At 38.0% G+C, this 68130-nt stretch overlaps 1 protein-coding gene, 1 long non-coding RNA gene and 1 pseudogene across 2 annotated transcripts in view; 2 read left to right on the top strand and 1 right to left on the bottom strand.

The window, feature by feature from the left end:
• The first annotated feature begins 34286 nt into the window (after positions 1–34286).
• Positions 34287–36695, top strand: LOC109136568 (uncharacterized). Its single transcript, XM_019252785.2, has 3 exons — positions 34287–35195; positions 35385–35702; positions 36648–36695. The coding sequence occupies exons 1-3, from the start codon at positions 34287–34289 to the stop codon at positions 36693–36695; spliced, it is 1275 nt and encodes a 424-aa protein (XP_019108330.2).
• Positions 36696–43744: 7049 nt separating this feature from the next.
• On the top strand, positions 43745–63823 carry LOC104908255 (protein DETOXIFICATION 16-like; annotated as a pseudogene).
• A 2988-nt stretch (positions 63824–66811) lies between these two features.
• Positions 66812–68130, bottom strand: part of LOC130591613 (uncharacterized) — a 1768-nt gene continuing 449 nt past the window's right edge. Inside the window, exon 2 of the long non-coding RNA XR_008969513.1 lies at positions 66812–66984. This is a non-coding gene — a long non-coding RNA (uncharacterized LOC130591613). The remainder of the gene's footprint in view (positions 66985–68130) is intronic.

Genomic DNA, 68130 nt, shown 5'->3' with positions numbered 1-68130 from the left:
ATGCTAAAGTATTAAGGTGACATGATGGGATGCTTAGACATCCCGCCGAGCTCCACAATGCTGAAATGTCGACCAAAAGTTTCCCGGTTTTGGTAAAGAACCTCAAAATCTTAGGATTGGACTTTGTAGAGATGGGATGAACCCATTTGCCACACTAGGTACCCAACATAGCACTTGGCTGGTTCTACTGACCATTTATAATCTGCCCCCCTTGTTATCTATGTAGCCTAAATTTATTCTGCTATTGCTTCTTCTTTCGAGTTCTAAGCAATCCGGAAATGACATAGATGTGTATCTTGACCCACTCCTTCAAGATCTGAAATTGCTGTGGGATGAAGGTGTTTCGATCTTCGATACGTATGCGAAAACTGACTTCACGTCGAGCATAAATCGCTTCAAAGACTTGACTTCTTCTTGGATTAGGTGCACATATTTACTCATAGATGCTTCTTTGCAATCAAAATCTCTATTAACTTAGCTGACGAATAACATAGAGTTTGACTTAGCCTCAATCTCTAAGGCCCCGACCGCCTTACGCATTTTTATCCTTACTAGAAGTGTTTCGTATTCTGCTTCATTATTTGACGCTTGAAATTCAAATCTGAGTGCATATTTGAACTTGTCTCCTTCTGGAGATTGGTAAATTATTACGGCCCCACACCATTGACAGTAGAAGATCCATCTACCATAGGCGTCCAGTGCTTTCGGCCCTCAGCTGGATCTTTTATAGGCTCCACAGCCGGCCGGGTAAGCTCTACTCTAAAGTCGGTCAAAGCTTGCCCCTTGATTACTTTCCTTGGCTCAAACGTCAGTTCAAACATATTCAATTCTACTGCCCATTTGAGCATTCGCCTAGAGGCATCCATCTTTTGCAAAACTTGGTTTAAAGGTTGGTCAGTATATACCCATATACTGTGGGCCAGAAATATGGCCACAACTTTCTGCTGGCCATGACGAGTGTCAAGCCAAACTTCACCACTAATAAATATCGGCATTCTGCATCTTTAAGTACATGGCTCACAAAACAGACGGGAACTTGCACTAATTTCCTTTTGGCCAAGAGTATCGCACTCAGAGCTTGAGGCGAGACGGCCAAGTATACAGACAGCTTTTCCCCCTCGGCTGGACTGACCAACCGAGGTAGTTGACCGAGGTGCTCTTTTTCTTGCTGGAGCGCTTGCCCCGCTTCCTCTATTCATTTAAAATTTTCTTTGTTCTTAACGGTTGCAAAGAAATGATGACATTTGTCCCCTGATTTAGAAAGAAATCGTCCTATGGCTTCTAAGCACCCTATCATATGCTGAACTTCTTTGATCTTTGACGGTGATGTCATGCTTAAGATTGCTTGAATTTTTTCAGGATTTGCTTCTATTCCTCTTTGGTCTACCAACAAACCCAAGAATTTTCCTGCTACAACTCCAAACACACATTTATGAGGATTCAACTTCAACTTATATTTTCAAAAGTCTCTTGAAGATCACCAATGTGACTCTGTTCCTCTCCACTTTTAACGATCATATCATCAATATAGGTCCCCATGTTACGACCCAGCTGGGGCTGAAAAACAGTATTAATTAGCCGATGGAAGGTAGTCGACGCATTACAGAGGCTGAATGGCGTCCTCAACTAATCATAGAGCCCTTTCTCCGTGATGAATGATGTTTTATCTTGGTTTTCTAGCCACATCTGGATTTGATGAAAACCAGAGTAAGCATCTAGAAAACTTAGCAACGCATGGCCGGCCGTGGAATCTACTAACCGATGTATCTTCGGCAAGGGGAAGTTGACATTGGGACAAGCCTTATTAAGATCAGTGTAGTCCACACACATTCTCTAAGTGTCATTGGGCTTGGGCACCATAACAACATTCGGTATCCATTCTGGCTAATGAGTCTCCCGAATGAATTCGAATTTCAACAATTTTTTCACCTCCTGATCAACGGCTTGATTCTTGGCTGGACCTAGGTGTCTTTTCTTCTGACGAACCAGTTTCTGATTTGGACCTATGTCAATTTATGGACCACCATATCAGGATCAATTCCCGACATCTCTTCAACAATATATGCAAAAAAATCTTCGAATTCTTTCAACAAACCAAGAAGCTCGTCCTTTATCCCCCGCTTTAGAACGGATCCAATCTTCAGCGTCCTTTCTGGACGTTTATCATCCAAACAAATTTCCACTGGCGCTTCTACAGGCTCTGGTCGTTCCAGTCCAACACCCATAATGGCCATCAACACCTCTTCTGACGAGGACGCTTCTTCTTTGATAGCCATGTACTTCCTTTTCTTGCTTGGCAAGAGGTTGTACGGTTTGCTTGTTGGGGGAGCCTGCGTCTGAGGTCTTTCAGCCACTGACCTCAAAGCATCTACTTGGCCTTTCACAAACTTGGTCGCCTTGCCTCAGCGTTATCTTTGGATGTTCTGATTTTTCTCCTTTCCATGATGAAGGTTTCGGATTGGTTAGATAACATTCTTTAGCCGCATGTTGGTCTCCATATAGAGATCCAATCTTTCCCCCATCACACTCGAACTTCATTAGCATAAGATGGGTAACAATTACTGCGTTGATATGGTTTAAAGTTGGTCGTCCGAGAACACCATTGTAGGCCGCCAAATCTCTGACGACCAGGAACTTGACAAACAACGTTCTGGACGCTTCCTTGTCCCCTACCCTGACGGGTAAGGTAACTATTCCCATAGGGTGGATGATTCCTCCCCCAAACCCAATCATGGGATGATGAACTGGGACTAAGTCGCCCTCGTTGAACTTTAACCTTAACAAACAATCAGCGCTTATGATATCTGTCAAACTCCCGGTGTCGATCAGAATCCTTCTTACTCTCAAGTTTGATATCTTCATCTTTACTACCAAGGGATCATCATGAGCGGTTCTCAATTTTCCCCGATCCAGTTCACTAACGACTACTTTAGGGAATGTATGGGTTAGTCTCTACATGACTGGAGAGCATGATCTTGCCGAGTTCCCTAAGGTAATATTTATGTCCCATGTTGGTTGGTCCTCCAGCTGCAAAACCTCCGAAAATGACAAGTACCACATCCTCATCAGTACTCTCACTTTCTTTCTTCTTGCTTTAACGGTCATCTTTTTTCTGAAACTTCCTTCCCCTTGGAGAAAATATGAATTCATCTTTCCTTTCCAAGCTAAATCCTTCAAAGCTCTCTTAAGATGTTTACATTCATTTGTTTCATGGTCATAGTCCTTATGGAAGTGACAATACTTACTCTTATCCCTATTTCTATAGGGAGTCTTCATCTCAGCCGGAGCCTTTAGTTCATGTTGATCCTTTATCTCCATAAGGATGGAGTATTGATCTAAACTGAACTCTATAGGTTCCGCCAGAGATTCAGATTCTCTTCTTTTACTTCGTCTAGATGAAATTGTCATAGAAATTAGAGCCCAAGTTTCCGCCTTCTTAGGATTGTTCTTCTTCGGCTGAACAGTTTCTTTAGTCTTTTTTGCCTTTGGATGTTTTGCTTCCGCACATACTTTTGTTGCATGGATGAATGCTTAGCCTCCTAGAGGGCCTCAACTAGAGTAGTAATCTTCTTCTTTACCGGATCAAACTTAAAACTTCCTGGCCTCAAACCTTTGATGAAGGCGTCAAAAGCCACTCTAGCATTGAGATCTTGAATCTACAATGCCTCTAAATTAAATCTTTGGACAAAACTTCTTAAAGCCTCCTTTGGTCCTTGGATGATCTTACCCAAGTGCATGCTTGTCTTCTGTTCTTGCCGATTTGCCACTAAATGACTGGTGAATAGATAGTTAAGCTCCGTGAAATTTTTCATTGAGTTTCGAGGGAGATTGTTGAACCCATTTTGAGCCGCCTTTTAAAGTGGCTGGGAATTTTTTTACACCATATAGCATCATCTAACGCCTGAACATACATTTTATGCTTGTATCCGGACAAGTGGTCGTCCGGATCTATGGTCCCATCAAAGGGTTCTATCGTGTGGCAGCTTAACCTTTGGGAATAGGAGTGCTTCCATGATTCTGGCCGAGAATGGTGTCGGCCAATTAATTTTGAAAGCCCCAACGGTCCTCACACTACAAAAAAAATGGATATAGAGGCACATCATCTGGCTGAGTTGCCTCTGAAACCCCCTTTTAGCATCACATAACCTTAGTTGCCTCTAAATTATATGGTTTTTAGTGTCAAATATATTCTGGTGCCTCTAAAGATACATTTCAGCATCACATGTATGTTGGTTGTCTCTAAAACCATGTTTTTAGCATCACATGAATATTAGTTGTCTCTAAATCCATATTTTTAGCATCACATAAATTTAGTTGTTTCTAAAGCCATTTTTTTTAGCATCAACGGTAGTTAGTTGCATCTAAAGCCATGTATTTAGAGTCACATGAATTTAGTTGTCTCTAAAGCCATTTGTTTTAGCATTAATTGTATTTAGTTGTCTCTAAAACCATGTATTTAGCGTCACATGAATTTAGTTGTCTCTAAAGCCATTTGTTTAGCATCGAGTGTAGTTAGTTGTCTCTAAAGCCATGTATTTAACATCCCATGAATTTAGTTGTCTCCATAACCCTTAATTTTAGCATCAATTGTAGTTAGTTGTCTTTAAAGCCATGTATTTAGTGTCACATGAATTTAGTTGTCTCTATAGCCATTTTTTTCGGCATCACATAAATTATTGTTGTATCTAAAGATATTTTTTAGTGCCACTTGAATTGTGGTTGGAGCGGAACTAACATTTTGAAGCTGACTGATTTTATATTTCTAAGATTATTGCGAGAAAGAGAAATAAAAAAAAAAGGAGAAAGAAGTCATGGAAAGTCGAATATTTAAACTTTTACAATCCAATGAATATATTAGAACCTCTAACGCTTAACTTATTAAAACTTCTAGAATCCAATGAATATATTAGAACCTCTAACTCTAATAAACTATATTAAGTGATCCTCAAATATTTTAAACAATTAGATATGTTATTAAAATTCTACAGAAAATTCGGCAGAGTTTCCTTTGTAATACGGACCGCCTAAAACTTAATTTAGGACTCGCGTCCGATTCATAATCCTGTATCCTCAAAATCCAGCAACCCAAACAAGTTTAAACTTTAATTTACAAACTCAACAACATGAGAACAACAGAAGCATAATAGCAGCACAACAACAAGAATAACAGCAGCAGCAGATCAACAACATCAGAACAGAAGCATAACAGCGGAACTTGAACTTGAACCATTGTTATTGGAAAAAAACCAGTATATGAACCACTAACAAAACCATACTCCTTAGAACACAAACCCATAATAACCACTAACAAAACCATAATCCTTAGAAACAATAACCATTATTATTGGAAAAAAACCAGTATATGGACTTGAACATAGAATATATAAAAACAAGTATATTAACTTCAACTTGAACAGCAGCAGATCAACATAAGCTGAACAACAAAAGCAGAATAACAACAGCATAGCAGCTGCAGCAGAACAGCAGCAGAACAACAACAGCAGACCAACAGCAGCAGACCAACAGCAGCATAGCAGCAGCAGCAGCAGAACAACAGCAGCATAGCCAGCAGCAGAACAGCAGCATGCAGCAGACAGCAGCAGCATAGCAGCAGAACAACAACGCATCAGAATAACCATTATTATAGAGTCACCAATGATTTTTTTTTTTAAAAAAAAAGATAAGGAGAAACCTGGGTCACCTTAATACTGATATCTAACAAATATCTTTAATCTTCAACATCATTGTGTTTTTTCTCAGACTTTTGAATTAGCTCTTCCTCATCCTCTTCATCGGTCCACTGTCATAAGTATTAATACAGAAGTTAATATTTGTAATTATTAATAATGCACATGTGTTAATCTGTTTTGCATTAAATTGAAGGTATAATCTATGACATACCGCATCCATATTGAGATCGGACATGTTGTATCCAGCCAAATTCATGAAGGCTTCTAGGGCGCGTTCCATAAGTCTAGATTTCTTTTCGAGGCCTCTCACTGTATTACTTAGGGCTTCGTTCTTCTCCTTAACCTCGTTTTGCTTCCTTCTTTGCCTCACTAGCTTCATTTTTGGATGCTTCAGCCTCTTTGCGAAACTTTTCTCCTTCACTAAATGACCCAAATAATGATGTTACTGAGGGACTTATCCCTTTTTGTCGATCACGTGCACTTGCCTTGCGTTTTGGCTTAATTGTTGCATAGATTTCTTCATCAGTCATTTTTGTTTCCAAATTGTTTCGTTGCTCAACTAGCTGCTTAATTTCATTCTGCAGTAACGGGAGAAGATCTTGTCAAGTAGGAATATACTTTCAAATATAACCAAAAAAAATCCAGTTTGAATATTCGTTACCATGGTGTCCTGTGCCGATTGAGTTACAGGTGTTTTGTCGCTTCTGGTATGAGTCTCCTCGTACAATTCCAATAATCCTGACATTACCTTGTCACGTTCAAACTGAAGGAATGGAAAACAATAAACCTAATTAACTATTCCAAAAATTAGGACAGGAATGGTGAAAGAACACGCGTTACCATATCTTGTGCTTTTTGTGCAAAACTTTTTGATCCTGCCGTATGTCCGGCATCAAGGTATGACCTATTCTCAAGTTTTCTGAGACTCTTTTTCTATTAAATTCAAATATAAAAAATTACAATTGTGTGAAATGATAAAAATTTGAAAATAAATAAAGAAATCTATGCAATGTACGAGGGTGCATTAACCTGAAAGTCTGGAGTGCCAAAGTATGATACAAGCCACTCCCAGTCTTTTTCGTCAACACTTGGGGGCCTATTATCTTCTTTCAGTCTGTCGTCATCATTTTCTTCAGTGTCATAATATTCTCTCTTCAAACGTGCACGAAAATTCCGATACTTCTTGTTCAAAGATGTCATGATATACTTCCTCTTATCTTTTATTTTCTTTTCACGTTCATCTTGATCTTTAACATCATCCAGCCCAATATCAAATTTGTCCTGCACATGAGAAATGTTCTAATTAGAAAATGAAGTTCGTAAAAGATATTGAAGAATTATCAATGCTTGTGGAAGTATTGTTCTACCAAAATGAGCTTGCACATCTTCTCTTTATTCTCTTGCGGAACTTGTGAAAATTCTTCAATACGATAAAGTGGCGCATTCAGAGGATTTCTGACGAGGGAACCACAGTAACTTGACAGCTTAGCTCTGTTGACACCTATTGGTTGACCACTGACATCAAAATCTACCTTTATCTTCTCACCGGGTCTCATTTTAGCCAGTTGAAAATTTCTTGTAGGACCTCTTGGTGTTTTGGTTTTATATGACTTCTTCGTTTTTCCATTTCCTGACATGTGTAATTTGAATAAAAATAAATATTGTCTTTAAAAAATAGGCTTAGGGTATGTCTTTAAATAAATGAGCCAAACCATACCTGTTTCATTATATGCCTCCTTTTCTCCTGTTAGCATGCTTTCGCCTTTTTTCTCCATCGAGCCATCTGACCCAAATTTCAATTTTCCGTCAAAAAACACACTTTACATGATCAAATCAACTCTCTTGGAAGCTAACACATTCGTCAATCAAAAAAAAGGAAAGAACCGGCAATGGCTCTTTAAAAAAGGAAAGTTTCTATGTAATGTTACTTCCTATGTTACTATGAAAGTTCACTTCCATAGATCACCTACCATTATACAAGGTCAAATTTTGCACCTTGGAGATGAATGTTTTCTTTTTCCTCCTAATTTCTTAATTGAGTTAGTGGGCTTATAATTACCTCTTCACTTTCTTCTAAGGAGCTCTCAATGATTCATAAGTTGAAGTCATTTGTCTGTAACTCAGAATGCCATGGAAATCCAACTTCTATTATATTAGTGCTTGCATAGGGAAGCTAGACTGTATGAACCAAACAAGGCTTGATGCTTTACTATAGGTAATGAGAGATTGTTGATGGGCGGATGGCTCCTTAGAAGCTTCACCAATTATAACTCGTCCATCAATATTCTGTAGCCAGCACATTAAAATTTTATAGCCACTCCCCACCCCCTCAATACCCTCCCTACCCTGCCAAAACTAATACCCACCCCTCCCACAGCCCCTGCACACACACACTGACACACATACCCTCCCACAACACACACCCCCTCCCACAGCCCCTGCACACACACCCCCATCCCATGCACAGACCTCCACCCTACCATACCACTGCACACACTATACCCACCCCTCCCTGCCCTCTCACAGCCACTCCCCACCCCCTCAATACCCTCCCTACCCTGTCCTTCCTTCCTTATCACACATAATAAGAACATATCAAAAGGCATTTGCAATACTAAGAGCACATATGCAACCTCAATCAGTAAAAAGAAATTTCAAAACCTAACTCAACATACCTTCCTTTTCTTGTTTGCAATAGTGGCTTCCTTGTCATTTCCATCATCCGAAAGATCATCCTCCGGTGAGTAGTCACTATCTTGATCTAAGGTAGCTTTACTCTTGATCCTGCTCACCTCCTTCTTCTGCTTCGTGCTATCCACTAGACTAATCATGCTAGCCATAATGCACTTCACACCTAGATTATCCTGCTTTGTGTTATTAGCTTCAATCCTTTGAAGTCTCAGCTTTTCGTACTCATTTGTTGGACCTTCAACTTTTTTCCTGAATGTCTTTCCACTTGGTTTGGACATTTTCATGAAAAACTCCCAACACCGAAGGAAAACACGCTAACAAAAAACATTATCATTACTTACTCAAACAAACAGACAATTATAATAACTACCATAAAAATTTCAATAGCACGAAAGAGAATGTAAAAAACATCTAAGTTGATATTCCATAAATTTCAAACAAACAGACAAATTATAATAACTACCATAAAAATTTCAATACAAATTGTTTAACAACTCTATCAATATAAATGATAATTATTAAATCCCTATAATGGATCAATTTAAAAAAAAGCCAAATGCATTAAACTTCGTCGTTTTCCCCAATGCTATCTTGGACAAGTATTTCAGGAACGTCGTAGAAGTTCCTTGGGTTTGCCTTCACTACAACCTTCCAATTTGCCTTCGCAACGTCCTGAACATAGTACACTTGCCCAACTTGTGAAGCTAAAACGTAGGGATCATTTCCCAACACCTTTCCAATATTGACACTGATGAATTCAAAGCAATCTTTAGTTATTCCTCGCCCATGACTATGAACATCCCACCAATCACACATGAACAAAGTGACACGATTTCCTCCTGTGTACTGTACTTCAATGACTTGCGCAGCAGACCGTAATATTCAACAATCATTTTCCCCCAACACAACAATCCCACTGTTTTGTGTCTCTCTTTCCATTTCACTGTCCTTTGTGCGGAACAAACAACCATTTACCATGTAGCTGTTCATAGTCGCTACAACACGACTGGGCCATCCGCTAAGGCCTGTAAATGTTCAGTCACAGCAGATGTTTTCTTGAGCTAAAGAAGTCACCTGCACCAAACATTATTCCAACTTATATACGTAAATAGGTAGACATCATTTGTCATATGAGGGAGGCAAATTTCTCGTTATTTTAACTTACTCGATGTTTGAACCATTGAATGAACTTGCGCTTCCTAGCGATTGTCATCTTTGTTGTGTTTGAAACTTCACGCTCATACTCACTAGTGCAAAATAGGACAATAATGGTGAATTACAAACTTAGCATATATGTAGATGGTTTGATTGCAGAACACTAAAACTTACTCAATGAATGGCTTCACTTCTTCACAATTATTGAGCACATAAAAATGGAGATCCTCCCATTCTTGTGTTGTTAATGATCGAGGTGTACTTTCCCGACCGCTCGACCACTTGTCTTAAAAATGGGTAATCGATCCTCAGCATCACCATGATCATCACAGTCATAGACTCTATCTTCCTTATTGAATTGTGTTTCAATATCCTCCATGTATCTTGAACAAAATGTCAGACACTCATCTAGAAGATAGCCTTCTGCTATCGACCCTTCAGGATGCCCTTTGTTACGAACGTAACTCTTCAGTTTACATAAATACCTACACAAGAGGAACAACTAAACTAAGCAAGCAAGTCAAGAAGATAATAAATTTTGATGTTTTTATCTTCCAAACTATATTAAGCTACATACCTCTCAATAGGGTACATCCAACGATATTGAACGGGTCCCGCAATCATTGCTTCTTTTGCAAGGTGTACGACAGGTGAATCATAATCACAAAGAAAGCCGGTGGGAAAATCTTTTCTAACTCGCATAGGATGACGGCTATTTCCTTGTCCATTATTTCTAAGTCTTTCACATTCAATGTCTTAGAGCACAATTCCTTGAAAAATGAACTCAATTTAATAAGTGGTGTGGACAGTGACTTCGGCCAATCACGTATAGCAAGAGGAAGAAGATGCTCCATAATGACATGGAAGTCATGGCTTTTCAAACCTGCCAATTTGCGCTCTCTCAGCAATGAATTTCGGGAGATATTTGAAGCATAGCCATCAGGGAACTTGACACTCGTCAGGAAGGTACATAGCTTCTTTTTTTCCTCCAAGGATAACGTGTAAGGAGCCGGGGGAATCTCCCAACTACCATCGTCCGTTCTTTAGCATGCTGGGACTTTCTAATTTTCATTTCCTTCAAATCATGTCGTGCATTCAGATTGTCCTTACTTTTCCCTTCGATGTCAAGCAACGTAGCAAGTAAGGTCTCACAAACATTCTTCTCAATGTGCATCACATCTAAATTATGACGCACTAGAAGACTACTCCAATACGCAACTCATAGAAAATGCCTTTTTTCTCCATATTGCTTTGCATTTGTTCTTTTGATCTTTGCGTCGATTTCTCTTCCTAGTAGGAGTCTCAAGGGATGTAACACATTCAACATCCACCAATTGTTCAAGCACTTCCTCACCCGTTAACTCCTTTGGCTTTGGTCTAATCTCATGTGTCCGTCAAAAGATGCCCATCGTACCTCCATTCATGATCAATGGGTAGAAATCGGCGATGACACATGTAATAGTACTTGCCCCCATTTCTTAGCCATTCTGAAGATGTGTCACTGTTGCAAGTAGGACAACCTTTTTCTCCTCCCGTACTCCATCCAGAGATCACCATAAGCAGGATAGTCACTAACAGTCCATAACAAAGAAGCGAACAACCTAAACTTCTCTTTTCTTGAGGCATCATACGTCTCCACACCAACATTCCACAGCAACTTAAGTTCCTCAATTAGAGGTTGGAGATACACATCAATATTCTTCTTAGGTCCCTTAGGGCCTGGAATGAGCGTGGACAAAATCAGAGAATGTTGTTTCATGCAAAGCCATGAGGCAAATTATATGGTATTAGAACCACTGGCCATGTGCTATGGGGAATATGTCCATTCCTGAAGGGACTGAAGCCGTCACTTGCTAAACCAAGGCGAACATTTCGTGTTTCAGAGGCAAAAGATGGATATTTATCGTCAAATGATTTCCAAGCTTTTGAATCGGCTGGATGTGTCATTACCCCATCGTCACTCTGACGTTCATCTGAATGCCATCTCATACTAGCGGCAGTTTTAGATGACATAAACATTCTCTGAAGCCTGGGTATTAAAGGGAAATACCTCATTGTCTGACATGGAAGCTTTTTGGGATTGGGTTCTGTAGCAGGATTTCCATTCCCTTGTTCCTTTTTTTTCCATCTTGATGCATGACACTTTACACATTCATCCGCATTAGCATGCTCTTTCCAAAATAGCATGCAATTATTGGGACAAGCATCAATCTTGATGGAGTTAAGAGACAACTTCTTCACTGTCTTTTGAGCTTCGTAGAAGGATTCTGGCAAAGTGTTATTCTCCGGCAATGCTTCCTTGAAAAGATCAAGAATCATAGAAAGACTTTTATCTGTTATCCCCCTAAGCACTTTATGTGAAATAACTTCAGCAGAAAGGACAACTTTGAAAAGTTTTTACAGCCTGGATATAACGGCAACTCAAGGTCTTCCATTAATTTATAAAATGTTTTGGCTTCTTCAATTGGATCTCCTCGAATACCAACATTAGCCTTTGCATCCACAGCTTCTCCAACCTCAGCATCTACTTCTTGTGTCGCCATTCCAAATGCTTCATACAACATGTCACTCATATAATTATGCTCTATATTTTGATGCGAGTCATCTAAAGCATTTGCATCTACTTGGCATTCAAAGCTTTCACCATGTCGTACCCAACGTGTGTAACTCTTAACAATCCCAAACTTTAGCAGATCTAATTCTATTTCCGGCCTGGTTTTCCTCCTCTCATTGTTGCATTTCACACAAGGACATGGTACAACTTGGTTTCCTTTTCCTTGTGTAAAAGCAAACTCTAAGAACTTCTTCACACCAGTTCTATACTTGGGGTCATTTTTCTTGCATAGCATCCAATCACGATTATATGATTCCATATTGTCCTACCTTTGATCCAAGTAGATGAATAATTTAGACATGATTATAAATAAAGCATCAATTATCTAATCTAACATTTTATGATAATCAGATATGCTACAAATGTTAAAAGAATTACTGCAAGTCTTTCCAGCCATTACATTAGTGACAAAATTTGTGTTCCCCCAACCAGAACCTTACACAACTTTCCCCGACAACACAATATCAGCAGGTAATAACTCGCAGATAGAAATGATTCTCATTTTAGAAGGGCATGTCACTATAAGTGCTCTGAAATAAAAATATACATTAAACACTACATATTATACGGCACTATAGGATGTTACTGAAGTAGCAGACTACACATTCCACTAATCATATGAGACACAAAGCTACAAAACATTAGGTAGCTATTCTAACAAGTATATACATTAAACACTACATATTACAAACTAAGGATTAGTTGAACTTAATCTTTCTAGCTTCTTATTAACAAAAATTAGGCCTACATGCCACACATACTTAATGATTATGAACCTGACAGGTGACAGGCGACACATACTACCTAATTCACATAAACTGTGTACATGATGGGAATCAATTATTTACAGCTACGTAAAGAACACTCGTGAAAGAACTAGAGTTCTGTGTATAGAATATTAGTATATAATCTACATCCAACAAAAAATTTGGCCAAGAAACAAGGGATACTTATTAGACCCATCTAACATATATAAGATTATATTTCTTGAACTAGAACTGAGTAGTCTTAGCCATTCTGAGTAGTCACAGTTGATAATATATGAACAGAACCCAAGCATGTTGGATAGTCTTAAACATGATGCTTAGTCACTGTTAATGTAAAGGATTATTGACAGTATAAATTACCTGAATATGGAGATGGTGCAATTCAGGTGTGTTTTGAGCAAACTCCTCCTTTGAATTCAGTATCAATGAATATTAAAGAATCTCTCTCGCATGAAAAATTACCTTCGAATTACCTTCGAACTCAGTATCAATGAAAAATTACTAATGAAATTCCCGGCTAATAAATTGAATGAATTACGAATGAAAAATTAAGAATGCAATACAGCTTGATTTTGTATAATCGAATGAATTACCTGAAATTACCTTCGAATTCAGTATCAATGAATATTGAAGAATCTGCAAGAAAGCTTTGAATTTTGAAAAATTACGAATAAAATTCCCGGCTAATAAATTGAATGAATTACGAATGCAATACAGCTTGATTTTGTATAATTAAATGAATTGTTATGCAAACAATCAACTAAAGTATGACTTACCGCCAAAATAATGAGGGAAATCTCTCATACATTTTTCGACCTAATTTCACTTCAAATTCCCCGCTAATAATTCCCTCCTTTTTCTGGAAGATCTTAATGATTTTTTGAGATTGCATAGCAGATTTTTTCGCGTGAGAATTGGACCTGTTTTGTGCGAGATACGGGAAGAAGATAAGGGGAAGAAGAACTTCTTTCCTAATTGCAACGGCATCTTCCTGATTTTGAGAATTTTCGGTTATTTTCTTTTTTCTTTTTTTTTTTTTGGGGAATTCTATTCTTTTGCTTCTTTTAATGGATTAAGAGATTTTATTATTTCAATTTTTTTGAGGGGATGGATTACTTTTTTTACTTTTTACTTCTTTATGTCACAAATTATCTTAATTAAGGTGCATGTGAGTTTATGATTTCAATTTTCCAATTCTAAATTCTTCCAATTTTTTAACACATCGGTTTGAGAAATACGTGTCTCTCAAGACCTCTAAACGTTTCCTCAAAACACTTGAATTGAACTGAACTGAATATCACTAATGGCATGTTTCCCCAGCTTATAATCATATAATGTAATGAACTGAACTGAACTGAACTGATAAGAGACGAAAATTGAGAGCTTAACTGAACTTAATTTAAGTTGAAGTAATAATTGTTGTTTTTTTTATCCATTAAATAGTTATTTTTTTTCCCAAATTTATTGAAATTATAATTATTATAATTATTATATAAGATTGAATAATCATGATTTAAAGTTCTTATATAATCATATAATGTAATAAAAATATATGTTAAACAAGTTTAAGAGTCGTGCGTTCAATGACTGATGTAGCTGATCGATATCATGCTAAAATGTAATGGAAGTTTTTGTATTGATTATATATACTAAAAAATATTCATTGAATATTTTATTTATAAAAATTCTTGCTTAACGCAAATATACAATTAACTATTGTGGGATGGGAGTAATAACTTCTGCCTTAAATACGTAATTTTATTACTGTAAAATGACCCGTGTCACAAAGATTATTACCTTCCTTACATACACAAATATATCCTACTCTACTTTAGTCATTTGATATTAATGATCACACTTTACTGATTTCGTAGTGCTATAATTGGTATTTTTGTTTTAAGCCACCTTTGATTTGTAAGAAAATTTGTAATTTAGAATGGGAAGGGGGTAACATAAGTGATTTGTGAGTGAGTGTTCTAAATGAATGAAATCGAATCACCAATATTATGACTATCAACAAAATTCCTCCAACACCGAAAATAATTCACCACAACAACAACCAAATTAATTAAATACTCAAATATACTCCCTCCGTTTCAAAATATAAGTCGTTTGAGGTTTTTGCACACAAATTAAGAATGTAGTTCATTTTAGTTGGATTTGCATGGGTAATAGGAATTGACATTAAATATTATATTGATAATACAAAATAACCTATAAGTTTATCTTGATAGTATAAAATTACATTTAATCTTACATTGGTATTGTAGAATGCCTTATATTATGCAACGAAACTTTTTAGCTAAAATGCCTTATAATTTGAAACAGAGGGAGTATATCTCCAATTCTTAATTCCAACACCTTGAAATTACCTAGTACGTAGATGTGAAACAACACCATCATAACCGCTCGTTAAAAGCAAAATCTTCCAATTACCCTTGACCCTCGGATTTACCATCCTCGTATGATTAGGCCAACTACACCGGGCTACCACCAACAACCTCGCTCCATCTTTGAATGAACCTAATTTGGTGCATAAATATAGAAGACATGACAATAATATTAAGCTCCTCATCAAAGGCTATAGAATTATAGGCGGTAATTATTCAAACCACAATCAAAACAGCAAAGAAGTTTAAATGGAGCCAGTACAATGATGAATATTTATGCACAAGTTAATTGGTTAACTTTCACTCATGACTCAATCAAATCGATCAATTTATTAGGGTAAGACATTTCATGTGTCGATAAATTAGTTTGGTGAGTTATTAATACAATCTTCATAACAGAGTTATTGGCAAGTTATGCTCATAATAAATATAAATCAATAAATTTAGTCTTTGTTAAGAAGTGATCGGTGATGACATGCATTATTTGCTTCAAATAGAAAATTCTGAAAATATTCAATTGTTGCCAATATTATGACAACGTGTATGTGATCGTGCAGAAATTTATCTTAGGGCCTTGTCTCCTCAACTAATTTTCAGTTCAGTTGAGTTAAGCATAAATCAGTTCAGTTCAGTTCAGCTCCAAGTATATATTAGTTTCGTTCATTTCAGTTCAACTCAGCTCCAATCAGTTCAGTTCAGTTCATCTCCAATCTTTTATATAACCATTTTGTTAAATATTATTATTATTCTTATCGTTTTTGTTGTTGTTTCTATATATTATTTTGTTTATTGTAGCTTTATTACTCATTATTATTACTATTATTATTATTAGGATGAACATGGTTTAGGTCAAAAGCACACATAAACCCATGTTTTTTATCTCATAAACCAATAAAATCGCGTCAAAACGGTTTTTATATGATGCAATTATCATTATTATCATTAATTATTATTATTAATTTATGATTATTAATATTATTTATTTATAACTATCATTTAAAAATATCCAAAAAACTATTATTATTCATTATTATTATTTATCATTATAATTATTGTTTAATATTCATATTATTATTGTTTGAATATTATTTATATATTTATTACATTGAATTTAATTCAATTCAATTTAATACAATTTCAATTCAATTCAGTTCAGTTCAGCTGTTTTATACGAAAGAGAACATGTCCTTTATTTCATAAGGAACAATAAATGAATATTTTTTTCCCGAGACTAAATATCTGTTGTATAAAAAAGAAAATATAAAAATTCTCTAAAATCTTATAAATTATTTACGGTATAATTTCAAAGTTTTTCAAACACAAAAATCAAAGATATAAAAAAAACATAAGGAGGGAAATTTTTTTAATTCGAATTAGATTCCCGCCTTAACGAAACAAACCTGCTAATAACGTCTCCCCTTCCCTTTGCCAAACCAACTATATGACCCCTTAATTAATTCCCATTAAACCCTAATCCCCATCCTCTTTTCCGGTTCTTCCCTTCCCTTCCCTTCGGCCTCCTCCACTCTTCGGTCCTGTACAACACCAATCCCTTCCCTTTTTCCGGTAAACCTAACCCCAAAACACCCAAAAATGGTAGATTTAACACCATTAAAAATTGCTTATGAAATTGAACAAGATCCACAACGAAAAGCATGGTTGAAACTTTGTTTCGAGATATCAGTGAAAGAAAATTCCTTGATTTTTATCTTTCTTTGAGGGGAACCGAATCAACAACGCCATTCATGAGTGTATTTGCCAAAGCAGCTTTCGACAAAGTCATGCGAACATTGCAGAAGAGGTTGCAGAAGGTAGGCAAATTGTTTGTGCCCTTCCAGCAAAGGGGACGAACTGGTCAACGAAAAGGAACGCAAGAAAGCAAGGGTTTCATCCCCGAAAATTACGGCTGGAAGTAAGGGGAAGGAGAAGATGGTTGATGATTCTGAAGGTATAAAGTATTTTTTTTGGTTCAATTTAGTTATTAATAATATTTTTTTTTTCAAATCAGAAGGTCTAATTACGTCCCTTTAATTCTATTATTATTATTATTATTATGTTGTTGTTGTTGTTGTTGCTGTTGTTGTTGCTGTTGTTGTTGGTGTTGTTGTTGTTGTTGTTGTGTTGTTGTTGTTGTTAACCTCTTGTCTACTAAGAATTTAAGCGACTCATCAAAGGATCTGCTTCAGAAGTTTATAACTTGAATTAACGTTCTGAACTTATGACTGTTCCCAAGTTCAGAAAGACTATGATTTTTGATCTAGTTTTCCAAATTGTCCTTGTAAGGGTTCTTATCTAGTCTTGATATATATATAGTTGATTGAAGTATATTTGGCAAATTGATGATGCCTTTATCCAAGTAATTCTATGTTTTGCTTTGACCTCCAGAAGTTAATTTTTGGGATCAAGGGGGAAATAAGCGTGTTCTTTATGCATCATTCTAAGTTTCAATACCATGTTTAGCATCTTATTTATATAGTTGATATAATTGTTGTTTGATTTAATTATGATGATGACCTATAACATTTGTCCTTAAATGGATTTGTTGTTTTATTTTTGTAAGTTTCTTTGTCTTTTCTGGCTGCTGTATTAGGACTAGCTGGAGAAGTGAAATTGCAATATGAAAAAGCACGTCTTGCAGTCCTGCGTGAACACCTTTGAGTTTCTTTCCTATATATATATGCTTCAACCTCTGAAAGTTGTGACCTTTTTCTGCTTTAAGTTTTTAGATCTCCTAGAGTTATTGTGAAAAATAAACCTTGCTGCACCTTCTGTTTCTGCACTGTCAGCATCCTCTGCAGAGAAAATTTCTCCTTCTTGCCCTATCATGTCTCTCCTTAAGTAATCAAGAACATCCCTCACAACATTTGAGTACTGCAAGTCTCTTGTAATTGCAAATGCATCCAGATAAACATTAACTAACTGCCCTTGGTCGTACAACATTTTCTCAAAATGTGGAACTGTAGTTATGTTTTATTTAGACAACTGTAGTTAAAAGAGCAATATTTTTAGCTATTCAATTTACACATTATAAGTTCCGGTAATTGCAAATGAATCATAAGTTCAACTCTAGTTATTCAACTGTAGTCTCTTGTAATTGCAAATGAATCATAAGTTCCAGTAAGCTACAAAAGAGCAATGTTTTATTTAGACAACTGTAGTTAAAAGAAAGTTTTCAGATGTGAGATAATTTACTCACAAATAAAAATGTTTTTAGCTATTCAATTTACACTGAACTGTAACATATGCTTCAAATAGGAAACAGAACAGCAGGGACAAAATGAAAACGATCCTTAGAGAATCGAAATAAAGTACCAACATTAAAACAAATTTACACATTTTAGTTTCCACCAAACCGGAAAGACCATCATGCTCCTTCAGTTTACACTTCTACAAGGTCAATACTCCATTTCTACATTATGTTTTCTCTTTGATCTCTTCATCAGTATCCCCTGTGGATAGGAGATTATATCCTGAGTTAAGAAGTGTAAGTGAGGAGTGTGACAATATGATCCCTTCGATTAAGTTGTTAGGCAATGGTTGGTTTAATTTTCTGATTGCAGTTGTTGGTGTTTCCAGGTAGTAGTTGATAATTTAAGTTCCCAAATGTGTGTGATTTTGCTGAATGTAGGATGGTTTTTGGCTTTATCATATAACTCATGGTTCGACATTCGAGATTAAGGATTTTAAGGATTTAAATTCACTGTTATGTTGCAGCATTGTATTTCTAATAGCTGCTGCAAGTATTGGTGGAATGTTCAGTTTATCTGAAATCTTTACAAGGAATGCTAGATTATAAGATTTGAGTTGATATTAGAAGTCATAGCTAGTTGGGTGATCTATTTGTGTGGTTTCATGCTTGTACAGTGATTTGTCTTTTTATTATATATGTTATTTCTGTATTTTAATGCTGGATCTTTTTGTTTGTACTCAGGATTGGTTGCTCCTAGAAGAAGGTCTTACAGGAAGAGGACGAACAACGGGGTCATGATCTTTGACCAAGAAGACATACATAAGGACAGTGAAAGTGAAAACAGTGATGATCATCTCATAGAGCTCTTGAAAGGGGATGGATATTCTGCTCTAGCTTATGAAAGCGAAGAATATCAGATCATAGAGATTGTTAGTGATACTAGTGTTAGTGACGACGAGGTTACAGGTATTACTAAGCCCGGCTTATAACTATTAGTGAAGATGTACAGCAGTTGCATATTTAGGAGATTTTTTGGGCACATACTTTTTGGAACAGATTGGCAGATATGGTGCATCTCTATTATATAGCTTAAGTTACTTAGATTTTGGCTCCTTAGAATATGGGAATGATTATGTTAAAACTTTCTAGGTTATTATGTTTCACCATCTATGGATATTATTTTGGATTGTGTATAGTGGTCACTTTTATATAAATGCATATTTCTTTCTTTGATAATATATAATTTCTTTCTTCCATTTAGTTAATTTTCTGAATTATTATGCAAAATAAGTAAATAAATAAATAATATTAAAAATTACGTAGCATTATTATTAAATATCATTATAAAAATTTGGTGCATCTAAAAAGCTATTTTATAAAATTTTACAGTTGCATCTAAATATAATTAGGAGCAACATGTACAAAAATGTTTTTTGAACCTATGAAACGTAATTGCATCTAAATATAATCTGTGACAAAATTTATAGTTGCATCTAAACATAAGTGGTTTTAGAAACAATATTTGTGTGCCCCAAAAACTAAGCAATAGATGCAACTTAAAATTAGAGACAAACTTATGGTTGCCTCTAAATATAAATGGTCTAATCACCAATGTAACATGTGTGCCCCAAAAATATGGCATTAGAGGCAACCTATAATTAGCGACTGCCTGGTGGTCGCCTCTAAATGTAAGTGGCTTTAGCAACAATTCAAGTTTTGTGCCTCAAAAGGGTGGGATTAGGGGCAACCAACAATTAGCAACACCTTAACTTGTCTGTCTCTAAAAGGTGGCATTAGGGGCAACCAAGAATTAGCAACAACATAACTTGTCTGTCTCTAAAAGGTGGCATTAGGGGCAACCTAGAATTAGCGACGGACTAATTAGAGGCAGCGAGAAAATTGCTTCTAAACACCATTAGAGGCTACAGATGTATATTTAGATGCAATTTTGGATTGCCTCTATATGTAGTTTTTTTTGTAGTGTCAATGGGTATGTTCTCCCGACGACATTTCCTCAATACTGGGTTAGAGGAGGTGTTTGCGAGGCCTGGTCGCTTACACACCATAGGTTGTAATACAGTCTTCTCCTGTCTTGGCTGAACAACAGAGGGTCCTAGACTTCTTCCCTTAGTCTTGGACAGCAGCCTCAACGGAGGATCCCTTAAATAGGGGGTGGATCCTGAGGCTGAACGCAGCAGAGCCGCGCCCTTCTTTGCTTCCAAATACTCTCTAGCATCTGTCCCCATTTTATGACCACGTTAGATGCATGTTGTCTTGAGTTTGGAGAAACTTCCAGTCCATCTTCCTCTGTTGGTCACTAACCTCCGGGTGTTTTCCTTCGGTTAGTCGTTTAGACACTTCCTGATGAGGAGGCCTACTTGGTCCTGGCCGATCTTCTTGAGAATGTCCCTTTGGAGGATTGACAGTAGCTGGATCTGAATTAACTTGAAAAAACAACATGTTACTCTTGATCTGCTCCTGAACAACAACAATCATCTTAGTCCGGAAGTCATTCAAGACGTTTTCTAGATGAGGAGTTGTCACTGGGCGCTCAAGATTCTCCTGAATGACAGGCTTCCTACTTCGTCCAGAGAGATTCACAACAGTCGGGGGCCTATCTTTTCCTCGTGGTGGCCTTTCGTCATCCACCGTATCCTCTACTTGAAATTCAAAGCTTTTGTTTCTAGCTACATTAGATGAGTGACAATCAGTAATTATTGCGTCTCCCCACAGACGGCGCCAAATGTTACGTAGCTCTTAACTCGTAAATATACTGTTATTCCAACAACTGGTTCTTCAACTAGAGACTTGTGCAACAATGTTTTTGATTAAGATATCCCGGACCTGCAAAAAGGGAAGCACCCTGGAGGTTTGGGTGGTATTTCCCCTCCGAAGCATAAGTCAGGTATCAAGAATAGTAAAGGAAACTTTTAGAGAGAGAAAGTGGAGAGAGAGAATTATGGCAGAGTAATAGTAAACTTCTCTGAAAAACTTACCTTTCTCCTGATTTCAAGGACTCTTTATAGTGTTTGGGATAGTTATTGTACCCTGAGGTCACCCTTATTTGGGGGCACCTGATTAGTTAAGCAATGTAATCATGACACGTGGAAACCATTTATTGGAGAGTACACATCATCCAACTTTATACAAGTGCCTTTTTGGGACTCTGAACCCAAGTACAAACCAGGCCAGAAGGGTGGGCTGGTACTTCCTCAAATTGAGATTTGTACATTAGCAATTCTTCCTTTTGGCCTTGTTCTTTCTTCAATAAGCAATGGACACGTGGACGACCCAGATAATTCCATCTGTCTTACTTAGAGCTGCTAATCTTTAGGCTACAACAGTACCGTTCATCCACAAAAGGAGTCATCATCACATCTTACGGCCGTGAAAGTGAGTGTTGATGATTTTTTTCCGAACTATGCAGATGCTCTAGTTCCACTACCTACTCCATACATCATGAAACTTAATCAAGTTGAGGGCTCATTCATAGAATGGCCGAAAGAGTTGGTATTTTTAGACTTGGATAATCAGGTAACTTATGTTTAATATTTTGATTTATATACTAAGAAATATTTATTTATACCAAGCTATCTTTATTTTGTATACTAACTAATCTTGATTTATATATGAAATAATCTATATACATATATAATATTAATTTAAAAGAATTCTAATTAAATAAGGAACATATACCTAAAGAAGGTGCCATGAAGAAGAAAAAGAAGAAAAAAAAAGTTGGTAGTGATCCTTGCACCGATGAGTCTGCACAAAGGCACATAGAACCTTTTATTGACTTGTCACTGGATGATATGGGTGATATTGTCAAGGATATAAACTGAATATTTTCCAACAACCCTCAGATCAGCCTTTTAATATGCAAGTTATGAAGGGTACCGTCTTCGACTATGATAGAGATCAGATGATCATTCTCTCACGACAAGATGTTTTTCAACTTCTCACGGGAGCATGCCTTAATGTATCCATTTTTCAAGTATTTATGATGTGAAATTTCTCAAACTCTAAACTAATTAACATTGATATTTATCTTTATTGTTTCTCCTATCTATAAGTATTTGGAGTGTAGGTACTTGAGACAGGAGATTGAAGAGATAATAATATTGGTTTCATGCGTCCAAGTATGATTTCGGCGACCATGATAAGCAATCAACTAGATGTGGTGATCAACTATATGACAAGTTCAATGAAAGCGAATCGACATATGCGTGACATCCTTTGTTCATATATTCAGAAGTATGTTAGTTAAACTAATATTTACTTTGTTTTATCTTTATGAACTTGTGGTTATACATATGAACATCACATTTTGCTTCATGCCTTAGGGAATATTGGATTCTTCTTGTCATTTGTCTATCTAAGGAAGCGGTATATATATTTGATTTGCTTCAGAGAGATAGATCCTTAGCTATCAAGATACCGCTGAATACGTAAGTTCATAGTTATTATACATGTTAATAAGTTTACATGCATTTTATGATATTTTAAATAATTTATAAATATTTATAGTAATTAATTATTACAAAAATTTTGTACTTATTGCATATACAAAATTCATGAGCCTTGAAGGATCCAATAAAGGAAAAAAATTATCTTGGATAACTATGTGGGTAAAACTCTTATGGTTTTGTATTTGATACACATTTTATAATTCTATTTAGGATTTTTTTCCGATTCAGATATATATATCTTAAATTTGGTATAGTGTGCTCAACAATCGGGAGGAGAGAAATGCGGTTATTTCGTGATACATGCTTCATATCATTCGCTTCCACTATGATTTAAATAATTTGTATCAGGTATATGTCAATTTGTTAGTTATACTTATAAAATTTTAAAGTATATTAACTAATTAAATAAATTTCTAGGCTTTTCCACCAAGTCTTGAGTCATACTCCATAGCTGAGATCAACGACCTCAAAGAACTTTTTGCGCAATACTTTGTACGGGTCGTCGAAGAAGCAGCAAACTAACTAGTTAGTGTATGTATTTGTAGGTTGAACAATATTTTATTGACTGAACCTTGTTGGTTGCTTGATTGCAACATTGGTTGCTTGATTAAGATTACTCAAACAGGTTTTTGGTTTTATATGCAAAATTTTCCAAACGATTTCTTGGGTTGTCCAAATTACAAAGGAGATTACCGAATTTTCAGCTCATAATTATTAATATAATGTTCGTTTAGTTTTAAAGCTTGAGGTTTAGTGTAATATCATAAAAAACTTAAACGTATTTAAGTAAATAATTAATTATAATAAGTGGTTAAAATATATTTTATTTTATCGTTTCACTAACTAAGCAAAATACAGTAAAACTAATATAGAATTTCGACATAAAGTTTACCCACTTAAAAATGTTAATATCAATGTGACGATAATTTATATTGTTCGATTTCATGAATTAAACAAGAAGGTTAGTTTTTGTTGTTAGATCACTAGAGCACAAAATTTCAACATTTCACCAAAATCTTACAAAGCCACATTTAGAGTGAAAGTGTGGAGCAAATTTTCTAATTTTTGGTTACAAAATAAAAAGGAAGAAGAGAAAAGCTTCCATGGTCAACACTCTTACCTTCTTCCTCACTTATCCATGAGCACTTGGCACACATGCCACCACTCTCCATTCTTTTCCTCTGCCACTAATCCATCTTCTTAGCTTCCTCAAGTTAGAAATTCAAAAATATTTACTCCTTCCTTCCCAACCACTGATTTAGTGTTCTTAATCTCTCTATAAATGGCCATGAAATCCATCACCAAGAACACAACAATTGTACAAGATTCCTCCTCTCATCTCTTACTTCACCACCACCTGCGAACCACCATGCAAACACCACAATTTTCAGTCGACAATTCACCGAAAAACGTGACCCAAAGAAACCCCAATTTTTCTCTCTCTCTCCTCTATTTCGGGGCCCCCACAGCACCACCTCGCGCGACACCAGCCTGCACCGCACTCAGTCGACCCCCTGCCTCGGTCGTTGCTCGACGGCCACCGGCACAGCTCGCCGGAGCTCCACTCGCGCTCTCGCGTCCTTTCCTCCCTCTCGTCGCTCTTCTTCGTGCCTTGTTGCACCGCGCAGAACCGAAGACCTTTGCTCCACCGTCGCACCGTCGTTCTTGTCGCCAACGCCGCTGCTGGCTGCCGTCCACCGGAGCCGGAATTCCCTGCCTCGCTGCACTGTCGTCCCTGCTCCAAGAAGCAGAGGTAACGACATTCTTTTGTTTATTTTAAAGAATATCTGATTTCTTAAGTTTAATAATCTAAGCCCAAGTTTAGTTCTTTTATTTGTTATATTAGTTTGGGCGTAGGATAATACTTTTAGACTAAAACTTAAAGTGGTCACAAATCTGATTTATATTGTTGTTGGGCTAAAAGATATTTGAACTTGTCGTATGGAGTGGTTTAGTTAGTTTAATTAAATCACCTAACTTATTTCCTAAAACTATGTTTGGGCTATAATTCCTAGTAACTAAGTTGTTTGAGTTAATTAAAACTAATTCAATAAGCTTGTTATTTGTAATTTGAGTTTAAGTTACTATTACTTCACTAATACTTAAATTCACTTATAATAAGAAGATAGCTTGATTTATTAGTTTTAAGTGATTAAATAATATTATAATAATGCTAATGGTTCTAGTATAGTAAGAAACTTAGTTAGTTTAATAATAGACAATTAATTGGTGATTAACTATGAACTCGAATAATAATATATTTTTGAATCTTTATATAATACTACCTCTGTTTTTATTTAGTTGCAACAATTTAGTTGCAACATTTTCCTTTTTAAAAAAGCTTTTGGGATAATTTGACTATACTACCCTTACTTCACCTACTCTCCCCATTTAATTACAGTACTAGTTCAGGGGCAAGTGGATTAATTATACTCTCTTTTCTCATTTCTTAGAGTTTGTGCAAAAAGGTGAATATTGCAACTAAATAAAAACAGAGGTAGTATGTATTAATATAAATTTAATGTTTTGATAATTTTAAAAGTATAACTAACGGAGCTATTTCACCTATTTAGTGGTTTAAAGAATCACCATAAGAAGTTATTAACGACTAAGATAATAATGACCTTTAATGAGATCTCTTTACGATGTTATAATGAATGTTATGACCTTAATAAGCGCCAATTAATATGTAGGCTTAAAAGCTAATTAATGAAACATTCTTTAAAAAAATTATTCTTGAATAGATTAAAGAAGATAAGGATATTATAAGCCTCCCCCGGCTATCAAGGTTGGTAAGCAAGAATTCAGGTAACGTCTACCGCTAACACCCGCATTCCCCTTCGAAGTATGTTTTATGATCATGATTAATAGTATGTTTTATATATGGATTGCAATAAATGAAATGTTTTATGATGGTTATGATGGTATGATGCTATGAGATAATGATGATGATGATGTTATGGATGAAATGAAAAGAATATAATTATTCATGATGATGATGATATGCTTAAAAGAAATGGAACATGATTAATTCAAGTGAAAAACGGTTCTTGGTAAGTATTCCGTTATCCTAGGTCGTGCACGTACCTTCTAGTCGGTTAACCACCTTCCGTTTAGTGAGGGCTATTGTCCTCGGGTTTTGGGAAATAACACCACCTTCCATTTAGTGAGGGCTTTTGTCCTCGGGTGGTTGTCTTCCGTTTACGATGTTACTATGTTCTGGGGAGACGTCCCTTCTGTTGTACGAGCCAAGTTACCAAAGTAAAAGATATATGATGATAAACATGATAAAGAAGATAATGTAACATGTTATGATAATTTGTGAAATGGTTTTACTTATTCTCTCCTCCTTGTTTATAAATAAAATGATGTGAAATGAATTTATGTTGTTAGAGTAGTATGTTACTGAGCCTCGGCTCACGACGTTTTGTTTTATGTTTTAGGTATGGAAGAACAGTTGTGGATCACTAATAGACTGCGTTATGGAGATTATGCATGAAAATTATGAGGTTTCCGGATATTTTGTACGATGGATAAACAAGTATTATTTTACGATGAGTAATTGTATAGTGAATTTTCAATTTTAGGCTATTATTTTATTTGTGGGCCATAACCCACAAGCTTAAGTTATGCTTCCGCTGACGATTAAGGTTATGTTATTTGTTGGGGCGTTACATTTAGTATATGAAAAAAAACCAAAAAATAATCATTTTTGTCGCACATTGTGCCACATGCAACGCGGATGACCAACATTTGTGTCGCATACATGTTGCACTATGTGCGACACAAATGATTGGCCTGGGGTTGGTGGGCAACTGTGCGTCGCCAATCTGCGTCGCATACTGAGCAATGTGCGACGCATATGGTACAACATTTGCATCACATGTTGCACTATATGTGACGTAAATGATTGGCCTAGGGCTTGCTGGGTTTCTACGCGTCTCTCATCTGCGTCGCATGCTGAGCAATGTGCGACGCAGATGATACACCATTTGTGTCGCACATCGCTCAGCATGCGACACTCATCCAAGACGCAAATGTCTATGGGATGCAGGGGGTCATGTATGCGTCACATGTAGAGCAAGGTCTGACACAAATAGCTAATCATCTGCCTCATGTCCTTATCTGATGCAGATCTTGTATCCTTGATTTGCATCGAGACCTGTGCTGTTAGACCTATGTCCAACGCGAATAATGGTCCCAGATCCGATGCAAATTAACAATTCTTTACTAGTGGATGTAGACATCTCTACTCCTTCTGGTGTGATTATAACTTGTAATAATTCATATCCAGATGTCCCTATCATTTTTGGTAGTACCACCCTAGTAGCTAATTTGAATGCTTTTCCTTTGCATGATTTTGATGGAATTTCAGGGATGGACTGTCTTAGCAAGCATAAAGCCAAGAGAGATTGTGAGAAACAAAAGGTGTTTATAGTTGGTCCTAGTAGAGTTCATGATTTTTATAGAGGGTCTTCTTTGAAAATCATTTCTTCCTTGACTTTGGAATCCTATTTGAGGAAGGGATGTCGTCCAATGTACTTGTGCCATGTTCACGACACTAGTAAGTCAGAGCCACATGTTGAAGATGTTCGAATTGCCAATGACTTTGTAGATGTATTTTATGATGAAATTCCCGCTATCCCCCCCCCCCCGAGACGTGACGTTGAGTTTAGTGTTGACTTGATGCCTAGAACTGAACCTATTTCTAAGCCTCCTTACAGAATGGCGACTACTGATATGAAAGAACTTAAGGCTCGATTAAGAAGAGTTGATTGATAAGGGCTACATTCGACCTAGTGTATCTCCATGGGGTGCTCCTGTTTTATTTGTGGAAAAGAAGGATGGGAGTTTTCGCTTATGTATTTATTACAGAGATCTAAACAATGGTACAGTGTAAAACAAGTACCCCTTAGCTTGCCAAGAATAGATGATTTGTTCGATTAGCTGAAGGGAGCTGGAGTTTTCTCTAAGATTGATTTGAGATCTGGATGCTATCAACTTCGTATTGCAGAGAATGACATTCCTAAGACGACTTTCAGAACCCGCTACGGGAACTATGAGTTTACAGTTATGCCCTTTGGGTTGATTAATGCTCCAGTAGTGCTCATGGACTTGATGAATCGAGTCTTCAGGTCGTACCTGGATAAGTTTGTGGTGGTGCTCATAGATGATATACTGATCTATTCAAAGGATACCAGTGAGCATGAAGAGCATCTTCACACTGTTCTGCAGGTTTTGAGGGAGCATAAGTTATATGCTAAGTTTTCCAAGTGCAAATTCTGGCTGGAGAAAGTTGATTTAAATTACTTGGTCGTATCATTTCTAGAGGGTGTCTCAGTTGATCCATCAAAGATCCAAGCTGTTTCAGAAATGGCCTACCCCAAAGAGTGTGACTCAGATTCGCATTTTCTTAGGCTTGGCAATTTACTATAGGAGGTTCGTGAAGGACTTCTCAATAATAGCACGGTCGTTGATTGCATTGATGAGAATGGATACTAGGTTGCATTGGGATGATATTGTATGAAGGCATTCTAGATTTTGAAGGAGCGTCTCACCACAGCTCTTGTGTTGACTTTACCTGATGGAAACCTTGAGTATGAAGTACTCACAGATGCTTCGAAGAATGGTCTTGGTTGTTTGCGTATGCAGGATAAAAAGGTTATTGCTTATGCTTCTAGGCACCTGAAGAACCATGAGTTGAATTATCTGACGCATGATCTTGAGTTGGTAGTTGTTGTCTTTGCACTTAAGATCTGGCGTCATTATCTTCTTGGCAAATCATTCAAGATATTTTCGAACCATAAGAGTATGAAATACATCTTCACTTAGAGAGAGCTGAACATGAGGCAGAGGAGATGGTTAGAACAGATCAAAAATTATGATATGGAGATTCAAATACCATGAGGGTAAGGCTTATGTTTACACACATGCACTTAGTAGGAAAATCCTCTCACTGTTCGCAGACCATGCGTTCAATGAATCCTCTTCGAGAGGAATTTCATAATCTTGATGTGGAGATAGTGCAATTGGGAGCTCAGCTTAACTCTCTTATGATACGACCCAATTTGTATGATGAGATCAAAAAAGCACAAGTACTGGATCAGTTCTTAAAGGACAAGCAAGCTAATGAGCATGTTAATTTCACAGTGGCTAAGGATTGAAGTGTGAGATTCAAGGGGAAATATTGTGTTTCTAATGTTCCTGAGTTGAAGGAAAAATCTTAGAATAAGCTCATTCGGTGCAGTATTCAGTTCACCTAGAGGGGATAAGATGTACAAGGATCTCAAGCAGACTTTTTGGTGTCCTCATATGAAGACGGATGTTGCTAAGTATGTCTCGAGATGCTTGACTTTTTAGAAGGTCAAGGGTGAGCACAAGAGGCCTCAAGGGATGATTCAGCCTTTAGAAGTTCCTGCATGGAAATGGGACTCGATCTCAATGGATTTTGTTTGTGGACTTCCGAGAACACCAAAGGGGAATAATATGATTTGGGTTGTTGTGGATCGTCTTACCAAGTCTGCTCATTTTGTTCCCATGAAGAATAATTGGAAGTGTTGTAGCTGAAAAATCAAGGGCTACCAAGATGACACGTGGCTTCATCCTAGCCTTACATGTGGCGCGTGCTTATGAAGGTAAAGTACATGGGTCAGAAGATTATGTGGGCTAAAGTACACCTTTCTGAGGAAAAAGATGTACTAGAACCACTCTTATGGCCCAAATTTGTACTCAGGCCCAGCTAGAGCAACTTCTATCCCTGCATAAAGGTGAGGTGTACTGACCAATCAACACCTGCCACGTGTCACCATTTTATTGCTTAGTCAATCAGATGCTCCCAAATTAGGGTGACATCAAGGTACATCAGTCATTTCAAACAGTATAAATAGTCCTTGAAATCAGGGGAAAGGTACGTTTTTCAGAGCATAGTACTTTATTCTGCCATAAATTCTCTCTCTCTCTCTACTTTCTCTCTCTAAAAGTTCCTTCATATCCCTGATATCTGACTTAAGTGTCGGAGGGGGAAATACCACCCAAACCTCGAGGGTGGTCCCTTTTTTGCAGGTGGCTAGTCGGAGCTCAGTATCGGGATTCGAATCCAATCATTGTTACACGAGTCTCCAAATTAAGAACCTGTTGTTGGGAGTTGCTGTATTAAATTACTAGTTTCATACTACGTAACATTTGGCGCCGTCTGTGGGGAGACGCAACAATGACTGTTTGCCACTCATCAAACGTTGCAAGGAATAGAAGCTTTAGAATCCAAGTAAAGGATACGGTGGATGACGAGAGGCCACCCCGAGGACGGGACATGCACCATGCTGCCGTTCATCTCGAGGGAAGAAGTGGGACCCCTCATCAGGAGAATCTTGACCGTCTAGTAACAGCTGGTCACCTGGAAACTGTCTTAAATGACTTCCAGACCAGAATGGCCGCTGTTATGGAGGAGCAAATTAAGAACAACATGCTGTTCTTTCAGATTAGCCCAGGGAGGGAGGTCGCTGAGCCTCTCAAGGGAAAGTCTCAAGAAGGTCGTCCAGGAACCAGCCGGCCACCACGGCCAGAGTTGACCAGGCCACCTTCTAAGGGAAAACAGGCAGTTGTCAGTGAGCCAAGAAGGAAGATGGACTAGAATCTGGTAGTCCGTCCAGGAGAAAATATTCCTCCCACTGGTCACAAGATGGAGACAGATGCTAGGGAGTATCTGGAGGCCAAGAGGGCTGCTGCTTTTCAGCGTTTAGCCTCAGGTTCTACTCCTTACATGAAGGATCCTTCATTGAGAGTTCCATCTAAGACAGCAGCAAGAAGTCATGGACCTTGGGCTATTCAGCCAAGGCAATAAAAAACAGTGATACAGCCTATGGTGTACAGGTGTCAAGCCGTCGCCAATACCTCCTCAAACCCCGTCCTTAAGGAATATCACCGGGAGCACATACCCACTGAGGGACATGCCGGGGCACTTAGGATTGATTGGCCGACTCCCTTTACGGTCAGAATCATGGAGTCCCCCCCATTCCCAAAGGTTAAGCTTCCGACGATTGAACCTTTTGACGGTACAACAGATCAAACGATCATTTGTCAGCATACAAACACCAAATGTACGTCCAGGGAGTTGCTGACGCTACATGGTGTAAGAATTTTCCAGCCACATTGAAAGGAGTGGCACAGAAGTGGTTTAACAATCTTCCTCCTAACTTAGTGAATAATTTTACTGAGCTTAGTATATTGTTCACTAGTCATTTTGTGGCAAACCGTCAAGAACAGAAGACAAGCATGCATTTAGGAAAGGTGGTTCAAGGGTCTAAGGAAGCCCTAAGGAGTTATGTGAAGCGGTTCAATTTGGAAGCATTGTATATCCAGGATCTGAATGCTGGAGTGGCGTTTGACGCCTTCATCCGAGGTCTAAGACCTAGCCGCTTTAAATTTGATCTAGTGAAGAAGAAGATAACAACCTTAACAGAAGCTCTGAAAGAGGTCGAAGCTTTAATCCATGCCACGAAAATTTGTGCCGAAGCAAAACAGCCGGAGGCGAAGAAAATTGAAGAAGCTAGTCAGCCGAAAAAGAATCTCCCTAAGAAAGATGAAACTTGGGCGATGACTTCGATGACAACCTCATCCAAGAGGAGTAGGAGATCTGAACCGTCAGCCTCAGTTGAGCCCATAGAGTTCAACAAAGATCAGTATTCCATTCTCATGGAAATCAAGGATCAACATCAGTTGAAGGCGCCGGCAGAGATGAAGACACCCTACAGAAATAGGGACAAAAGTAAGTACTGTCATTTCCACAAAGATTGTGGTCATGAGACGAATGAGTGCAAGCATCTCAAGAGAGCATTGAAGGATTTGGCCCGAAAGGGAAAAATGAACTCTTATCTACCCTCGTCAGGAAGGAAATTCCAGAAGAAAGATAATCGTCAAGGAAGAAGGAAAGATGATGAAAGTACTGATGAAGACGTGGTAATGGTAATTTCTGGGGGATTCGCAGCCGGAGGTCCTACAACTCGCGGCCATAAAAATTATCTTAGGGAACTCAGCCAGGTAATGCTCACAAATCAGGCTGAGGCCGATCCTTTCCCCAAGATAGTGGTCAGTGAGCAGGATCGAGGAAAGATAAGAACCCCTCATGACGACCCGCTGGTGGTAGAGATGAAGATTGCTAATCTCAGGGTAAGACAGATCCTGATTGATACAGGAAGTTCTACCGACATCATCAGTGTGGATTATCTTTCAAGATTAAAGTTTGATGGAAATGATTTGGTTCCTGTTAATCATACTATCATTGGCTTCGGCGGAGGGGTAATTCATCCTATGGGGACGGTTACCCTACTCGTCAGCATTGGAGACAAAGAAGCTGCAAGAACGCTTTTTGTGACGTTCCTGGTAGTACGAGATCTGACAGCATACAACGTCATCCTCGGACGACCTACCTTAAATCATATCAAAGCCGTCATTGTTACTCCCCTGATGCTCATAAAATTTGAGTGTGATAGTGGGAAAATTGGGTCTTTGTATGGAGGCCAGCAGGCGGCAAGAGAATGCTATCTTACTACTTTGAGACCATCATCATGGAAGGAGAAATCAGAGCGGCCAAAGGCCATAGAGGAAGAGCCGGCCGAAAAGGTGAAAGGCCATATAATTGAGTTGAAGCATAAGGTAGATAAAGCACAAACAAAGCCTCTCCAAGAGGGCAAGCTGTTCAGGCTCTTACCCAGCAAGAAAAGGAGATGTTTAGCTATTAAAGAAGACAAGAATTCATCTGATGAAGTTATGGCTATCATGAGCTTGGGACTAGAACGTCCAGAGCTAGTGGAGAGCCCAATGGAAATCTGTTTAAACCCAGAGCGTCCGGAGAGGACGTTGAAGATTGGATCCGTCCTAAGTTCTGAAACCAAGGACGCCTTGGTTGCTTTGCTGAGAGAGTTTGAAGATGTTTTTGCTTATACTGTGGAAGAAATGCCGAGAATAGATCCTGAAGTTGCAGTGCATAAGTTGAACATTGAGTCGGGGCAGAAGCCAGTCCTGCAAAAGAAAAGGCATCTAGGGCCAGCTAGAAACCAGGTCGTTGACCAAGAGGTTCAGAAGCTGCTCAAATCCAAATTCATCTGCGAAACCTATTACCCGGATTGGGTGGCCAATGTGGTCATGGTTCCCAAGCCGAATGGTACTTGGATGATGTGTGTTGATTACACAGATTTGAACAAGACTTGTCCTAAGGACAACTTCCCACTGCCTAAGATTGACCGGCTAGTTGACTCCACAGCAGGGCATGCATTGCTTAGTTTCATGGACGCCTATTCAGGCTTTCACCAAATTCCTTTGTGGCCGGTGATCAGGATAAGACCTCTTTCATTACTGAAAAAGGGTTGTATGGCTGGCTTCGAATGCCCTTCGGCTTGAGGAATGCGCCGGCCACCTTTCAGAGGCTCATCAACACTGTCTTTCAGCCGCAATTAGGGAAAAATATGGAGGCTCATATTGATGATATGATCGTCAAAAGTCGAGAGGAGAAAGAACACTTGGAAGATTTAAGAGAAACATTCACCACCTTGAGAAAGTACAAGTTAAGGATCAATCCGCAGAAATGCGTGTTCGGCGTGGTAGCCGGGAAGTTTCTAGGGTTCTTGGTCGATCAACGGGTGATTGAGGCCAACCCTGACAAAATTCAAGCTATTCTGAATATGACCTCTCTGTCCAAGATCAAGGAGGTCCAGCGTTTGACGGGATGTCTGGCTGCTCTTGGACGGTTTTTATCAAAATCGGGCGATAAGTGTCATCACTTCTTTGCGACCATAAAAAAGAATGCAAAGTTTGAATGGACAAAGGAAGCTGAGAAAGCGCTTCAGCAGGTTAAAGACCATCTTCGGTAATTGCCTAGGCTAATCAGCCCGGCCGAGGGGGAAAAGTTGTATGTGTACCTGGCCGTGTCCCCATTTGTGGTAAATGTTGTGCTCCTAGCTGAAAGAGACTCAGTGCAAATACCGGTGTATTTTGTTAGCCATGTGCTAAAGGACGCGGAAGGCAGGTATTCATTAATAGAGAAGTTCGGTCTGGCACTAGTAATGGCCAGCCGGAGCTGAGGCCTTATTTTCTTGCTCATAGTATTTTAGTCTACACTGACCAACCGTTAAGGCAAATTTTGCATAAAATGGATGCGTCCGGACGAATGTGAAATGGGTCGTAGAGCTCAATATGTTTGATTTGTCGTTCGAGCCCAGAAAAGAAATTAAGGGGCAAGCATTGGCAGACTTTATTGTAGAGCTTACCCGGCCTATAGTAGAGCACATCCAAGACCCGGCTGAGGGAAAGCGGGCATTGGACTCTGATGGTAGATGGATCGTCCACAGCCAATGGTTGTGGGGTTGGTATCATTTTCCAGTCGCCGGAAGGGTACAAGTTTGAATACGCCATGAAATTTCAATTCCAGGCTTCAAACATCGAAGTAGAGTACGAAGCACTCTTAGCCGGCATCAAGATGTGCAAGGCGACTAGAGCCTTGGAAATTGAGGCAAAAACAGATTATCTGATGGTGGTCAGCCAAGTGAATGGAGACTTTGAATGCAAAGAGGCTTCTATGAGCAAGTACATGAGTTTAATTAAAGAAGAAATAAAGACATTGAAACGATTCATCCTAGATCAAGTACCAAGGTCTGAAAATCATCAAGCTGATGCTCTCTCCAAACTAGCCAGTTCCGCTGAGGGGGGTGCGCCTAGAACAGTGTTTTGGGAGGTCAAGCCGGCCAAGAGCATCGATGCCAAGGAAGTCCTGTTTCTTAGCCGAGAAGACGAATGGATGAGCTCTATTATTGAATATAAGAAGACAGGTCGGCTGCCCCTTGATCCCCTAGAAGCTAAGTATGTGAAGGCTAGGGACAAGTGGTTCGAGTTATGGAATGAAACACTGTACAAGAAATCCTTCAACCGGCCTCTTCTTAAGTGCATCAGTAGGAAGGATGGATTGACAGTTTTGAAAGAAGTGCATGAACGAGCCTATGCTTCCCACATTAGGGGGAAGGCGTTAGGAGAAAAAGCTCTAAGGACTGGCTATTTTTGGCCGACCTTGAAAGAGGACGCCCTGCTTTATGCCAAGAGATGTGATAGTTTTCAAAAGCATGGCAACATATATCAGAAGCCGTCCAACTACCTGACTCCTGTCCTCTTTCCTCTTCCCTTTGCTAAATGGGGAATGGACATTCTTGGCCCTTTTCCTATTGTTGTCGGCCAGAAAAAGTTCGTACTAGTAGCCGTCGACTACTTTACAAAATGGGTGGAGGCTGAAGCAATGAGAGGCATTACCACCAATGACGTCAAAGGGTTCATCTGGAAGAACCTCATCACAAGGTTTGGTATGCCCCAGTCCATTGTCTTTGACAACGGACCACAATTTGAAACACCCAAGCTTCGTTAATGGCTGGCCGATCAGGGAATCAGGGCTCACTTTGCTGCAGTGGCTCAACCACAAGCTAATGGGCAGGTCGAAGCTTTTAATAAGATCTTGTCGGCCGGAATAAAAAAGAAGCTAGATAATGCAAGGGGATTATGGGTTGAAGAGTTACAATTGGTCTTGTGGTCAATAAGAACAACGGCCAAAAAATCAACCAGTGAAACTCCGTTCATGCTCGTCTATGGCTCAGAGGTTGTTCTCCCTATTGAGATTGAGGAACCAACTCTGCGAGTGATGATGTACTCAGAAGATGCCAACTGGGCTGCTCTCCGGACGGCCTTAGATCTGGTTCCTGAAGTCAGGGGCAATGCTGCTAAGGATGCAACTCTACAAATTAAGAATGGCTAGAGAGTTCAACAAAAGAGTTGTTAGGCAGCCATTGAAAAAAAGGAGACCTCGTCCTGAGAAAAATGGACGCAGTAGGTCGAGCCAAGGAGCTAGGCAAGCTCACTCCAGATTGGGAAGGCCCCTACAAAATCGTCGAGGAAGTTCAGAATGGCACCTTTCGTCTGAAAGGAATGGACGATCGTTCTATCCGGCCCTAAGACGTGGAACTATGATATTTTGAAAAAATACTTTGTTTAATATATCTTGAGAAAGTGTAATCTTTTCTTAGTACCTCGCAATGAAAAAAGTAGAAATGTATACATGTACATTGGCTCTCCGTCAAACAAAATTCATATAATACAGCTCTACTTCTCTCCTATGACTGTCTCCATGTTTGGTTTATTTGCTTTAGTTAAAAGTACATACTATCGTCCAAGCTGACTAGTAAAACAGAGCAGCAAGTAAAAATACCTTCTATTAGGAGATCGGCCAACATGTTTTAAGGATAAGTACATGGAATCGCCCAGTAGTTTGTTTACTTAAAGAGTTAAACATCTCCTAAACAAGGTCGACTGGGATTAGGACGTCTTAGTAAAAGTATTCTACTTTCCGTCCAAAATCCATACTTAGAAATAACAACCTTAGTAAAGGAACAAGTTATTTCACAATTTAACGAAGATGGACGGGTTACAATAACCTTCCTAAAACGTCCAAATTATTAAGCAAATTATGGTCTTTCTCCTTCTTGAAACAAGGAAAGGTCACTAAGACCTCTTCGTCCAAGAAGGGGGGCATATAGAGACCTAATTTATTGCAAAATAACTAAGTCTTTGTTCAATGACGAATGACAGCCAAAATTCAGGCCGAACAAGTTATTAACTTAACATTTTTTAAACTCATAAGTTTGAAACTTAGGCATCTGATAAACGTCTTGAAATATGTTTTGAAATATTCGGCCAATGAGAGCCATTGGATCAGATAAAATGTGTTAGGACGAGTTATTTTCGTACTTGGCATAAATGATTGATCAAAAACAAGGTGTCCATTGCATAAAAGTATGAAGCTTTGAAGATAGAAAAAGACAACTCTTTCATAAATGATAAAAAGGATTACAAACTAGTTTAAAAAGTACAGAAAGAAATTTAATACAAATAAGTATAAAAACTACAAGTACAAGTGGCCTGCGCCCAAGATGGAGAATGGGAAAAGTTAAGCTTCTGGAGGAGTGTTGTTCTCTTCGTCCTAGGCCTCAACTTCTTCTTCCTCTTCATCTTCTGAAGACTCCTGGAAGACGGGGGGTTCCTCCCCTTTAATGTTAGCTTTGTGCAGGCTCTCCTGAAATTCTAGCCGGCGAACATACCTAGGGATGTCCTCCTCTTCGGCCAGTATTTCAAAGGCCTGCACGGCCCAGATTTTCGGAGTTTCAATCACTTCGTTCATAGCCTCCTTGGCTGCCTCCTCGGTAGTCGTAAGCTCCATCTTCAGCACATGCTTCTTTCCTCGGAGATAGCGGTTCTCTCTTCTGAGTTCCGCTGTGGCCAGCAAGGCCACATTCCTCTCATCCTGGAGAGCATCCTTCTCGTCCAAGAGAGTGGTCAGCCGGAGGAGATAAGTCTTGATTTGGGACTCCATCTCGGTTGACCGCTTTTCCCAGGCCACCTTCGACTGCTGATGCAGTAACTCCTGCTCGGCCATAGCAAACTGGGCATGGTTGGCAGCTTTGGTAACGTCAGTAACGAGTTTTTTGTTCTCTTTCCTCAGCTGCCTTGCCCAGTCTTCAATAACAATAAAGCTGCGAGCGAAGAGCTGTCAAAGGGAAGACGAAAAGTGTCAGGACGGTTGCAAAATAAAAAAAAAAATATCTTAAGTATAGAATTCAAGCGTCCAAGAAAAAGGAAAAAGTTTACCTCCGCAGCCAGTTGAGACATGTAGCCAACATGTTCTGATGAGGCTCCCCTCAAACCCTGGATGTAAGGTTCAGGAAAGCATTTGAAAAGCTCCTGCTTGAGCTTCTCACGATCGGCCGATGTCATCCTCGAAAAAGCAGCCGAGGACTCATCGTCCGAAAGAGTGGGAGAGCCGGCTAGAGCTTCCTCAACAATTCCCTTTCCCTTATCTGAAAGAGGTGACTCGTTAGTATTTCGGACGGGTATAACGGTCGTCTGATGGTTGGAGGGACTCATTGGTCGCCCGCCAACGCGCAAGGTTCTAACTATGTTTGAGTAATAAGACTCACCAGAAAAACGGGAGGTCGTCCTATATGCCTCCGGCATCTGGCCTACCAGCTTGGCGACTGGCCCAGTATAAGCCGATCCGTCTAAAGCCGCGTCCGGCTGAGCAGGCTTAGCTTCTGACCCGTCCAGTTGAGCAATTGCCTCTGGTTGCTCAGATTGAAGAGGAGGAGTCTGGTCGATGGGGCCGGCATAAGGAATCATAGCCCTCTCCTCTGTAGCCGGAGAGTCATCCTCAGCCGGGATAGAAATCACCACTTTAGGTGCCGGCCGAGAGGGATTCTTCTTCTTGGCCGTGAAGCCTTTGGATTTCTTGGGTGGTGGTGCCTCACCAGTTGTGGCCGGTCTTTTTTTGGAGGCCGCCTTCTCCGCCAACGCCTTGGACATTGGGGGATTTTTCTGAAAAAATTAGAAAAAATGTTAGTCAAAAGAGAAGATGAGAAGAGAAAGGAAGGTGTCAAAATTATCCTCAATGTTCTTTGAAGAAGGAAGACGTCCTAAGCCAGCTTTGGACGTTTTGCTCCACAAAGAGGGAGCTCGTCCAAAGTATCCCAGGACGTTCTATCCACCGAAGAAGAAGGCTGTCTAGAATAAACCCTGGACGTTTTGCTCCACAAAGAAGGAGCTTGTCCAAAGCATCCCAGGACATTATGTCCTTCGAAGAAGATGGTCGTCCAGAATAAACGTTGGACATTCTGCTCCACAAAGAGGGAGCTCGTCCAGAGGTCAATTCAGGACGTTCTGACCTTCGAAGAAGGAATCCGTCCAGAATCAATCCTGGACGTTCTGCCCCATATGGAGAGAAGTCATCCAGGGGCAATTCAGGACGTTTTGCAGATATAAAGAAGGACCTCGTCCACGCATTTATCTGGACGACCTGCCCTTCAAAGAAGGAACTCGCCCAGCAGCAAAAAAAAAAAAAAAAAAAAAAGAGAAAGTTCAGATGAATGTCAAGGGCGAATTGAAGGTTCGGACGAATGAAGGAGCAGTTCACAAGAGCTTGGACGGGAGTAGTTTCTCTCTCTAAAAATTGCGGAGTCTCTCTCTCTAGAAATTTTCTCAAGGATGTTAAAATGATTTCAGAAACGATAAAGGGGCATATTTATAGAGAAGTAAAAATGACCCCCTCATCCGATAAAAAGTAACCGTTGCATTCACATTGTCTCTGAGAGTTGACCTGGTATGACCGGCTAAATGGCGCCCACTTTTTGAAAAAAGAAGGGCAATTCAAGTTGGTTAAAAGAGGAAACCAACCGTCTTGGCGCCTAAATGGTAACTTCCTCTTTTGAGGGGAAAATGTTGTAGCCTAAAAATCAAGGGCTACCAAGATGACACGTGGCTTCATCCTAGCCTTACATGTGGCGCGTGCTTATGAAGGTAAAGTACATGGGTCAGAAGATTATGTGGGCTAAAGTACACCTTTCTGAGGAAAAAGATGTACTAGAACCACTCTTATGGCCCAAATTTGTACTTAGGCCCAGCTAGAGCAACTTCAATCCCTGCATAAAGGTGAGGTGTACTGACCAATCAACACCTGCCACATGTCACCATTTTATTGCTTAGCCAATGAGATGCTCCCAAATTAGGGTGACATCAAGGTACATCAGTCATTTCAAACAGTATAAATAGTCCTTGAAATCAGGGGAAAGGTACGTTTTTCAAAGCATAGTACTGTTATTCTGCCATAAACTCTCTCTCTACTTTCTCTCTCTAAAAGTTCCTTCATATCCCTGATATCTGACCTAAGCATTGGAGGGGGAAATACCACCCAAACCTCCACGGTGGTCGCTTTTTTGCAGGTGGCTAGTCGGAGCTCAGTATCGAGATTCGAATCCAATCATTGTTGCACGAGTCTCCAAATTAAGAACCTGTTGCCGGGAGTTGTTGTATTAAATTACTAGTTTCTTACTACGTAACAGGAAGCATGAACGATTGGCTACTACTTATAGAGAGCACGTGATTAGACTTCATGGTGTTTCGAGCGATATTGTTTCAGATAGGGATTGCATTCTTGTCTAATTTTTGGCTGAAGCTTCAGGAAGCTTTGGGGACTAAGTTGAAGATGAGTACAACTTTTCATCCTGCTACAAATGGCTAGACGAAGTGCACTATTTAAACATTAGAGGATATGTTGAGGGATTGTGCCTTAAAGTTCCAGGGCTCTTGGGAGGATAAGCTTAATTTGATAAAGTTCTCATATAATAACAGATATCATTCTACCATTCTGATGGCACCATTTGAAGCTTTGTATGATAGGCGTTGTCGTACTCCTTTGTGTTGGAATGATATTGGCGAGTCTATTGTGATTGGTTTAGAGATGATCGAGGAGACTGTTGAGCGGGTAAAGCTCATCCAGCAGAAAATGAAGGCGGCACGAGATAGACAGAAGAGCTATGGTGATAAGCATTGTCGCCATGAGGAGTTTCAAGTGGTAGAAAAGGTGCTGCTTATAGTTTCTCCTATGAAAGGAGTGCTGAGATTTGGGAAACAAAGCAAGTTAAGCCCTAAGTTCATTGGCCCGTACGAGATTTTGGAGAGAATAGGCGAGGTGGCTTATAAATTGGCGTTGCCGCCAGGCGTTGATCTTGCGCATAACGTGTTCCATGTTTCTCAGTTGCGGCGATACATTAGTGACCCTTCACACATGCTACATCCATAGTCTCTCTAGTTAGATGATAACATGACTTATGAGGAGTTTCCAATTTAAATTCTAGATCACAAAGTTCGGAAGACTCGCAAAGATGAGACAAAGATTGTGAATGTGTTGTGGTCAAACCACAACTCGAAGGAGTCTACTTAGCAAGCTAAGGATGTTATGCGTCTTAAGTATCCCCATCTCTTCACCCAGGTAAACTCTTAGTTATGAGGACGTATAGAATTCATACCAATTTTGTACGTTAGTGTTCATAGTTATTTAGTAGCAAGTGTGATTAGATGTTTTCTGATAAAACTTTGATTTGTTTCATGCGCTACTTATGAATTGTTATAGTATGAATATTCCTACATCTTTAATTCCTTATTATAGTATAGAGTTTGTGATTTTGATTCATTAAAGTTATTTATGAGAAATGTCAAATGTAAGATGAGATTTTATATTTCAAGTGTTGGTAGTTGGCTAAGCTAGAGTTAATGAGCTATTTCTATAAACAAGAGTATGAGTTGATCATTTGAGTAATACTTTAAGTTTCACGACGAAATTTATTTTAAGGAGGGTAGATTCTAACACCCCGTATTTTTATACCCATTTAGTAAATATTTGTGTTAAATTATTTAATGAAAATAATTTCGGATTTTTTTAATTGAAAATACTTTTTTTAATTAGCTTTGACTTTACCCTATAAGTGGTCAAAAATAAACTCCTAATTTTACTAGGTTAAATTACGTACTAATACTTATCATATTAACATTATAAGGAGAGAGAAAGTAGAAAAGGAAAAGAAAATAAAAAAGAGAAAGAAAGAGTGTAACAAAATAGATGTTACACTTTCTAAATGTACTTGTAATAAAATAGATGTTACACTTCTTTTTTAAGCAATAATCTCTCTCTATCTCTCTCCTATCACATGAGTCTTCTTTTTTCTTTCTCTATATCTCTCTCATCTTCAAAAAAAATTGCCTAAAAAAGTATGTTGTGTTTTCAAATGTGTAACATCTATTTTGTTACAGAGGAAGTATCTTGGTACTGGATCATGAATTGGAACATGTTGCTCCCTTTTGATTATTTAATTACTTTTTGAGGACTATTTGGTAAGTTGGTTATTCACCTATGAAAGTGTTGGTTGGTTGTTGACTTGGATCAACAAATAAATAATGGTATTGGAATTATTCTTGGGTAGTTAAGTTAATGATTACCTTATCTAATCCTACGATAAAAATGGAAGTTTATGTATCTTTGGTGATTATATTGTTTGTCTTATTTTACAAGTCATACCAAGTAATAATTTATTAATAACTTAAAGTGGAAAAGTGAATAGCAGTAACTTTAGACTTGTGCACTTTGAAGTGTTGGACTAGTATGAGTTTGAGTACATGGTGGTAGCCCATGACTTTTCTTGGGATTGAATTGATCACTGCGTCCTATTTTTATTTAAAAGGTTCGTCGATATCGTAGGTCAAGGGAGTACATAGTCGCGCCCGTACTTCGTCTTTGAAGTTGAAGATTGGTTTGCTTTGGACAACTCATTCCATTGCCTATTTCATCTAAATTAATTAACTTATTAATTGTGGAGTCTAGTTCAGTAAAAGTAGTCTGCTATGTTATTATACTAGGAATAATTGATTCTAATAATACAAAATTTCACCAATTAATTTTTAATAAACAAACCTTGCAATTATTCCTGAATAATGCAACCTTTATATCTTATTTACTTGTTATGAGTGAAAATGATAGAAAATCATCTAAAACATTAACTTTTTACACAGAAGTAGGCATGAAGGCAAAAGAAAGGAAAAATGGACAAGTTGGGAATTGTGCCTTACTAAACAAACTGATTATCAACATGTCAAAGCCAATTAAAAGCAAATACCTCCAAATGGCTGCATTATTCAAAAATAAATGAAAGGTCGACTTATTAAAAATTAATTTGTAAAAGGTTGTATTATTCGAATCAATTATTCCATTATACTATTATTTATTACTGCTTAATGTTTATTAGTATCATGTTAGATTTTATAGTTATTTTCTATGTAGTACTCAACTTTGCTGATTACGTGCTTTGTGTGTATGTATTGATCAATTGATCATGACTATGCCTTATTGATCATGTGATGACCTATTTGATGAGTAGTCTCTAGGGATCAATAGTGCATCGTCCGTTACAGGTTTGAAGATGATGTATCATGGGTTCGGGAAGTCATGGAGAGCTTGTGTTGACTTTATCATTCTATAGTTGACTTTTACTTTTGTAGTTAACTTTGACTTTATGTTGGTTTGACTTTTGGAGTTGGCTTTTGGTTGGCTGAGTTTATTTTCAAAGTTATTTATTATTATTATTATTTCCGTTGCAAAATTCTAGATAAGGCGATACGTTATTACACGGGCGATAATATTTTGATAATCCTCTAAATTTTATATTAAAAAATTATTTTTGGAAAATAGAGAATAATCGTGGGTGTTACAACGATCCAGCTCCACGTGGCGCATAATGAGTGGTAGCGTGTCTGTGCACGACCATGTCTTGTACAACTACGGCATGCTCCTGGTCCTATATATTGTAAACTCTAATATGTCACTTTTTAGGTTATTTTTTTTATTTTATCTTTTTCTCTCTTATGCAGTTATTTGTCGTACACTTTTTAAGTTTTTGAGATTTGTGAATTAAGAAGAGTTAACATTTTTAAGTTTCGCCTTTACCTTTCTTTACGTATTTTAGACTTTATTTTTTTCTTAATATTCTTTTTAAAAAAAATATTTTTGAGGAGCCGATGCCACTCAAAATCCCACATAGGTCGGCTCAGGTTATTTAGTATCAATAATGTTGGGCGTAACATTTGTTGGTTCTTTTATTAGAGGTGATCATGGACCAGACGGGCCGCGCCGAAATTTCAGTCAAATTTTTGTGCCTGAACTCCGGTATTTCAGGCCAAATGAGCGAATCTTTCGGGCCAAAAAAATAAACAAAAAAGTCATTTTTGACTTGTCCAAAGCCCGGCCCAAAATGAAAAATCAGACCGAGCCGGTCGGACCAAAAAATTCTGCCCAAAATGGCAAAACTTACTCAAAAATCGGATCGGGCCGAGTTCATCAGCGGTAGTTTTTATCAAACGAGCCATCGTTTTTTCAGACGTCACAAACACAATCCATAAATTGCCGACTTTCCCAGTTTCGTCACTATTTAAAATTAATTTACCTACCTTTTGTCTAGTCTCCCAAACTGAAAATGGATAAACCAGAGAAACCAACAACTACTCTCCTTCTTCTTAGTAAGCCACTCTATCAAGTCCGAGAAGACCCAATACAAAATGAAAGAAATACATATGAATCTCAACATGATGAACTTGTAATATTAAACGAGGATCAAGACCGGGAGAAAACTCAACGTGGAAAGGCTTTTCAAGATGAAGTCAAGAAACAACTACGGTTAGCAGGTCCATTGATATTAGTTGGTCTATTGACATTTTCGTTACATATAATTTCTCTCATGATGGTGGGCCACCTTGGCGAGATAGCTCTGTCTGGAGCTTCTATGGCTACCTCCTTCGCATATGTTACTGGATTCAGCTTGCTAGTGAGTTCAATTTCTCCCAAATCCTTTTTTTTTTTCCTATATATGTATTTATGTTATATTCTATTTTTTAAAAAAAACTTGCATTCTATGTTTTTATATTTTTTTTTTTATTTTGTTTCATTCCTTTTTCATTTTATTAGTTGATCCAAACTAACATTTGGACGAATGGACGTGTTCAACACAAGCTTTTTAAGTAGATTTTAGTGTCTTGACTAGCTCAAAACACTAATTAAAAGAATGGTTTTCTCGCCAAATATCCTCGAGTTTTCAGAAAATTAAATAAACGAGTTTTGCTCAATTTCAACCTAATACATCCAAATACCCTTACAGTTTGTTTGGTAGAAGGAATTTGGAAGGAAAGGTAAGGAAGTGGAAGGAAATTTATTACTTTCCAATGTTTGGTTCATTAAAAAAAAAATTAAGTTAACGGAAATGGGAGGAATTGGAAAGAAAGACTCTTTAATAAAATTTCACTTTTTTTTTTACTCCCAAAAGCGGGGGAATTCGGAAGGAAAGAGAAAATTTATACCAAACATGGGAAATTAAGGTTTTTTTCCTTTCTCTTCCATCCTTTTCCTTTCTCTTCCCTTCCTTTCTTTCTTCCCTTTCTTTCCTTTACTAAAAATGAACCAAACATACTGTTAGTGACGAACGGTGTTAACCTCTAATCCTAATTTTTAACCGTCATTCGTCATTAATCCTAATTTTCTAATTTATACCCTAATTAACCTCTAATCCTAACCCTAAACTCTAACCCAAGCCCTAATCCTCTCCCACCCTCCAACCCCCCTTCCCTCCACCACCCAGCAGCCCCCCTCCATAACCCCTCTGCATCCCGCCCTCTCCCTTACCCTAACACCCTCGTCGTTTTCCTCACCCTCGTAGCACCCCGTCGATTTCCCCACCCTTCCCCCAACACCGTCGATTTTCACACACTCCCCTAACCCATTCGATTTTTCCGCATCCAAACCCCACACCCCGTCGATTTCTGGGCTCGCGTGGGCTTTTGGGCCGTTCCACTTCACGAATATCGGGGGTTATGATACATCGAAAGTTGAGAAGGACGGAACCTTCTTTATATAGAGGTGACACCTCAACATAGTAGAGGCTTTTTCGATAGGATTTTTATTCTGCACCAAAGTAAATCCTTGCGGGTTAGGGCCCAAAGATGACAATGCTCATGCAAATCTAGGGGTGTTACATATGGAGTATATGTGGTAGAAAAGTGTAAAAAGTTAAGGAGAATGAAAGTGTAACAATTAAATAGAAACATCCATAAAAGGAAAGCGTAACATTTAGAAAAATTGAGGCATTTTTAAACAATAAAAATATGTGTGTTAAAACTCGAACCCCTAACTGCTCATTTGAAAAACAAATGCACTAACCATTAATATATAATTTCATATTGGTCTTTGTGGGAAAAAAAAAAATTTATCGACAAGATAATATCTCTCTTTAAAACAATTAAATACAAATATATATGTTTTTTTTTTGGACAATTCAAAATTATTATTGGCTACCAAAAAAATGGGGAATACACACCAAAGCAACACAAAAGCCGAAATTACTCACCACCAACAAGGGGAGAGAACAAGGGCCAACACAACCTAACACCCTACAATTGCTATATATTGTTTCTCAAAAGTAAAATTCTATCACTATCTTTACAGCTAGCAGAGGCTTTAGAAAACATTTCTTTCATGACTTGGCTAGTAGGCAAGCAAGACCCTCTGAAAATTTTGTTGTTTCTTTGAATCCAAATTGTATACACTACTTCAGTGAATAGCATAACATAGAGCATTGATCTTCTACGCTTGCTATGAGCGTTAGTAGCTGCTAACTGCCACTCATACTGAAAACCTCGTCCCTGTTGATTAAATCCCATCATCTGCAAAATAGGATGCCAGACACCAGTAGCAAACTCACACTCAAAGAAAAGGTGATTCACTGATTCCTGCTCCTTGTCACAAAGACTACAAATTCTACTTCAATATTCCACATACTCAACCTATCTGGAGTGTAAAGTCTATTTTGCAAAGCAAGCCAAAGGGTAAACTTGCTTTTGCGCGTGGCATTGTTGTTGCACAGAAGTCTCCTCCAATGGACTCTATCATGGTCACCAAGCAGCAATGTGTAGATATTTTTGTACTGAATTGCTCATTTTTAAGAACTGAATCCTAACCTCCTTAAGCTGCTTCTACTCTCAACTATCTTCCTCAACAACCATGATGTGTTGCTACTGATGGCAACACTGAAAACATTCCCTCTTTTAATATAGTAGGTGAAAACCCACCTTACCCGCAGCTTGTCACTCTTGAAAGCTAAGGCCCATAAAAGCTTCATAATGACAGCCTTGTTCCACAGCTTCATATCAATCAGATTCCAACAACCAGCTGTTTTGGACTTATGAAAATCAGCCCAAGCAACAGGAGCTTTATGAGATGGATTAGTAGACCCAATCCATAAAAATTTTCTACAAATACTCTCTACAACTTCAATAACTTTCTTTGAGAGGGGAAAAATGTGCCCAATAATTCTGCATACTACTCAAGATAGTTCTTATAAGCTGTAATCTTCCTGCATATGAGAGCAAATGAGCCATCGAGCTCTGAGCTCTATGTAATCTTTTCAATGAGAGGTTTACATTGAGAGGAACTTAGTTTTTAGGAGTAAGAGGGACTCCTAAGTACTTAAAAGGAAGTGTACCTATTGGCAAGTTCACTGCTGCAGTTCACTGTTGCGCAGCCAACAATACAAATTGTCAGCAAACATGAGGTGTGTGAGGTGAATCCTCTCACACTTAGGGTGAAAATTGAAATCAGGGTTCAATTTAAGCCTTCCAAGGCATCTACTTAAGTATTCCATACATAGAGCAAAAAGGAGATAGGGGATCTCCCTGTCTTAAGCCTTTTTTTGCTTTAAATGCTTTAGTAGGAATTCCATTAACCAAGATAGAGTATAAAACACTCCGAATACAAGCCATTATCCATCTTATACACTGATTTGGAAAGGCCAACTCATATCGAGGAAAGTCCGCTCTAGTGAATCATAAGCCTTCCTAATATCCACCTTGATTACACATCTTGGAGAGATGTGAGCTCTACCATACCCTCTAATCAATTCAGTTGTCAGGATTACATTATTAGCTGTGTGTCTTTCTGAGATTGATCACCACCTCCCTTATAACCTACCTCCCCTATAACCTCATGCAACCTGTGAGTGATTATTTTAAGACACTATTTTGTAAAGAATAGTGCAGCAGGCTATAGGACAAAAATCCTTAGCATATCTAGTATTGTCTTTCTTGAGAATAAGTGTCACAGCAGTGATGTTTATAGGCCCATGCATGTAGGACTGTAAGAAGCAGCACTGCATCATAAATATCTCTTTTAATGAATGGCCAACATTTCTTGAAGAAGACAGCATTGAAACCTGGGACTTAGAGTCATCAATAGCCCAAAGAGCATTGTCAATCTCCTGATCACTAATAGGCTTTACTAGCATTTCCCTAGTTGCAGCACTTAAGGTAGGACCCTCTCTAATTGTAGGAAGATCAATTCCTAGCAATTCAGCTGCACAAGTACCCAAAAGCTTTTCATATAAACCAACTAGCTCTTGTTAATATTTGCTATGTTTGTGAGAGGATTGTCATCCTCAGAAGAAATCAAAGCCAGTCTATTCCTTGAATTGCTTTCCTGATTTAACAGCAGTATATAAAAGTTTAGAGTTGGAATCACCTAGTGAAAGCCAAGTGATTCTGGACTTCTGTCTCAATATGCTCTCATCAACCTTAGACCAGAATCTCAGTTTATCATAGCACTCTTTTTCTTCCAGCTGAACATCAACATCATCTTGAAAGAGTGACAGTGCTTGTAGAGCTGTAAGTCGTCTTCTAAAATCTTCCATTTTAATGTGAGCATGAGCATAGTGCTTTGAATGTAAACTTTTGAGGGCTTGTTTAACATTCTTAAGTCTGTGCCAAACTTTCTTCATGTGAAATATATCATTCACTTCCTTCCAAGCTATCTTCACTGCATCTTCAAAGTTTTCATGATCACAGAGAATGTTGTTAAATTTAAGGGCCTACCACCTTCAACAACATTAGGATTCATATTGAACATTAAAGGAGAGTGATCAGATATACCATAAGGAAGATGGTTAACTTTAATTTCTGAAAAGTTATCAATCCAAAGATATTCTACTAGCAATCCTATCTTCACCCACACCTTTGTTAGTCCACGAGTAGAACCCTGACATTCCAAGAGACCATTATTATCATGATAGATAAGGGTTTGGTCCCTTAGCACCCTCGGGTCTACCTGAGTCTTGAGCACTGTAAGGTATCATTCTTGAAGCCCGAGTCTTGAGCACTGCTTGTATCATTCTTGAAGCCTGATGGCCTACTTGTTTCCCCTTATCCTTTGTCTTTCGAGTGATCACCTTCCAGGCTCTTTCATCAGTTAGTTTCTTTGTTCTGTAAACCTTGTGTCTGAGTAGGTGTAATAAAGTTGCAAGGATCTACCTCACTGACAGGACCACCAGCTAGGCTAAAGTCTACTGCCAAAATCCCCTGCAACAAAATCAACCTTAGAAATTTTAGTAACTTCCTGTGGCTCAATCACCATCACAGATTTCTTAACCCAATTTTGTTGTGGAGCCTTAAGCTGGATTTTTTGATTATGTTTGTTATCACAATTTTGCCTAATAACATTGCATTTCTTGCAAAAAGGGGGTAGCCAATCATATAACACAACTTGAGAAATAACTTTCCCATTAGGATCAGCTATTTTCACTTCTTTCTTTACCTCCTTTATAACATCCATTTCAACCAATATCCTTGCAAAAGAGAGTCCCAATGATTTAGAAGTACATTCATCAGCATATAGAGGAACTCCAATTAGACTACCAATCCTAATGGGTGAACCTTCACTCCAGCAATAAAGAAGCAAGTTTGGAAGCTTAATCCATATAGGAATAACCTTTAACACTCCACTATGAAAATTGAAATTAGCTGTCCATTGTTTAACAATCATGGGTTTGCCATAAAACAAATGAGGTCCTTCATACAAAACTGAATTCCTAATTTCACGACTACCCGGTTTAATCACAAAGTATCCCTCCTCATGTTTAAACATTTGAGGTTCATCCGTTAGTTGCCATTGTGACATAATGTAAGCTCTCACAGAAGTTAATGTAGGGTTCTGGCCAACTACATAAACCATCACAGCATTCATCCATATTTCATTTTTCTACTTCATTCTTCTCTAAATGAGCTGTGGGGATTCCTTCTACAACAGTAGGAGCTACAAATTTGAGGCCCATACCTTTATCAGAAATTTTACTCTGATTAGTAAATGTCTTCCATTTTTGTCGAGCTTCTTCACCAAACACCACTCCGGCAGTTGCCTTCAATTGAATATGTCAGGAATCATAATATTCTGCTCTGTGTTAGTTAATGTTCCATTCCTTTTCTCTTGTTCTACGACTTCTCCAGCCTCACCTTGTGTCTTAGATGATTCTCCCCAAATGTATATATTAATACTCATTAATCTAGTGTTAATAATGGCATGCCCTATCTTTGAGTACTCTTATAAAAGACAAACTCTTAAAACTTTTTATAACCTCCCTGATTAACACCACTACACTATTTAATTACATCGATTATATTTTTACACATTAACTTAAAATTTCAAAAATAAGATTGTATCATAGTCTTTGTAATTAATTATATACTTATATATATATGTTCTCTCTTGAAGCCAAGAGTTATAACAATTAAATACAAATGTATATGTTTATACTCATTAATCTAGTGTTAATAATAACATGTCCTACCTTTGAGTACTCTATATTAAAAGAGAAACTTGTAAAATTTTTATAACCTCCCTAATTAACACCACTATAGTATTTAATTACATCGATTATATTTTTACACATTAACTTAAAATTTCAAAACTAAGATTGTATTATAGTCTTTGTAATTAATTATATATACATATATGTTCTCTCTTGAAGCCAAGGATTATATTGATCAATAATTCATATTATAATTTACTATGTAAAAGATCCAAAAGGAACCGGAAGATTATTTTACGAGCACAATCCAACGTCTAGCCCAGATCATTACGCCTTTCGTGCAGGTCGGAACTTACACGATAAGGAATTTCACTACCTTAGAACTGTTATACTTACGGCCGCCGTCCACCGAGGCTTCAGTTGCCGGCTCCCCATTCATCAGGTCATCAACTTCCTTGACCTTCCGGCACTAGGCAGGCGTCAACCCCCATACATGGTCTTAGGACTTTGCGGAGACCTGTGTTTTTAGTAAACAGTCGCCCTCCTTTTTCCCACTTATCTCAAGTGTTTGATTAAACACTTGAAATTTACATTGGTAAATGACTTAGGGATCCCCGGGGTCAACAACTAGTACCCACCCGATAACTTATGTGAACATCAGTTTGTTATTCATATTTTTATTTTATTTTATATTTGTTATTTAACAACAAATGTTGTATTAGATCATAAATGCTTACTTTCACAACAGATGTTGTGCTCATAAATGGTTATGTTCAGGCCAGCCACAGAGACTGCAGGCAATCTAAACTCTAAACATCTTGTAATTTTCTGGTGATCAGCTAGGAATGGCGAGTGCACTAGAGACCATATGTGGCCAGTCATATGGCGCAGAGCAATACCATATGGTGGGCATACACACACAGCGAGCCATGGTTCTTCTGTTGGTAATAAGCATCCCCATTAGTGTGATATGGTCATATACCGAAACAATTCTGGTAGCTTTAGGACAGGATCATAAGATAGCAGCTGAAGCAGCGCCTTATGCCCAATTCATGATTCCAAGTCTTTTTGCTTATAGCCTCCTTCAATGCCTTATAAGATTCTTCCAAACCCAAAACATAGTTTCTCCCATGATGCTGACCTCTGGAATTACTACTTTACTGCACATATTAATCTGTTGGATGTTGGTGTTCAAATCTGGCCTAGGAAGCAAAGGCGCAGCACTTGCAAATACTATATCGTACTGGATCAACTGCTTGTTGTTAGCACTTTATGTGAAATTTTCTTCCTCGTTTTCAAGAACTTGGACCGGTTTCTGTACTGCATCGTTTCAAGGTATTCCTGCACTTCTGAGGCTTGCTGTACCATCGGCTGTCATGGTATGGTAAGGTTCTTGCTATGTTCCTATGTGAAGACTTTGAGTTTTTTGAAGATCTTTTTTTTGTTTGCCAATGTTGGAGTATATTATTCCCTCCTCAAATCAGCTGATACTTGATGCATTCACTTGAGACAATTTGAAAGACTTTAGGAAAAAGTGGGTAGGTGGATGTAGGGGTCATCTTAAATTAAAATAATAAGATAAAGATATATGGCAAAAATGGATATGTTGCAATCAACAATGGTAGTGTTATTCAGTTTATTTGGACTTTTCAATAATAATAAGTTCTTAAAGTGGTTCATACAAGTTTTATTAAGTTCTAAAAGTCAACATTAGTCAAGATTAGTTGACTAGATAACCTCAAAAAAAAAAAAAATTGAATTGGAGAGGGAGGTATATAGTAGATTCTAAAAAAAGCAATTATATTTGCTATGATTTCTTAATTTTCCAATTACGGATAGATGTAAGGTGGTTTGGAATTTTCATTTGATATTTGATTTTGTTTCTTTCTTAATAGAAGTAGAAGCAACTTAAGAAAATTTTACTTTCCTATGATTGAAACAGCATGGAAATGTGGTCTTTCGAGATGATTGTTCTCTTGTCCGGTCTTCTGCCAAATCCATCGTTAGAAACTTCAGTGCTTTCTATCAGGTTGGTATTTAAATATTGTACCGGGCTGTTTGGTATATGAGAATTGAGATGATATGGAATACGAAAGTGGTATATGAAGAACAAAGTCCAACTTCGGTACCACCAGGTCGGTCTGGCCTAATTAAAGTTTAGTGGCCTAACTTTTTCGCATTCCATATTTATATATCCAACTTTAGTGGCTTCATAGATGACAGTATCAAATTCCTCCCAAGTACAAGTATTGATTATGTGGGATAAATGATGTCTTACCCATATCTCCATTCTTTGTCCCTACTCCTTATCTCTCCCTAAGCAAAACCCAGGCATAGGCATTGCCCCTTAAATAAGAACATAGTTTTAAAAACTAAAACTTGAGGATTCAGACATAATTTGACAATTTCAAATTACGATTTTACAGTGATGCCATAAAGTGTTATCCGTGCTATAGCTTGGAGCATTACCCGAATCTAAAAGCTAGCTACCGAATTTACAGTCATCTTTTCGGCTTTACCAAACTTCTTTTTCGATTTTGACATATTTACATGTTTTTTAGGCTTTTAGGCTTTAATTCACTCAGGGCAACTCCCATTTAAATGTTTTTTCATTACCACCTACAGTTCTTTCATCATCCAGTGATGTTTGATTTATCAATGACTCAAATTTTGTTTTAACATACTCACTCTATTCTAACACCTGAAGTTTTTTGTTGTGATGCCTTTATATTCATATGATTTGAACATACAGGTGTAAGTGTAATGATAAGAACATGTAACTGGGAACATAAAATCGTGCCCCCGGGTGTAGAAACTAAGCTTGTAAAGATAATAACCTATTTTGTCATGGAACTTCTTGCAGCCTAAATACTACCTCACTTTTCTGGGTTATTCCTGAAGGTCTCAGTGGTGCAGTGAGGTCAGTTAATTATGTTGCTTTCAGAAAATTTGCAATTATTTTCCCTGAATTGGCTTTCACAAACATGACAGACCTAATTTACACTATGAGCAGTCCTGAAGAACAGTTCTAATGAGTAAGAAGAAAAATTACGATAAGATTATCGAAGTAGACTCTAAATTTTGTTTAGTCTTGTCTATCTGCAGTACTAGGGTATCCAATGAATTGGGAGCTGGCAATCCACAATCAGCAAGATTAGCAGTATACGTTGTCTTATGCATGACAATCTTCGAGAGTATTGTTGTGGGGTTAGTCCTTATATTGATACGAAATGCTTGGGGTTATGCTTACAGTAGCGAGATCGAAGTGGTTACATATTTAGCTACCATGATGCCTCTACTAGCATTGACAAATTTTTTAGACGGGCTCGCATGCGTTCTCTCTGGTAACACCCTATTTTAGTTGTCAAATCGACGTCCCTTCTTGTGGTTGATTATATAAACGTTGACAATTCGACTTGTGTGGACGTGGTTCACTGGTAAAATTAGTGTGTACCAGACTCACGTACGTAAATCAAGGCACATATTACTATAATACATACAAACTCATTATATCACAAACAAATATATTATATCACAATCAAATATACTATAATACAAAGAAACACTATAGTTCTTGCAAAAAAAAAAAAAATATAGCAAAGAGAAACACACTATATCACATACAAAGACGTTATATCAAAATTGACAATATTATCCCAATCTTCTATAATAGATTCAATCGTACAATCAACTAATGCACGGAAACACTATATCACAAACTGACAAGGCTGCAGCCGCAAGCCTTCGAAGGTTGAGAGAATTGGTTTTTGTGTTGTTGTATTTTCACTTTCTTTCACGTAAACTTTACACCCTAATAAATTACAAAAGCTAAAACTGGGCTAAGTAATACATTGGGCCTCAAGAATGATACAACTGGGCAAAAGATATAAAACATAATACTCACAACATTATGTATAGTCTAACACCCCCCCTCAAGTTGGAGCATGGGGATCAGCAATGCCCAACTTGCCAAGCAAATAAAGAAAAGGACGAGACCCGAGGGCCTTAGTAAAAAGATCCGCCAGTTGTTCAGTAGTAGGAACATGGGCAGTAGACACCAAACCCGCATGAATAGCGTCCCGGATATAGTGGCAATCAACTTTAATGTGTTTGGTGCGCTCATGAAAAATGGGATTTTGAGCGATGTAAAGAGCAGACTTGCTATCACAGAAAAGAGAGCAGGCACCAGAATGAGAGGCCCCAAGACTACCAAGAAGAGCACGAAGCCACTTAAGTTCAGCAGTAACATCAGCCATGGAACGATACTCAGCCTCCGCAGAGGAACGAGAAACAGTATGTTGTTTGCGAGTCTTCCAGGATATAGGAGACGAACCAAGAAACACGATCCACCCAGTAACAGACTGACGGGTCAAAGGACAGCTAGCCCAGTCAGAATCACACCAAGCCGTCAGATGCATATCACAAGTAGAAGATAAGACAATACCTTGGCCCGGAGAACCCTTTAGGTAACGAACAACACGAAGGACTGCCTCCCAATGTTGTTGACGAGGTTCATGCATAAATTGAGCAAGGACATGAACCACATAAGCCAAATCCGGACGAGTGAAAGCCAAGTAGATAAGTCGCCCCACAAGGCGACGATACTGAGAAATATTCGAATACAAAGGGCCATCGGCCATGGCTAAGTTGTGATTTTGTTCAAGGGGTGTAGGAGCCGGTTTGGAGCCAAGTAATCCAGCTTCAGCAATGATATCAAGGGTGTACTTACGCTGGGAGACAAAGAACCCATCAGCACTACGGGCAACTTCAAGTCCAAGAAAATATTTCAGAGGACCAAGGTCTTTCATACGAAAACAATCACCCAGGTATTGTTTGGAAGCAGTCAAAGTAGCAGAATCATTGCCAGAAATGATAATATCATCAACATACACGAGCACATTCAGACGGATACCAGCACAACAATAAGTGAAAAGAGAATAATCTAAATAGGATTGAGAGAAATCATACTGGCGCAGAGAAGCAGCAAGCTTAGCAAACCAACAGCGGGGAGCCTAAAGAAGACCATAGAGAGATTTCTGCAACTTACACACCTGACCTGGATGATGAGGGGTGAAACTAGGAGGAAGTTTCATGTATACATCTTCATCGAGATCACCATGGAGAAAAGCATTATGCACATCCATCTGATGTACCTCCCAGTTACGAGCAGCAGCAACAGCAAGAAAAGCACGAACAGTAACCACTTTAGCCACGGGAGCAAAAGTCTCATTAAAGTCAATCCCTTCTACCTGATGATTACCCAGAATAACAAGACGAGCTTTGAGGCGTTCAACACTACCATCAGAGTTGTACTTGATCTTGTAAACCCATTTACATCCCGAAGCTTTCTTACCAGGAGGAAGAGAAGTCATCACCCAAGTCTGGTTATTCTCCAGTGCCTCGATCTCTTTTTGCATGGCATCTCGCCAACCAGAAGAGGTCATGGCCTCTTTAAAAGTGCGGGGCTCAACGCCCGCATCAACAGCTGCAAGAAAGGCACGGTGGGGCAGAGAAAAATTATCACAATTCACAAAGTGAGCTATAGAATAAGGAGTAGTACCTGAGGGACGTGAAGCATGTACTGAACCTGGAGGGGGAGTCTCGGAATCCGCAGAGTGAGCCACAAAATCCCGCAATAAAACACTAGGTTGTTTGATACGATGACCACGACCAAGTTCAGGAGAGGAAACAGACTCAGAAGAAGAGGGAGAGTTCGCGAGAGAAGGTTCGGAGGAAGCTGGGCTGGCAAGCTCAACACGAGCTGGGCCAGCTGGGAGGGAATTAGCGTCGGGGTCGGGTGAAGGAAGAGATGGGCCTGGAGGGGAAGCAGTAGGGTCGGGTGAGGATGGGCCGGTTTGTGAGGGATGTGTTTGTGAGGGAGAGGCTGCTGGGCCGAGAGATATAGGAGAGGAAGTGGGCTCGTCTGGAAAGATAGAGGGGGAAGGTAGGGAGTCATGGGCTGGGGCAGGAGAAGGAGATGCATAAGGGAAATGTTGTTCATAAAATAACACATCACGAGAAACAAAAATAGTGTGAGTCTCCAAATCATACAACTTCCACCCTTTCTTACCCGGAGAATACCCAATAAAAACACACTTTCGACTCCTAGGAGCAAATATCACCCTTCGCCTTTTGATTATGAGCAAAACACAAACATCCAAATACACGTAAAAGATCAAATTAAGGAGCATGACCAAATAGCATTTCATACGGAGTGATGTTCCCCAAAACACCAGAAGGAGTACGGTTAATAATATGAACGCCCGCAAGGACACACTCACCCCAAAAATCGATAGGTAAGCTAGCCTGAAACATTAAGCTACGACTCACATTCAATATATGTTGATGTTTTCTCTCAACTCGCCCATTTTGATGAGGGGTGCCAGTACATGAGGTCTGAAAAAGAATTCCGTTTGCAGTAAAGAAATCATGAAGACAATTAAATTCCGTGCCATTGTCACTCCCAACCACCTTAACATCAGTATCAAATTGACGACGCACCATAGCACAAAAAGAAATGAAATGTTGATAAACCTCAGTTTTATTATGTAACAAAGAAACCCAGACGGCACGAGAATAGTCATCAACAAGAGTCAAAAAATAAGTAGCACCACAGGAAGAAGGCACACTATAAGGTCCCCACAAATCACAATGAACTAGTTCAAACACACGACTAGCTTTATTCAAACTAACAGGAAAACTATCTCGTGTTTGTTTCGCCATAGGACAAATATCACAAACTTTACTCAATTTCTTCCTAAGAGAGCTAGAACGAACAGCAGGAAGCATCTTCACAACTTTCTCCGAAGGATGACCTAACCTTTGATGCCACAGGTCAAACAGGCTCAAATCTGAGTCACCAACAACATGAGCCACAGCCACCTTGCGGAAGAAGTAGAGTCCCCCTCTCCGTTCACCTGCTCCAATCAGAGTCCCTGAAGGTAGGTCATGTATAGCACACAAAGAAGGAGTGAATTGGACAGTACATTGATTATCCGACACCAAATGTGACACAGAAATCAAGCTACAATTAAATTCAGGCACAAACAATACATCACGCAAAACAAGATACGGGGCAAGATAAACATCGCCTGTCTCCGTGGCATAGGCGGTATTCCCATTAGGAAGACCAACTGGGCGCCCACTCACCTCGCGCACATTACTCAAACAGGACAAAGCACCAGTAATGTGATGCGACACTCCTGTGTCAATGATCCAAGCAATATCACACAACTCACCCGTCATACGGTCACCGTTATTATTTTCGTTGTTAATGAGATTCATAAGTGTTTGAATCTGCTTAGGAGTAAGATTGACCAAGGGAGTTCCACCTTCACCAGCAACATTGAATGCACCATCATGAACAACGTTGACGCGAGCCCCCCCCCTGTCCCCTTACTCTACCCACTGCCACTTTGGCCACCACTGCCACGGCCACTCCCAGCAGATGCGGACTGACCGCCAACCCCAGACGCGACCGACCCGCCAGCAGCCACGCCATCGGACCGCCCTGCTGCAGCGTTGCGTGCGCGAATGCGGTCTTCGTACCATGTCGGATTCCCGTGAATCTTGAAGCACGTCCCTACTTCATGCCCTTGCTTCTTGCAATGTGTGCACACCAATTTACTTTTATCAATGCGATCGAGACGCCCTCTCCCACGTTCACTGCTCACAAGAAATGCATGAACATTCTCTTGAGTGTCCTTACCACGAGCACCCATGCGCGACTGCTCCTCTTGAATCAACACTTGATACGCGCGATTCAAGTCCCCTAAGGGCTGCTGGGACAACAAATTAGTACGCACAGCGCCGTACTTCGGATCGAGTCCGATCAAGAATTGGTGGAAGATCTCCTCCTCCCTATCCTTCGCCAATTTAGCCCCAAGACCACAAACACATTGCTTGCACTCACACAAAGGTACAAGTTTTAATCTTGCCAGTTCATCATACAATCCCGTGAGTTTCGTATAGTATTCATCCACTTTCATTGTGTCGGTTTGCTTGCAATCAGTAATGGCCTCCTTAATCTGTTGTATACGAGGGCCGTTGGCAACACAAAATCTCCGCTCGAGATAGTCCCACAACTCTTTAGCGTTGTCGTGCATTATTGTAGCCGCAATACGTGGCTCCATGCTCCTCAAAAGCCACGAAACAATCATTGAATGCACAGTTTCCAAACCCAGTAGTGCATTCGGTTCACTCGGTTTATCAACCGAACCATCAACAAACACGAACTTACGCCGTGCTCGTAAGGAGAGCGTCATCGCTCTGGCCCAGGCCACGTAATTCTCCCCGGAGAACATCACGTGGCTGATCATATTGCCCGGCTGATCGCCGGAGCCCAAGTAATACGGGGAGGTGGCGTTCACCTGCCACTCCCCTTTCGTCACAGGAATTTCCTTTTTTTCGTCCCCCATCACTGAGTTTTTCTCCTTAACACTTCACGCGAGCGAGGCTAAGTCTCATATAAGGGTCGCCGGAAAATTCGTTACGTACGGTCTCCGATCACCGGAGCTCTGATACCATGACAAGGCTGCAGCCGCAAGCCTTCGAAGGTTGAGAGAATTGGTTTTTGTGTTGTTGTATTTTCACTTTCTTTCAAGTAAACTTTACACCCTAATAAATTACAAAAGCTAAGACTGGGCTAAGTAATACATTGGGCCTCAAGAATGATACAACTGGGCCAAAGATATAAAATATAATACTCACAACATTATGTATAGTCTAACACAAACATATACACTATATTAGAAAGGAATACTTTAAATCACAAACAAACACACTACAACACAAAGAAACACTATCACAAATAAACATATTATAGCACTGAAAAACACATTATACCATACACAAATATACAATATCGAAACTGACAATATAATCCTTATAATTTATAATATGTTTAATTGTATAATCAAATATATCACGAAAAACTGAAAAATTGAGTAAGAAATTGAAAAGGGAGAAAATTAAGCAGTTTTGACTTATGAGAAAGAAACTGAAAATGCAAGGAAATATAAGGAGAGAGAAACAAAATAGTAGAAATTGTAATCATTACAACCTGTATAACTCTATTGGGTGCATAGTAATTAGGGGTGCAAGAGGTTGATACGAGTTTTAATCCAACTTTGATCAATATCTTTATCATTATATCATTAATATAAATTTATAAATCTACAATCTCAGCCCAGGAGAATACTTTTATAATTCATAATAAATTCAAAAGAAATTTTCTACCCATCATAACTCACATATAATTTTAACAAACTTATGATCAAAGTTAATATATTTTGACTATTAAAAAGTCAACAATAGCCTATTATTTAGTGACGAAAGGAAATACTCTCTCTCTATTTTTTTATCTTTCCTACTTTGACTTTGCACGTTTACCAATGCACTTATTATCTATTAAATAAAAATTATAATAATTAAATATTAATAAAGTACTCATTCAGACAAATCAAACAAGATCCCACATGATTATAATTTTTCTTATATATTGAGAAAAAATCTAAAAGATTGTCTCTAATTGTGAATATTGTCAAGATTTTAAGTGAGAAAGATAAAAAAAATACAGGGGAGTACAAGTTTATTTTAGTAATACAAGGAGTTGATACGATATTGTATTTGTATCTGTATTTTTATTTGTGTGGATCATTCAGGCGTTGCTAGAGGATGTTGTTGGCAAAGAATCGGAGCATTTATCAATATATAGGGTCATTTTATATAGTGGGTCTTCCAATCGGTATCCTGTTGGCATTTTTCATGCACATTGGAGGGAAAGTAATCATTCACTTTTCTACATCTACTCCTGTATTTGATGTTCTAACTAATGAATATGAAGTATAAACTAACCATCAATCTCTTCTTAAAGGGTCTGTGGCTAGGAATTATATGCGCACTCATCGTGCAAGTTATCGCTTTCTTTGCCATTACTCTGAAAACAAACTGGGAGCGAGAAGTAAAGTCATTCCCGATGTTATATCTATATCATTTTTATTTTTTTTTTGCTTTCCCAATCCTCCTCTGATGTTAATCTGACAATGATCGTGTGACTCATTTCCAGGCCACAAAAGCGACAGAGAGAGTCTTTGAATCCAAAGTTCCCAAAGAGATAATTTTGTGAAGCGACAATCAATATCTGGAAACTAAGCATTTCAATCTAAGGTATGATCATGGTTGCACCTAGATCACACTGCGAAATTTTGTACTTTTTTTTAGTGGAAAAAAAGTTGGCACTCCTTACTGCCCGTTTGGTAAGAGGTCATAAATGGTGGGAATGGTAATGCATTATAATGTAAATTTATACTAAAAATCTAATATCATTTCCTATGATAATGCTATTCCATCCCAAGATTTCCATTTTGTTCATAAAATCTCATTATTATCCATTACCATTTGCGAATGTGGTATTGGGTGGTAATGAAAATTTATAAAAGGAAATCCATATTTCGCGATAAAGTTTCATTTCCATGGTCATTGACATGAGAATTTTTTTACAAATTTACACTAAATTTCATTACCATTACCATTATTTATGACCACTAACCAAATGGACCGTTAGTGCATATAGTAAATGGTCATTTGGTTCATACGATAAGTAGAAGTTTTCATAAAATTCAAATTCATAAGAATTTATTTTATATTCATATTCATGGGAATTTTTCGTTGTTTGGACGACAATAGTTGGATAGAATATCTTCCTTTTTATAGGAGCTTCTACTTACCTCATTAGTTGTTCGTTAACGCACATCCTTTTATACAAGGACTCCCATGGGCCATGTTTTCTCAAATGACTTTTCATCCATATGTACAAATATTCTACATGTAGGAGAACTACTCTCACCTACATGAGTATTCACATGCCCTACGAAAGAAAAGAGGATGCATAAGTAATTTTCCTTCGAAATTTTAATCCCGATTCATGCAAGGTTATACCAAAAAGTTCTAGATGATAAACTATCTTAGCATAATCTCTAAGAAACGGCGCGAATGTAGTTTTGCTTTGCTTTTAGTTGGCTAAAGCCTAAGAGTGAGCCACATAGCTAGACTCACATTTTACTTCCTCCCTTCATTAAAGAATGCAATATTTGCCTAATAACCATTTTTTTAAAGAATGAAATATTTGCATAATACGTTCTCTGTCATTATCAAATACACTACCTTTGATTCTTAATATCTTTAATTTTGTATTAGTAAATATTAAAAAAAAATTATTCTAATAATCTAATCTTTGGGTCTTTCGCTCAAAATAATTTTGAATTTTAATTATTTTTTTATAATCCGACATTTTAGCACGATCAGCTCATATTAAACCGTGAATCGTGAACTGCTAAGATGGTAAAAATAAAATTCTTCCCATTTCCTTCTTTTTCTTCTCTGATCTCTCTCTTCCTTTGTTGTCCATTTACTTCCTCCCATATGTCATCAAAAATCCCCACCATCTGCGACCATTTAATCTATGATTGACAAGGTCATCAAAATTCGAATAAACAAGCCTTGGTTATCAAAAAAAGGAATATCACTTTTATGTAATTGGAAAATAAACTTGGTACTGATTGTGGATTTAATCGCTGAAAGCCACATTTAAGGATATGAGAAAAACCCAGCATGCAAAAGGTAACCTAGATTTGGATTTAGCAATAGATTAAATCTATACAAATATACTAAATGGCGTGCGAAAACAAGAAATTGTGCCACGTGGCGCTCTCCCTAGGGAGTTTTAGTTCATGTAATCCACGTACAATAAAAAAATTAAAAAATTGCATAGTATAAGGTTTGATCTTGAGACCTCAAGTACATATACTAAAGTCCACTAGGCTAAGTTGTATTTAGTGTTATTATCATAAAGTATTATATTAATAAATGAAAATTCTTTCTTACCCGAGGCATAGCTCGGACCTAATAACTAATTTAATATCTAAATCTATTTGCATAAACGAGTCTCAAGAAAGGGATCCTTGACACTACCCTATCTGGGATTTTTTATTTTTGTGCATTTACTGATTTAGTGATTCCCTTAACATTAATTAATCTTGGTGGACCTAGTAGGATACTACGATGCAGGAGACAATGTAACCCCCACCCGTTGCAAACAAGCTCCACGCCCCGGCAAATGGCCCCTACCTTGTAGGAGTTATAATTTATAAATTGCTAACTCAAATAATTAAAAGCATTATATTAAGAAATTGATATGGGCTACAATCCAAGAATATGTTTTTTTTGTATATATCTTTCAAATATAAAACTTCTTCAACTTATTTCTCTCCTTTCTTTCTTTCTTATTCTTTCTTTTCTTCTACCTCATTATAATGAAATAACAATTCTACATATATTTAACTTATGGTTTACTAAACCAATAAAGGATTAAACTAATTCTCATTTAAACCATTATCTAATTTAAACAAAAGTTATTAAAAGTAAACTAATTATAGTAATGCTAAATTAAAGTTTGACTTTCAACACACTTCTTAAAACATTAATTGTCATCCCAAGCATTTTCCTTAATCTTTTGAAAGTATTATGAGATAGTGGCTTCGTAAAAATATCCGCAATTTGCTCTTTGGTATTACAATACTCGAGGACGATCATGCCTTGCTTTACTTGGTCTCGAAGAAAAAACCTCGTATCTATATGTTTTCTTCTTCTATGTTGTATCGGATTTTTAGCAAGTTTTATAGCTGATACGTTATCAACATATATTTTAATCGGCCCATCTTGAGTATGATCAAGTTCCTGCAAGAGATTTTTTAAACCATATTGCTTCTTGTTTCACATACAGCAGTTGAAGCTGCTATGTGATCTGCTTCATTAATTGACAATGCTACAACGGATTGTTTTTTAGAACACCTTGTAAAATCAGTTGAACCTAAATAAAATGCATATCCTATTGTGCTTCTCATCTTATCTTGGTCTCCAGCCCAATTATTATCAGAATTTCTGTACAATTTTCCTTCATCTTCATAATAATAAATCACTAGTTATTAGGCCCGGGCTATGCCCGGGTAATAAAAAAAATTCATTTATTAATATAATACTTTATGATAATAACAATAAATACAACTTAGCCTAGTGGTTAAGACTTTATTATATGTACTTGAGGTCTTGGGATCAAACCCTATACTACGCAATTTCTGATTTTTTTTATTGTACATAAATTACATGAACTAAAACTCCCTAGGGATAGTACTATAGTGGTCAACACTGCTCTTCAAATGGTATCATGCATACATAATTAATTTTAATGAACATGCAAATTTATTTATTTTTAAGGATGCAAGGAATATGTTTAATAACATTAACTAATTACAACACATATTTGTAATTTTGTGGAAACATGGATCACTAAGAGAAGTTAGATGAGATGATGATTCTTTGAAAACCCTTACATAAGGTTAGGGGTTCGAGCCCAAGCTTCAGCATATTAATTTTTAAAATAATGACAACTTGACTTTGTTGGTTAACAGACACGTGGCGAAATTCTGGTGGCAGGAAGAGGGTGTCACGTGGCGCATCAACGTTGTTACACACGTCTTTTAATATATTTGTATAGATTTCAAAATCTAACGTACCTTTTGATATACCTCATTATTCTTTTCGCAATACATCAATGAAATTCTTTAGGGTTTTCAATATATCTGCTCACAAGCCCAGCTCCACATACAATATCGGGTCTAGTTATGGTTAAATATGTTAGATTTCCGACTTAACTCTTGTAGAAAGTTGGATTGATCAATTTTTCTTCTCCAACCTTTGTCATCTTTGTCCCCGTTGCAACAGGGTTGCTAATAGATTTGCATGAGTTCATTTGAAATTTCTCAAGAAATTCTTTTGCATACTTCTTTTGAGAAATAAAAATACCATCTTTACACTGACTCACTTTCATGTCAAGAAAAGAAATTCATTAGACCACAATTAGTCATTTCAAATTCCTTGAACATATCTTGATTATTGCTCGTGAACAATAGATTATCAATATATGAACACACTATAAGAACATTGCCACCTTTCTTTTTCACATAAAGTGCATGTTCATATGGGCACTTAACAAAACCATTGTGAATCACTAGTTGAAAAATACGCAAGGACTACGGTCAAAACAGCCCTAAGGACTACGTTTTTGGCTAGCAACCCTTCAATATTTGAAGGGCTGCGATTTAGGGAAGAAAACTGCAGCCCTTCATTATGAAAAGGGCTGCGTTTGTTCATAAATTGCACCCCTTCAAACATAGAAGGGCAGCGATTTATGTCCAAACCTGCTGCCCTTTTACAAAAAAAAAAAAAAAAATTAAAAAAGCCCACCCCACACCCACATACCATCCACCTGTCCACCTACCCACCCACAAATCACCTCCCACACCCCACCCACCCCACCCATTCCCTTCCATTCCCTTCCCTGCTCTCCCACAGACCACCTGCCCACCTCCCATACCCTTCTGCGCACCTCTCACAACCCCTGCACACCCACCTCCCCACCCTCTGCCCACCTCTTAGCCCAACACCCACCGTGGCAGCCCCTTCCCCTCATCGAACAACTCCCTTCCAAAAAAAAAAAAAATTTACTGAAATGTAATGAAAAAACAAATTGTTAATAACTTTAAATATATTAAAATAATGTATAAAGTACATAGAATTAATAAAAGTGTACATATTATTAGGAAAATAAAATATCCTCCCAAAATGTTTATAAGCAATCGTCACAAAGGTAAGTTGCCAACTTATATCGATCTTCATTTAATTCCTCCATGGTGAAGCGCTTCAAACTTCTATTCATATAAACCTTGCAAAACAACCAAGGAGTAAAACACATAATATAAGAATTCAATCATTTATCGTAGTTAATAGTTCTAAAAATTACATATAACTTCCCGAAATTTAACCAACAATACATTTAAGGTTAAAAATCTACACACTAGTTATATTATACCTTAGATAGTCATATTCATATAAAAAAATGGAGTTAAATGACTCAAAATCTAATACTTGGACGCGAAAAGGTGAAGATAGGCCTAAAATCACATTTACGTTCATGAAATTCAACCAACAACTAATGCAAGCCTAAAAATATACACAATAGTTACATTATACCTCATATTATCATGTTCAAAAAGAATTTGGGGTTAAATCACTCGAGAAATACAAATTGGACATGAATCGGCTAAAATAGGGCTAAAATCACATTTATGTTCCCGAAATGTGACCAACAACAAATGCAAGCCTAAACATCTACGCAGTAGTTACAGTATACCTCATATTATCATGTTTAAAAAGAATTTGGGATTAAATGACTCGAGAATTACAAATTGGACGCTAATCGGCGAAAATAGGCCTAAAATCACATTTACGTCCCTGAAATTTGACCAACAACAAAGGCAAGCCTAAAGATCTACACAATAGTTATATTATACCTCATATTATCATGTTCAAAATGAATTTGGGGTTAAATGACTCAAGAAATACAAATTGGACGCGAATCGGCGAAATAGGCCTAAAATCACATTTACGTTCTCGAAATTCGACCAACAACAAATGAAAGCCTAAAAATCTACATACTAGTGATATTATAACTTATATTATCATAATCAAAAATAATTTGGGGTTAAATGACTAGAAATCTAATAATTGGACGAGAAAAGACCAAAATTAGCAAGTGTGCAGGGGTGGGTAGGGGGTTGGGGTAGGTGTGCAGAGGTGTGCAGGGGTGGGGAGGTGCGCAGAGGTTGGGGGAGGTGGGCAGAGGTGGGCAGGGGTGTGCATGGGTTGGAAGGGGGTTGGGGTAGGTGGGAAAAGGTTAGGGGAGGTGGCTAGAGGTGGGGGAGGGGTGTGCAGGGGTTGGGGAGGGGTGTGTAGGGGGTTGGGGGAGTGTAATACTAACAAAGCGCAAAGCTATTGTTTATTACTAACAAAGTGCAAAACTACTGTTTTTAAGGAGTAGATGTAATACCCCGAATTTTCAGAGCTTATTTTATTATTTACTAAGGTTTAAATTATTTTCACTTTAAATTTACTTTTATGAGAATGTAATTTTATTTGATAATTATGTTTATTAAAATAATGAATCCATTTAGTTTTGATTTATTTAATAAGTTCAATTAAATCATTTACTTGTTTTATTATTCATTTTAAAATTTCTAAATAATTTGAATTCTTTACTTTTGGTTATGGGTATCTTTGTACAAGAGTTGTCCATCCATATTAGCAATCCAAAGCCTAAATACAAGTCCATTGCCTATATGTCTTTTAGCCAAAAAGAAAAGTTTAAATAAAAACAAAAAAAAGGGAAAAAGAGGAGGAAACATGATTCACGCCATCATCTTCCTCTCCTCCCACGTCTGATTTACAGCTCCAAAGGAGCCAATTTTTCAACATTATCAACAGCCTTTGTCAGTGCAAATTGATTTTAGTCCATAATTTCATATTTTAGGGGTGAAATCAGTCAAAAAGCTACCCTTAAAACAGCATAGCTCTTACACCTCACCTCCACCGTTAATGGAGCTTGACCAAAGCTCAAAAACTCTGACTAAATCCTCTATAAATACTGAACTACCTTCACCAAATTGCTCAAGCAAACAATCTTCAAAAGGTTTGTTTCAATTCCTTTCTCTTCTTCTTAAATTTCTTCTTTTTGGTTCTGAAATTGAATAAATAAAAAAATTGAAACCCACCATAAACAACTTCCTCTGTGTAACACCCCCAAAATCCACACGCGTCTACCACTGCTACGTCGCGTCGACCTCGGGGGCGTTACCGCCGCGATGGAACGCAAGGCATAATAAGAGTTAACAATAACTTAAAACATTGTCTTGAAAACTAAAATGCAGCGGAATTAAAATATAAATACAACTCGGGACTCATCAATGACCCCTTTCATTCAAACCACAAACCATTTATATAAGTCTTAGAAAAACCAATAATACTTATTTCAAAATGCTTTAATGTAAATACCAAAGCCTAGTCCTCGTATGCTCGAGATTATGCAGCAGCACCAGCACACCTAGTCTGCTCCCCATTGTAGCATCAATGGTTCATCGCAGTTCATCAAACACATAATAACACACAATCAGCTATGCTGAGTACGTAATGAACCATTGAATACATATAAGCATAAATGATGCACACATGAACAATCTTAAGCATGATGCTATATTATGTTACATCCTTTAACCTTTAATCTTTAATCTTTATTTGGCATCGAACGGGCACCGTCATCTTACTAGAATCATACGGGCTACTGAATCCTTAATAGACACTAGGTCTATTAGATGAAATGCAAATACGATTTTGTTCCGTCTCACACCCATCACCTTAGTATGCATAACCCTAAGATCGAACGGAACCTTCCGCCTACTTGAGTGTCAAAAATATAAGGACACTACTGTCGTCACAGTAGGCCTGCGTAGGAGCTTAGGACAAGTCCCACACTCCCCCCATTGTTCATCACTTGTAGGGAGTCCAGCTTCAAGATATTGCCATAATTCATTTTAATATTAACCATTCATTTCATAACCACATATAATCATTTACCTGTTCTCTTAATTACAATGCTCAAATCGTATCTCTTGTAACACTCTTGTTACACTATGGATACATAGAATCATTTACCTGTTCTCTTAATTACAATGCTCAAATCGTATCTCTTGTAACACTCTTGTTACACTATGGATACATAGAATCATTTACCTGTCCTCTTAGTTACAATGCTCGAATCGTATCTCTTGTAACAACCTTGTTACACTATGGATAAGATTAAAAATGCTCATGTTTATACTATGATAGAATTACGCATTTCAATGCAACATATCGATTTCAATTACAAATGTCTAACCAGACAATCTCAATCAATCAAACGTTCCCTATCATGCTTGTAGGTTCCAATAACATAGATTACAACCTAATCATGATACTAATACTTGGGATTAAACTGGTACGCGTACGTACCTTGTAACGGAGAATTTTCGCTGTCCTAATCGAACGTTCCGTTTATGAAATTGGGACCTAAACCGTTAAATAAAAGCTTTAGTGCTACGTCGTTGGTAATATTAACAACTACTACGTAACTAAGACTATACGGTTTAATAATTCGAATTAAACGATAACTAAACTCCTTGTTTAAGAATTTTCGTTACTTTTCTATTATAAAGAGTT

Source organism: Beta vulgaris, chromosome 5 (assembly GCF_026745355.1).
Source record: "Beta vulgaris subsp. vulgaris cultivar EL10 chromosome 5, EL10.2, whole genome shotgun sequence".
In the NCBI taxonomy this organism is placed as follows: Eukaryota; Viridiplantae; Streptophyta; class Magnoliopsida; order Caryophyllales; family Amaranthaceae; genus Beta; species Beta vulgaris.
Note: the sequence above shows the minus strand (reverse complement) of the source record. Positions and strands in the feature narration are given on the sequence as shown.

Coding starts and splice junctions, on each gene's coding strand:
- LOC109136568 (XM_019252785.2), top strand. CDS start 34,287: ATGGTAGATGGATCGTCCACAGCCAATGGTTGTGGGGTTGGTATCATT. Junction 35,196..35,384: donor TTGTCGGCCAGAAAAAGTTC/GTACTAGTAGCC, acceptor CTGGCCGATCAG/GGAATCAGGGCTCACTTTGC. Junction 35,703..36,647: donor CCTTAGATCTGGTTCCTGAA/GTCAGGGGCAAT, acceptor TTTGAAACTTAG/GCATCTGATAAACGTCTTGA.